Below are 72,089 nucleotides of genomic sequence, written 5' to 3'. Positions count from 1 at the left end.
GCGGCTCTTTAAAAACAAATTGTTTTTTTTTTATGTTTGCGAATCCTATGCGCGATTTTTTTAAAAAGCTCTATACTTACAAGTTCCCATTCTATCTTGAGAGAGAGAAAGAAAGAAGTATCTTAATTTTGACTCACCTCTCTTTTTTTCATAAAAATACTATCTCTAAGCTTTTTCTTCACACATAGCTTAGGTTCCCACATAAACCTATTGTTCCACATAAAGAAAGATTATAAATAAATAGATTTTGAACCCGATTTTCAATTCGATTGCTCTGATAAACTCATGATGACTCACAAAATTGAGAATCTCAATTACTTTGCAAAATAATTGAAATGACTTATATGGATAAATTTTGGGTACATTACAATCTTCCCAACTTAGGGATTCGAGATGTCCTCATCTCGAGAAGAAGTGAGAATACTCCTACTCTAATTACTAACGACCATCATTATGTCAAAAAGGGTGAGGTCTTTAGTCTGCTTCACTTGCTACTGTTGCTCCATTAGTCAGCCGTGGACAACTGTTCCGATAATGTTCCAACTCCCCACATTCAAATCAATAGGGTACTTTTCAAACTTAGACTTATCCAGTCCACTAAAAGCTCAATCGTATGACTTAACCAACTATTACTTATCCGTTTTATTAAAAATCAATCACATGACTTAACCAATCTTGACTTAACCAGTCCATCAAAAACTCAATCATATGACTTAACCAGTCATTATTGTCTCAATCACATGACTTAACCAGTCATGGGTTATCCAATCACATGACTTAACCGGTCATGGCTCACTCAATCCACACAAAAAACTCACTTTCATGACTTAACCAGTCGATAATTTCTTTGTAGAAAAAGAACTCAATCTTCTATTCATAAAGTCATATAGCGGTCTACAAAAGATCTCTCCATGAAAAAAATATAATAGAGGTTTCAACCATAACTATGGTACACGTCAATCGGGATAACGTAATATCTCTACGAGTCTGGTAATGGGAAAAGAAACCATACACATAAGGAAGCTTGAAGTAGGCAATTTAACTTCTTTAACTTAAGTTCTGATCCCAATTGTGAGGTCCCCGACCCCGAGAAGGTTGGGGTGACTTGATAGATGGCCTTCCATTATTCTCCTTTTCCATTGATGACACGCAACTCTGTTTCCACAAAGTAGAGATACGAGCAACAGAAGAGAGGAAGTCTTCTATCCATCGTTTAGGTGGTTATAAGAGTCATACGCCACAAGCGAGGTAGATAAATTTAGGATTCTAATGAAGTTGTTTCCTAACATAAAGATGAAATCCTATTGACATATTTAGAATCCATAAACAACACCTTTTTCCCCATGTTTAAGAGGCACGACCGCCATCCATAAATCATAAATATGAGATGAGACTTAGAAACTAAATAGTAATCTTGTGTCACGTAGATTTGGGTCATCTCAACTCTTGGTGCAAATGAGTCTCTAATTTCACTTCTCTTGATAAGAGGGAGTGGAGAGTTTCTCGACTAATCGAGACCACCCATCCTTGACTGGCAACCTGAGCCATCCCCCACTTTCCACCCCACACTCACACTGTTTACCACACTGTTTTACATATACAAACAATGTTCCTTAATTAATTCCACCACAGGTTCTTTTATACAGCCCTTCAAACAATACCAAAACAATTCAAACAAGGCCTAATAAAGACAGCCCTATATTTCAACAAAAACAACTTTTCCAATTGCTCATGAGTTTGCCGCTACCCGTGGACTTCCTCTATTTAACCAACAGAGCCTTTGAAAAAAAATTGTTCGCTAATCCCGAATTGCGCAACCTTCCCATCTCGCTAACATCTCGCCGCGAGGCATCTTGCTAGCCACCAGGCATCCCGCTACCCGCGAGGCATCCCGCTAACTACAAGGCATCTTGCTAACCGCCAGGCATCCCGCTACGCGTGAGGCATCTTGCTAACCGCCAGGCATCCCGCTACCTGTGAGGCATCTTGTTAACCGCGAGAAACAAAAGAGAGTCCATAACCTAAACTTAATCTCCGCTAACCGCGGAATCATCTCGCTACCCGTGAGAAACAAAAGATAAACAATTTTTCTCTTTAAATGATTCTTCAAACATGATCAACCAATTATTCATATCAATCAGAATCCACTTATCCAACAATAACAATTTATTAAGCAATAAAAATTCAACAACAGTGACAATTTATCAAACAGTCCTTTCACTAATCTATAAAAATATTGAACGGCTTCAACTTCTTCTTCGGTTGATGCTTCCGTATGAGATACGTTCGGAGTAGACACCTTTCTTCCCACCTTCCTTGGTGGTGCAACGGCGTGGGTGTCCTTAGAACGTCGCTTCACGCTTCAGAGCCATAGCTTCGGAATAGAGAAAAGAAAAGCGTGTTGTTGGAGAGAGAGAGAGAGAGAGAGAGAGAGAGAGAGAGAGAGAGAGAGAGAGAGAGAGAGTGTTCACAAACTGGGAGATGGGACATCGACGATTGGAGATGGAGATGGCTTGAAGGTTAGAGGTTAAGGGAGAGAGGCTTCCTCTCACACCTCGTTGCAAGAGAGTTTTCGCTTCTGTAGATGTGTGTATTCAAAGTGAGAGGAGAAGGGTCCTTTATATAGGCCCTAGGGGGGTGCTAAGAATACTGAGAGGGTTTCAAGATTAGGAGAAGGAAAAGCTCGCGCGTCGTCGCAGCTCTTTTTTTTTTTTTAAATTGTTTTTTTTTTTACGTTCACGAATCCTATGCGCGATTTTTTTAAAAGCTCTATACTTACAAGTTCCCATTCTATCTTGAGAGAGAGAAAGAAAGAAGTATCTTAATTTTGACTCACCTCTCTTTCTTTCCTAAAAATACTATCTCTAAGCTTTTTCTTCACACATAGATTAGATTTCCACATAAACCTATTGTTCCACATTAAGAAAGATCATAAATAAATAGATTCTGAACCTGATTTTCAATTTGATTGCTTTGATAAACTCATGATGACTCACAAAATTGAGAATCTCAATTACTTTGCAAAATAACTGAAATGACTTATATGGATAAATGTTGGGTACATTACACTGTAACACATGAAAAATATTACAATGGCTTGAAATAAATAGGGAATTTACAATACATCACCATTTTTGGAAAACGTGAAAAATGTGTAACTCCAATGTTTACTGGTTCTTCATGTTGATATATGATGTGCATCCATTAGGCTCGGGTCTTTAGAAACTTCTGTTAACTGACGTTGACTCAGTTAACATTCTACATGCTGCAATTGACAACCCTAGTGCTCGGCAGCAATATGTAGTCCTTTAAGCACCAAGACCTTCCCAAGGTGAACACAAATTCAAACTTTCAACCTGATTGGATGAGAGAGTATTCATATGTGTTCCTTGAGGATCGTACAAGTCTTCCACCACCTAGAGAAGTCGATCACAAAATTAAGACTATCCTTGGTTGTGAACTCATTTCAAGAGACCATATAAAATGTCACTCCCTGAAGCAATTAAAATCAAAGAGCAACTTAGGCAACTTATTGAGCAAGGATTCATCCGACCTCATACTTCTCCTTGGGGTGATCTAATCCTTTTCCAAAAGAAGAATGATGGTTCTTTATGACTTTGCATAGACTACCGCGGGCTTAATCAAGTTACTGTTAAGAACAAGCACCCCATTCCTAGTATTGATGAGCTATTGGATAGGCTACACGGGGCTAAGATCTTCACAAAGATTGATCTTTACTTTGGGTATTATTAGATAAGGATCAAAGAATCAGACATTCCAAAGACGACTTTCAATACTAGGTATGGACATTATGAGTTCGCAGTAATGTCTTTTGGTCTTACCAATGCTCTTGCAAGATGTCTTCGATCATTTTCTTTGAGGCTTCTACCTTGATAGTAGGATCTGAGAAGTTTAATGGTGCTAAACATTCTTGACCATAAAGAGCCTTAAAAGGTGACATGCCTATGCTTCTATGGTCAGAGGAATTATAGGCATATTCAACCAAAGTAAAATATTGGATCTATTTTTTTGGTTCTTGTAAACAATATGCTCTAAGAATGTCCTCAATCACCTGGTTTAATCGTTTAGTTTGGCCATCTATTTGAGGATAATATGCCGTGCTAAAACACAGTTCCTTCCCAATGGCTTGAAAGAGTGAAGTCTGAAACTTTGAGGTAAAGTTTGCATCGCTGTCGCTAACAATTCTCTTGGGTAGACTATAAAGTCTAAAGATTTCCTTCATGAAGATTCGCCGGAGACAGTGAAGGTAGTTTTCAAAGGCATCAAGTGTGCTACCTTAGTGAGCATATCAACAACAACAAATACTGTATCATAGCCTTCAACATTGGGTAAACCAGTAACAAAATCCATACTGATACATTACCATTTTATTTGAGGTATATCAAGGGATTGAAGTTGTCCAAGTAGTTTGATTCTTTCAACTTAATCCATTGGCAGGAGAGACGTTGCTTCACATAGCGAAGAACATCCCCCTTCATTCCTGGCCAAAAGTAGCTTCTTCTAAAAACGTTTAAGGTCTTTGCATGCCCAAGGTGTCCTGAAGTTGGTCTATCATGAGCCTCAAGTAGGATTGCTTTCTTCAATGTTGGGTCCTTAGATACACAAAGCCCTTGTCAAAAATAAAGACATCCCTCTTGAACAAAGTAATCCTTTATTGATAAGTTCTTTGTTTCAGGTGTTATGCCTTGTTGAATCTACAAGGATAATTGCTAATAATTTGAGTCTTTCAAGGTTGCTTCCTTAATTCTCTCCCAGATAGGATTCTAAGGTATAGAGATAGCACTAAGGAAAGCTTTGCAACTAAGTCTATCCACAACTACATTGTCCTCCCCGAGTCTAAATTTGATGTAAAAATAGTATTGTTGAAGCAGTTCAATCCATCTCCTTTGCCTCATGTTGAGATTGGGTTGTGTAAAGATCCACTTCAAGGTTTTATGATCAGTGACTAACTTAAATTTGCAACTGAGAATATAATGTCTCCATAACTTTAATGCATGGATGATTGCTAAGAGTTTGAAGTCATGAGTCGGATAATTCTTCTCATGATCTTTGAGCTTTTGATTAGTATAGGCTACAAGCCTACCCTCTTGAGTAAGGACTCCTCCTAAAGCAAGTTTGATAGCATCTATTATAACTTCAAACTCTTTGTTGAAATTGGGAAGCTTAAGAATAGGGGTTGATACTAGGTAGCCTTTTAACTTTGCAATACTGGCCTTGTGTTCTGCTCTCCATTCGATCCTCATTCCTTTCTTCAATAATTTTGTCAAAGGTGTTGCAATAAGAGCATAATCCTTGTTGGTACCATCGTGTGATCCCAAGAAAATCCTCTTATTTCAATAAAGGTAGTAGGTTGAGGCCATTCTACAATGTCCTTGACTTTATCTGGGCCGACTGAGATACCCTTGGAAGATATAATAAAGCCAAGATAACTGACTTGGGAAGAACAAAAGGTACATTTACTTTTCTTAACAAAAATTTGATGCTGACGTAAGAGCTGTAATACTTTACGTACGTTCTCTTTGTGATCTACCTCATCTTTAGAATAGACCAAGATATCATCAAATACAACCAAGATTAAATCATCTAGGTAAGGCCTACCAAAGAGATGCGTAAGACAAAAGCATTATGTAGATAAGAGGAGATCAGACCAAATCTTTAAAGAAGGAGACAATGTATTTCTTAGGGTCAGGCCCAAGAAAAGAAACCTATCTTTGGGAAAGTACAAGAAGCCCAGTCCAAGATATTGTGGACAAAGTGATAAGTGATCAAGATTACAAGTTAAAGTTACCTTCTAACCTTAGAATTCGTGATGTGTTCCATGTTAGTATACTAAAACCTTATGTTCCTAGCCCCCATCAACTTTGGGATCCAAACAAAAAGTTATTCCAACCCAAGGAATCCTTGAACTTCGACGTGACTATATCCTAGAAACTCAAGAGAGAAAACTTAGGAATCAAAGCATCATTGAACACCTTGCAGATGAAAAGATTTCCCTGAAGAAGATGCAACGTGGGAAGATAAAACATCTCTCCTTAAAGATCATCCGGACTTACCTTTGAGATGAGTACATCTCAATTCTTCAAGTTGGGGAGAATATAAGGTCTCTGGCACCCTTGGAGAGGGGATTCCCATGTAAAGGAATAAATATTGGACCATTTTGATCATAAATAGAAAGTTTCTTTTTTTGGCAATGTTTTCACCTTTGATGAGATAATGATGAATATATTGATGTATGATTTTCAAAAATAAAATTTTTCCTTTTTTATCAATTTCTTCCAAAAATAGAAAGTTTTGAGGTGCTTTCATCCACCTAAACGCGACCGTCTCGTTTAAATCTACCTTGTCCTGAATTTCCATAAAAATAGATATTTGTTCCAAAATTGCTAAATATAGCCGGTGTGTGCATCTTACACCTTAAGTTGTCATCCTCAAGTTGGTCTTTCAATAGCAAATTTCATAATCAAATTTTGATAAGTTAAACTCACTTTAACTAAATAATCCTTATTCCAAATGTTAATAAATTAATTCCTAAGTTTAAGGTATGTATGTGTATGCATGTGCATGGGTGGATGTGTATGTATGTCCATGGATTCCCATGGATGACCCATGCCCATGGACCCATCTCTTATGAAATGGTTGAATATAAGCATGGGAGCCTACATGAGGTGTATTACCTAAAGTGGTAAAGGACACTTTGAGTGGTAAGTGAGAGGCTTGTGACACCTTCACATCCCAATTAGCAAAAGGGGGCAGGTAGAGAAGAGATGGGCAAGCCTTGGGCAGCAAGGAACTCCAAAAATCTATATAAGGAGAAATTCCCACTCATTATGTACACACACAAAGAGACACTTGAAGACAGGGAGACTCTACTGCTACGGCTACTCATTGGTGAAGCTTCTACAAGGCCTTGAGAGATCAAAAACTCCTAGGCATAATCTGATAATAAAAATTTGTTGCATTAATTCAGTTCTATATTTATATTCTCTTCTCTTCTTGAGAGACTCCAAAAATTACTACTACCATCATTACTCTTATCTATCTAAATCTCGCTGGTGACAGCGGAAACTCTACTTCTTATAAATCTAATCGATGATTCCTCAAATTGGTTGTGGTGGATTTTTAACACCTATCAAGAAGAAGTGCTTTGAAGAGATGCTCTCAAGACATGGTAAGGCTTTTGCATTTAAGCCAAGTGAGATAGGGTGTGTCGATCCAAGAATTGTTGCACCTATGGTGATTTTCACTATATCTCATGTACCTTGGAACTTGTAGCCAATTCCAATTCCAAAGGCTCACTTGCCAAAGTTGATTGACTCGCTTAATGAAAATATTAAAATGGGCAACTTGGAACCTTCTAGTGCTCCATATTCAAATAGATGGTTCACATTGCCAAAGAAGAATGGAACATATGCTTCATCCAAAATATGCATCCAGTAAAAAAATTCACAGTCACGGATGTAGGTATAGGGCCAATTGTGGATGAATTTGTAGAAGCATTTGTATGAAGGGCAATATACTCTATGGGAGATTTGTACTCAAGGTATAATCATTATAAGCAGAACCTGACTACTATGAGGACACCCTTTGGGTTTGGTAGCGATGTGTGCCTTATCGTAGGGAGCAACCAACTCAATAACTTATCGTAGGGAGCAACCAACTCAGTACCTTACCATAGGGAGCAACCAACTTGGTTGCACATATGATGAATGGTATGAACAAAGTCTTACGTGAATTCATATCCCAAATAACTATGCCCTTTCTAGATTATGTGCCAATTAAAGGATGTGACATAAAATGCAAAGATGAGGCTTTGGATTCGAGGGGGTGCTGCAAATTTGTGGCAAACCATATAGATAATTGTGACAGGCCACTATAGCAGGTTCACAGATTATCATAGCTCAATTTCATGTGATCACAGCAAAGGATGTGCCACACAACATCATAATGGGGATGCGAATGGCTCAGAAGATGTTAGAGATACAGAATGCAAACAAGATGCAATCTTCAGAGAGAACCAAGAATGAAGACCAAGACTAGTCACTTGCGGACGATAGCACAAAGTCCTCAAGCACAACTAAAATGGAGACCGATGCCAAAGCAAAGCTTATTGAAGATGATTCTTCTCCATCGAACCGAACTTCAGAAGAGCTTAAAGCAAATCAGGTAATAGCAAGTACAAATCAAACAGAGCAAAAAGCAACCACAAAAGCTATTGAGCAGAGAATGCCACCAAAGCCAGAAGTTAAGAAGAACAAGGGTGCAAACAACTAGGAAGAAATAGGAAGTCCAAAGATCCAGACATTGCCAGCTAAATCAGCTGATGAAAGACAGATTGGAAAACAAAGTCTCAAGCTACCCTCCATACTGACATAGTTAGATCAAGATCAGACCATGACAAAAGTTGGACAGAGATCTTCAATAGAACCAACAATGAGAATAGCTATAGTTCTCCGCAACAAAAGGAGCAAGTGTCAGATGCAATGCTCTACTGGATAAAGAAGCAAAGTGCAATATGGTTGCAGACAACATTCAGAGCATTCTAGAGATTACTCAGGGCAAGCCAGGTAACAGAGAAATCATGGGTAAGGTTACAAGTCAAGAAGAAATGGTTGCTACTCTTAGCATCCAAAATCATGAAGAGCAGGTAAAGTTTTCAGGTGAATCCTTTAGAGGAAATACTTGCAAATGTCATCCTTGGACATCAGTGGTTAGACCAACACAAGGCCTACAAAGAAGATACAATGCTAATACTCTCTTCTCCAAGAGGTAGCCAGCAACATTTACAGGTACCGTTAATGCTAGATTTATAGTTGCAGAAGTCACAAGGATCGAAGACAAATCTTGCAGACAAAGGTAAAGCTAAAGTGGAACTTCCATCGACTAGCACAAAAGGTGTCATAGCATATGCCTCTACATCAAAGAACCCTCATGGATTAGCTTCTTCAAGCAAGTCAGACTTTCAAAACTTCAAGTCAATTGCTAACCCAACTGAAACCTCAAAGGGGACACCTAGAAAAGCAAAGATATATCAGCCAAAGTACTCAAGAAAGCAAAGGAAAGTCAAGCAAGTGTTTGTTCCGAGCGGTTTAGTCAAATTCAATGATCCGGTTTGGATTAAAGATGGGAAATCAACATAGAAAGACAAACACATGGGATGGATAGCATCACAATGGAGCTTAAAAGAACAGGAGTACTATGAAGGTAACAGACAGATATGGGTACCAAAACCTCAGGTAAGGGCATATGAAGTAACATCAAGACCCTCCCAAGAAAGAAGGCCCACAAGGTATCAACCTCGACAATATCTTAGGATACCTAAGAAGCATGTATATGACAGAACAACATTGAATGATGCTGAAGTCTACCACAACTCTCAAAAGGATACAGAACAAAGACATATCTCAAAGAATGTTCCTCTTAGACAACGATTCTACGTGGGCTATACAAAGATTTGGCTACCAGTCAACCACAAGCCAACTACAACTACACCAGACCTGCATGAAGATCTCAAGAACTCAATAAGACCTAGAGTGAAGCAAAGACAACAATGGAGATACAAAGGTCCTCAAAAGATTTGGATTCCTAAGTCTTCCAATGCTCCTAGTCAAAAGCCAAATGCTGACAATGAACAGAGGCCTACAACAACATCAAAGACTCCTATCAACAGGCCTACTTGGAGAATCAAACAGATAATGGAGTCTTCACAGTCAAAGAAGGACAACCCAAACAACAAAAGTGCAGATTCAAAGATGATAAAACGGGTATGGCAAAAGAAACCTTCAATGCCAACTTGGTCCTTCACTAATCCTCTTTTTGAGGATTCAAGATTACTTTTACTTGGTGAGAGCTCTTGAGGTGTATGGCTATGGAGTCCTTCAGCTTCTCCTTGCTCATGAGACTTGATTAACACTAATCAATGATTCATTCTCTTTCACTATGCCTCTCTCATGCTTCTTATGATTGCCTATGATGCTTAGATTAGCTAGATCTTAACTAATTAGTGGTTAATCCCTCTCTAATCTTGTGTGATTGCCCTCTTTTGCTTGTGTGTGCATGTAGGTTTAATTGGAGTGTGGTGCTCAATAGATCCATGTGTGTGTGCTTGCGATTAGTATGTTGCATGATAGGATTAGTGTTGTGTGCATCTTGCAATCATTAGTGTGTGTGATTGGGTTGATTAGAGGTGAAGAGAAGTGGATGTGGATATTGCCCTTCATTATGGTTTAGCTCCTTCATAGGCTGAGAAGCTCACCTCGTAGAGTTAACCATTTGTGTTGCCATAATTAGCTCACTAACTGTGTGGGTGTTTCCATGCCCTAGCCGGGTAGCTCATCCCTCCGTATTGACAATTTTGTTGGTCATTAGAGCTATGCAACAATGGGACCCCCAACATTTAATCTTCATGACAGTTAGGTGTTCTTTTTTCTTTATGCTATCTAGTTTTTGACTATGATTCACCCATCTTTTAGAAGCAAAAAATTCACTTTGCATGATTGTTCATTGTGCTTCATGTTTTATTCATTCTTGGTGGCCTTTGTTGCTCATTACTTGTTCTTATGTTTTGCAGCTCAACATTTCTTACATGGACTTGCTTTCTACCATGTCACCGTATTGCTTCACCCGCACACCAGGACGTGCACCAAATTAGGAAGGGGGGAATGTTAGCAGCGGCTAACACAGGCTACACCGGTTATGCATAAAGCGGAATATATGCTATATTTCTGCATAATATTTCCAACTCACTTTGTATAAATCTTGGGCTCATTGGGAGTTCCAAAGTTGTATATGCTAGGTAGAGGGCTCAAACTTAAACCCATAGTAGAAGGGATTGTGGTGAAAGCCTTTAAAAGGAAGCCTTTATGAAGGAGGCTTCATTCTTGAGTATCTACTCTTAAGGATCCACTTTTGAGATTTCTCTCTCTCTTGAGTGTTCACTCTATGGCTTAGCCTTGAGCTTAAGGCCCATGCTTAAGAGGCTAGTGCTAATCCATTGTAATTAGAGTAAGCTCTTCTTTATTAATCTAATTCATATTTTCTCATTAGTCTACTTCTTCTCTATATTTCATTATGTCATGAAGTAGTATTATACTCTCATTATTCTAGATTTGAGAGAGGTATGTACTTCTTGCTATTAACAACTCCTATTTTTCTATAAGCATTCAATTTGTGATATTTAGCATCATTAATTAGGTTGATTAAGTTGGGTCTTAATCTTGTAATTAGTGTGTGTGTCCTATTGTTTGCTTGTGTGTAGATAGGTTTTATGAAACTCTAACACCATTCACCTTGTGTGTGTAGCTATTGATGAAGTGTTGTGATTGACATGTGGTGATTGGAGAGGCCAACACCAATGCAATTAGTGTGTGCTTATCATTAGTGTGCTTGGGGTTTCTAGTCTATGATAAGTCGGACTTCGATGGGCTTGATGTATGTAGGATTTGATTGATTAGTGATTAGAGTATGTTTAGAGTTAGTCTTGCCATAGCTAATCTCTGCTTGCATTGGAGAGGTGATCTCTTAAATCCTCAATTTCTATTCATCTGATGCTCGTGCTTCCATGCCCTAACCGATCCAAGGATTTGATAATTTTGTGTGGGTTGCAATTAGGTCGTTACTACAACACCTCCCAACAATAATGTCGTCAAAGAAAATTCCCGTGAAGCTTTGATGAGGGTCTAAAGTGGCTCTCCATCATTTGATTAAAGGTAGTCAGTGCATTGGTAAGTCCAAAAGAAAGTATGAAGAATTCATATAAGCCAAAGGTTGTTCGAAGGTCGTCTTAAGAAGGTCTTTAGGCACAATACTTATTTGATGATTACCACTTTTGAGATCTACTCTACTAAAGTAGGTAGACCCTTGTAAATTACCAAATAGATCTTCTATCTTGGGAACATTAAATCTATTCTTTATGGTTGTCCAGTTAAGCATCCGATAGTCCACATACATTTTTCCTTTATACTAGTAGAACTAGTGAGAAAAATGGAGAGGAACTAGGCCCGACTATCACTTTTTCCACTTGCCTCATAATAATCTCTTGTTGAGCCGGTGAGACTTGATGAGGAGGCTCATTAAGAGGTGAACTACTAGGTAGAAGTTCTATAGAATGATCATTTTGTCCCCTTTGGGAGGTAGCTCCCTAGCAATGTCATCCGTAAACACATCTTGAAACTCATTTAGGAAACTAGAGAATTCCAACTCCTCTTTAGTTTCATTATTAGCTTCACTAGGAACACATGCACCTTTTTTAGACACCTTGACAAAAACCATGTAACAAGAAAGAGAGATTTTCATTAATTTGTCTAAAGTTTGAGTATATATAAGTGGTATAGTGTTGCCCGCACTATTTACATCAAGTGCAACATCCTTGTCTCGATAGAAAAAGATGACTTTTCTCTTAGGAAACTTCATAGTGGCAACCATGTGATCTAACCATGGTGCCCCTAGGATAACATATTCATGCTTGAGTGGAGAGATGAAGAAATCTTCTTTGTCAATAGCTCTACACATGGAGCCTTAGTTTCCCAATCAATGGAGTGACTAAGGCCTCTTGCCCTTTGAAAGCTCCATTTGCTTGTACCACATCTTCCATCTTGAAGTCATGAATTACTAGCGTTGTAGCTAGCTCAATATAAATTAAGTTGTTCGTAGAGCCAGGGTCAAACAAAATGCAAGCATCATGCTCTCTTACTTTTCCCTAATCATAAGAGAGTGATGCTCCTTTGCAATGGCCTTCCCCTTTTAGAGCTTTCAAATGGTGGCTCTAGGAGGGTCATTACACGTTCACTTCTCTTGGGGTATGCATGGGAAACATGACCTTGGTCCCCATGATTGAAAAACTTGTTATCTTTACGATAACTCTCAACCTCTTCAGAGAAAAGTTTGTTTTTACCTTTGTAGCCTTTTTCCTTTGCCTTTCCTTCATGTTGTTGTTCTTGTTAGACCTAGGAGGATTTGGCATCACAATGTTATTTTCCTTTGGCTTTGCTGGTCCCTTAGCTTCCATTGGCTTTGAGCCCTTCTTACTCCCTTGTTGGAAATGAATCGTTGAGTCGACCACAGTGTGACCGCCGAGATAGTTTTAGATCTTTGTGAGTTAACATACTCATTCATCTCCTCAGATATGCCAGCACAAAATTAATTCTTTTGTTTCACAAAGTCCATCTTTTTGTAGACAGTGGCTTTGAGATATAACTCCCAAAACTTATCCACATGCTTTTGAAGAGACTCATATGAGACCATCTTTAGTCGTTGCCATTTCATGAGGACTTTGTCTTTGACATCACTTGCAAGAAATTGCTTCAAAATAGCAATCGTCGGAGCTTTCCATGTTTTTGGAGCCTCACCTTGAGCACCCAGGGTTCCCCACCATTGAAGGGACAACTTTTGGAAACACGTGAAAATTTTTTGGAGCTTTGATGATTCTGAGAAGTCTTCATCTCTAAAAGCCATGACAAATTGTTGGATAAAAGCCAACACTTTATCAATTGCTTCAAAAGTTCCACCATAGGTAAGAAAAGTGATGTTCTTTCCTCCCTCTTTAAAATTTCTAAGATTTCACACCTCTACCATGCCGCATAACTCCTCTATTTACCCCTTCTCTTCCCTCTCTTGGGTGGTAAGTTGTTGTCCTCTACGCCAAAAGATGGTGATGACAAAAAGGAAGGGGAAGAAGAAGGTGAGGATGGTGACTACGTTCTTTGCTTCCTCTTGTTTGGATTTCTTTCTCTTTCCTTGAATTTTCATGGGAGGGAGTACTTGATGACTTTATCTCCTTTTTGGGAGAACTAGGTGACCAAATGCCTACCATTTTCTTGCGGCAGCATCACTTTCAGAGGTAGGAGGGGTATTTCTTTCATACCTCTCCCTTGAAAGGTCAGGACACACTTCTTCTTCTCTAACTGTTTTCCTTGGATGTCCTTTTGGTCTCTTCTCTTCATTACCTGAAGAGATTCCTCTTTGGAGGTCTAACTAGGAGGCCTCGCAAGCAATTCTCTCTTCTTGGACACTTTGGTGAACTTGAAGGGCTTGAATTTGTCTTTGAACCTCTGCTTGCAAAATAAGGTTTCCCATTGCTTCTTGTCAACAAGGTAGTTGATAGCTCTACAACCATCATCAGATGGTATACTATGAGCCAAATCTAATCTAAGTTTTCAATATTAATTACATTCTCTTGATTATATTACACCATAATTAATTTTTTTTGTAGCTCTTTCCTTGGCATTTCCAAAACTTTGGCTACTACTTCTCTTATCCCTCGAAAATTAGCACTCGAGGAACGTGGTTTAGAATATTGTGAATTGCAAAGAGCAGTGGAGTGGGTTTAATAGTGCTAAACTGGCACTAGTTCCTATCGAGTCGTAAATAGCTCAATAATGGCTAAGCCATAAACAGCCCCTGAAAGACTCCATTATCAAGACCATAGCTCCCAATGGTGTCCCCCGTACCTTACAAACAAGCATGCCAATTGAAATAATAAATCCCAGTTCCACTTACTCTATTGCAATGAATAACTCCAACCTTTTAGATATTACTCAAGGACCTCTCTTCTTAAGCAAGAAAAGAGAAACCTTAGCTTTGATACCAATGTCAGAGAATCTAATACTTACTTTAGATTTAATGGATTTCAACTTATGAAAGAAAAGAGTTTTTCTTACAAGAGAGATTAAACTGGAGATTATAGGTTGTATTGGGCTGATTTACTTACATAATTAAACATTAACACGGTAAAATCATGCACATAATTCAAATAGAATACCACAATTAAGATTGACAACTTGATGAGGACCGGATTTGCCTTGATCTGGTCCTCCCTCCAAAAGATCTTTGTATTGTAATTCTCTCTCGAAGAGAGCTTTGATTAAAACATGACTTGTGCTCTTGGGAAGCTTTCCTTGAATCCTCTTGAGCTTCCATGAGAGAGGGAGGGAGAGAGATCTGGCTTTGCCAACTTGGGTACTTGAGAGTGTGTGTGAGAGGAATATGTAAATTAGTCCTCAAATGGAATGCATACCCCTTGACTAATGAGAAGTGAACACTCAAAGTGGAACTAATGCATACTCATACATGTGTCCAAGTTTGTTATGCATGAAAAAAACTCACCTCCCCTTCTCTAGGACTTGCCTTGGAAAGTGTACACACAATACACACACACACATACATGCATGCGTACATGCACACACACATAGAGACACACTTGCTAACTTCACACAAAGCAAGTTGGTGCTCCTTTGGACATGTGGTCTAGCCAAACATAGTAAATAAGAATTAGAGTCAACTTTCTAAATAAGGAAAGATGGATCTAACTTGAGTCTTTAGCTTTTGCTTTTTATTTATTAAAAACTATGACTTATCTATTGAATTAAATAGCTCGGGTGCAAGACCTTTACACAAACCTTGGAGACTTTATGAAGCTGACCTGGCCTACATCCTACCTGCTAATTTATGACCTTCTAAATTAGGATCAACTTTGGTAAAACATAAAACTCACCCTTGGTCTTTAAAACTTCACCTCCTGTGCGAAACCTAAGCACAATGCTTTAGAGGTGTCACCAACCTGCTCTCAAAACCTGGTAATTTTAGACATTTTGTGGCCAGTTAGAATTTTACGCTAAGCCTTCCCAGACTTCATACTTAGAGTCTAAAGAGTTATTCTAATGACTAGAACTTAGCACAACTACTATCTATTTTAGACTACTATAATTACTCTCGGTCATCTCCTTTGTTTTGTACCTTTGATAAAGGCTTCTAAGGATATATTCATCCTTTATTTACCTATAGCTATGATTGAGATGATTAAATAGCAATTACCCTTGCTCTTTTATGGACTTCTCCCCTTTTGGTCCCAGTCATTTGACCGGGTTGGTCCATAAGCACTTAATTAATCTCACTTGTTCTCTATTATTTTCGTGGACTTAGACTAAGATGGAAAATACTTTTAGAAGGTTAGAAATTAATTTGCATGATATTATCTCTCCCTTGAAATCATAGTTGTCCTTGACTATGGCGTAGGGAAAATAAAGTCATAATTAGTCATGTTGCTTTGGGTAGAGGACCCCTTTTTACTAATCGACATTCTTTCAGAGTGGTGACTAACTCCACTTGGTGCTTGGGGAAGGCTTAACTATCACAAGGATGTCTTTACTTAGCCTTAATCATCTTTCATAGTAGATTGACAAGGCCTATGAAGCATTTACAATATGCACACATTCCTATAAAGCTTCTCAATTCATGTAGGTTTGTTGGTATAGACCATCTTTTTATTTCCTCTATTTTTTCAGGGTCCATTCGGATCCATGCTTAGGAGATAATATAACCTAAATATTGAATCTCGTTTACAAAAAAAACTCAGTTTTCTTTTGATTAATATAAAGTTTTTTGTCTGTCAAAACTTGAAATATTATCTGAAGATGCTGCTTATGTTCCTCAATAGACTTTGAGTAGATGATAACGTTGTCAAAAAACACTCCCGTGAAGCTTCAATGAGGGTCTAAAGAGGTGCTCCATCATTTGGTTAAAGCTAGTTGGCACATTGATAAGTCTAAAAGGAAGTACCAAGAATTCATATAGGCCAAAGGTTGTTCAAAAGGCCCCCTTATAAATGCCTTCAGACACAATCCTTATTTGATGATAACCACATTTGAGATCTATTCTACAAAGTAGGTAGACCCTTGTAACTTATCAAATAGATCTTCTATCCTAGGAACAAAAATTATATCCTTTATGGTTATCCAGTTAAGTGCCCAATATCCACACATATTCTATAAGTACCATCTTTCTTTTGTACTAGTAGAGTTGGTGAGTAGAATGGAGATGACCTAGTCATAGCCATCCCTTTTTCCACAAGTTCATTCAATTGCCTCATAATCTCCTCTTGTTGAGCCAGTGAGACTTGATAAGGAGGCTTATTAGGAGGTGAACTACCAGGTAGAAGTTTTATGGAATGATCATCTTGTCCCCTTTTTGGGAGTAGCTCCCTGGGAATGTCATCCGTAAACACATCTTGAAACTCATTTAAGAAACTAGAGAATTCTAACACCTCTTTAGTTTCATTTTGAACTTCACTAGGAACACGTGCATCTTTCTTGACGCCAATCAAACCATAGTGCCCCTAGGATAACATCTTCATGCTTGATTGGAGAGATGAAGAAATCTTCTTTGTCGACATAGCTTTGCACATGGAGCCTTAGTTTCCCAATCAATGGAGTGATTGAGGCCTCTTACCCTTTGAAAGTTCCATTTGCTTGAACCACATCTCCCATCTCAAAGTCATGAATTACTAGGTTGGTAGCTAGCTCAATAGAAATGACGATGTGGGTAGAGCGAGGGTCGAACAGTATGAAAGCATCATGCTCTCTTACTTTTCTCCAAGCATAAGAGAGTGGTGCTCTTTAGTACTGGCCTTCCTCTTTTAGAGCTTCCACCATGGTGGCTCTAGGAGGATCATTACGTTCACTTCTCATGGGGCAAGCATGGGAAACATGACCTTGCTTCCCACACTTGAAACACTTGTTATCTTTACAATAATGCTCAACTTTTTTCAGACAACTAGCTCCTTTGCTTCCATTGGCTTTGAGCCCTTGTTACTCCCTTGTTGGAAATGAATGATTGAGGCAACCATAGTGTGATCGCCGAGCTAGTTTTAGATCTTTGTGAGTTAAGATACTCACTCATCTCCTCAGATAGGCCATCACAATATTATTGCTTTTTTTCTGCAAAGTCTATCTTCTTGTAGACTATGGCTTAGAAATGTATCTCCCAAAACTTATCCACATACTTTTGCATAGACTCATATGGGGCCATCTTCAGACATCACCATTCCGTGAGGACTTTGACATCACTTGCAAGAAATTGACATCACTTGCATTCTGTCTTTGACATCATTTGCAAGAAATTGCTTCATAATAGCAATCCTTAGAGCTTTCCATGTTTTTGGAGCCTCGCGTAGGCTTGCCCACCATTGAAGGGCTACCTTTTGGAAACGCATGAAAAGATTTCAGAGGTTTGAAAATTTTGAGAAATCTTCATCTCTAAAAGCCGTGTCAAATTGTTGGATAAAAGCCAACGTTTTATCCAAAAGCTCCATCATAGGTAAGAAAAGTGATGTTCTTTCCTCCCTCTTTATACTTTTTTAGATGTCATGACCTTTGCCATGACTACTTTCTTCGCTTCCTGTTACAATATACATGCGGTAGTGATGTGTGTGAACACACTTAGGACCGTCGTGGCATTTTTTCTTTCACTAGGAGGTTTCTGGCCCTGTGCATTGTAAATATGCCCATCATTCTAGGGCTATCCATCTTTCCATTGCACACTAAGTAATACACTCTCTGTTGTGTGCCTTGAGCTTCCTTCGTCTTCTCGAAGGTGTGTGTGTTTTCTTGCAACCTTAATTCCAACAATTGGTATCATAGCAGGTTGCATCCTCCCTGGCTTAGTTGCCAGCAGCTCGAGCATACGCATGCTCACTTTCTCCGATTTTTGTGAGCTTTGGCAAGCGTTCGCAGGTAGTACTGTGCAGGCTATTTTCTCATTTTGTGAAAAAATTTTGTCAGTGTCGTTTTCCATATAACATGTCCCTTACAATCTTCTATGGTTTGTGCTATATAGCACGTGTTGTTCTGCTTCATTTCTCCTCTCTTTGGAAGTTTTCACATCAGGTGCAAGCATTCGCCATGGCCGACAATAAGACAGATGTGTTCAAGATGTTTTCTATTCAGGACAGATTGGATGGGGACCATTACCCTATGTGGGCTTACATGATGCAACATGTTCTTGTGTCAAAGGGTGTCTGGAATATTGTGCAAGGCATTGATGTACGTCCTAGTTTTGAGGATGTAGGCAATGTTGAGGATGTTGTAGGTCTTGCTGCAAGGATTGCTGTTGTTTTAGGGTTGTTTTGCGTATGGTTAAACAAGCTCGTTGGGATGTAAAGATGCGTAGGCTCATGCATTGATTGCGTTGTCTATGAAGCACACTATTACTCCTCACATTCATTCAGTAAAATCTACAAAATAGGCTTGGGATATTTTGGCTCCTCTTTATGCAAGTTGCAATGAGGCAAAATTTGCATTGCTCCGTAAAGAGATGGAGTCAAAAATTATGCATGAGGAAGATGATATGGACACTTTTCTTGCTGGTGTCAAGGATATCAATGAGAAACTTATTTTTGCAGGTGAAGAAATTTCAGAGAGTTCCCTTGTGCAGACTATTCTTGATGCCTTGCCAGATTCTTACCAAACTTTTGCTAGTACTTGGAGACTTATGACCCAAGGAAATCCTGAAGTTGTCAAGTTTGATGCATTGTGCACATTGCTGTTGCAAGATTCACTTTCCAAAAAAAATAGAACTAGACAGCATTGAATAGGCTTATATTGTTGCTCAAAGAAAAGGTGGTAACAACATGCAACCACTTCTCATGGTTCTTCTGCGAGTGGAAAATCACCTGCTTATAATGCTTTTGATGTGGCAGCAATTCTTCAGGGAATTCTGGTGATAAGGGCAAAAAGAAGATGTGTTTCCATTACTGTAAAGCTAATGATCACTTGATCAAGCAGTGTCCTAAGTGAAGGCCAAAGAGGCTAAGAAGAAAGAGGGTGGTTCCACTGCAAATGCTGGTTCCACTACAAATGCAGCTATTGTTTAGTCTTCTGTGAAAGAAGATTGTGATGTTGATGTTGATGCAGAATGGGCTTTTAGTACAGAGTGCACTTATAATCATGTTGTCCATGATGCATGCATGTCGGTTGTTGCTGTAGATTCACATGTGTGGTATTTTGACAGTGGTGCTACAAAGCACATACCTCACATCGTGATTTGTTCACCTCTCTTGAATCTGTTCCTCATGGGAATTCAGTTACTTGTGCCAACAATGCCTCTTATCCAGTTAAGGGAATTGGAAATATTGTGCTTACTTTATGTACTTAGGATCAAGAAGAATCTTTTGTCTGTATCTGCACTTGCTAGACTTGGACTTGTAGTCAAGTTTGTGGATGACAAATGTACAGTACATAATCTCAGTTTGGTGATGAAATTGTTGCATCTAGCATTTTATGCCATTGGCTATATAAGCTCACTTTGTATGACAAGTGTAATTAGAATTTTGCAAATGCAGTTATGGATGCTATTTCAGATGCAAAACTTTAGCATGCACGTTTTGGACATCTGAATTTTGCCAGTTTGTTGCGTTTGCAAAAATCTAGTATGGTTTCTTCTTTGCCGCCTCTTGAAGCACCTGTCAAACATGTTTGTGAAGACTGTGTTTTGGGTAAGATGCAGCATTTGAAGTTTCCAAAGGATGGTTCAGTTAGGGCCACATGCAGGTTGCAGCTTGTGCATAGTGATGTTTGTGGACCCGTGCAAACTCCGTCCTTGGGAAATTACCTTTACTTTGTGACTTTCATTGATGTTTACTCCAGGCATGCATGGGTATTTTTGCTTAAAGCGAAGCCCGAAGTATTTATGTGCTTCAAACAATTTTTGGCTATGGCTCAAAATGTCTTGAAATGTACTATGGGCACCCTCCGTTCCGATCAAGGGGGGGAGTATATGTCTCATGAATTTAATGCTTTTCTGATTAGTCGTGGGATAAAACACCAATGTACAGTGCCTTATACGCCTCAGCAAAATGGTGTTGCTGAGAGAAAAAATAGTTCACTTACAAAAATGGCACAATGTATGGTCAAAAGTCAAGCTTTGGTGCATTCATTTTGGTTTGAGGCCATCATGTGTGCCACTTATGTACTTTAGGTCTCCTACAAAAGCTTTCCAATCTATTAATCCATATGAAGCATGGCATGATAGAAAGTCTTCTATTGAGTACATGCGTGTTTTTGGCTGTTTGGCATATACTTTGGTGCCACAAACACGGCGCAGAAAATTGGGTTATAAGGCTGTCAAATGTAGTTTTGTCGGTTATAGTGCTGAAAGTAAAGGTTATAGGTTGTATCATCAGCAAACAAAGTGTATCTTGGTCTCACGGGATGTTGTGTTTGTGGAAGATTCTATTCAGCCCTTGCTCTCATGTACTAGAGACAATAATGTCAGCTCACAGGGCAGTTATGACACTGTTAACCCTCACGGCTCACGGACACCCCATCACCTACGACGGACATGTATTATGTATGATTTAGAGTCAGGTACCGGGCTTGTCGGACCAATAGGGAAAGGTAGAGTGATCGCCGATGAGAGGCGCACTTTAACTTGGACATTCAAGGGATTAGTTGGTTAAGCATGGGCGCCCAAGTGTGAATGGGGTGAGCTCCTATAAAAGCCAACTAAACCTAATTTTTACTCATTCTCTCATTTGTGCAATTGAAGAGTGCTCTTGCTCCATCTCCATCTTCTTCTTCTTCTTCACCTCCTTGTGTGTGTGTGTGTGAGAGAGAGAGAGAGAGAGGGAGAGTGTGTGTGCGATCGAGCATTACGAAGGCACGACGGCGGCGAAGCGGTTGAGCGCGGCACGACTGCAGCTTCTTCTTCATCGCGGCGAGGAATCCACCACGAAGGCGAGCGTAGAGCGGTGAGTGACACACCCTTTGTTTTCTTGAGCTTGCTAGTTTAGGCTTGTTGTGTGCTTGGAGCCGTTTGTGGCTCGCATACGGTGTATTGGCAAGTCCCTTGCTTCGACAGTGCGGCAAGGAGCGCACAGACACTTTGTTGCCTCTTTTCAGTGGTGGAAGTTCAAATGTAAATTCCAATGAGGCAAATGTACAACCTATGGGGGTTTTTTAAAATGTTACAGATTAGCCTATTACTAATGCACATGTAAATGATGTACTTGATGAGAAAAGGGTTGAGAATGAGCAGGCTAGAGGTATGCCTAATTGTTTGGTGTATACTTTGCATGACAGTAAATTGGATACACCTTTGTCTAGTCATACTCGTTCAGGTTCTTACCATGTGTCTTATGCATCAGATTGTTATGCTTTGGATATGTCTAGCCTACATGATGTTGAGGAACCTCTATCTTTTGATGAAGCACATAATTCATAAAATTGGATGGTTGCCATGCAATCTGAATATGATGGACTTATAGAAAATGACACATGGACTTTATGTGATTTGCCTCCTGGTAAAAAGGACATTGGTACAAAGTGGGTTTACAAGTTGAAACGCAAGCCGGATGGTGAGATTGATTGCTATAAGGCTCGACTTGTTGCAAAGGGTTATGCACAATAGAAAGGCATAGATTACGAAGAAACTTTTGCTCCCACTTGTCGTATGACTATTATACGTTTGCTATGTGCATTGGCAGCTCATTTTGGTTGGGATGTACATCAATCTAACATTGTTACTGCTTTCTTGAATGGTGACATATTTGAGGAAGTTTATGTAACGCAACCTGCGGTTTTGTCAAGAAAGGACAAGAGAATAAAGTGTGCAGATGTAAGAAAGCTTTGTATGGGTTGAAGCAATCTCCTCATGCTTGGTATGTGTAGGCTGACACTCATTCGGTCAAATGAGGCTTTCGTAACAGTCCAACAGAAAAGCACATTGTATGTAAAGCGTGAGGGTGATGTACTTCTCATTGTGGTTCTTTATGTGGATGATTTGTTGATCATTGGACCAAATGAAAGACATATTGCTGAATTTAAGGCTGATTTGAATGCTACTTTCAAGATGAAAGATTTGGGGCTGCTGCATCATTACTTGGGTATACAGTTTAAGCAGTGTGATGGTGGTACTGCCTTGTGTCAAAAAAAGGTTACATAGAGGGTGATGTACTTCTCATTGTGGTTCTTTATGTGGATGATTTGTTGATCATTGGACCAAATGAAAGACATATTGTTGAATTTAAGGCTGATTTGAATGCTACTTTCAAGATGAAAGATTTAGGGTTGTTGCATCATTACTTGGGTATACAGTTTAACCAATGTGATGGTGGTACTGCCTTGTGTCAGAAAGGTTACATAGAGACATTGCTATGTAAGTTTGGACTTGAGGATTGCAAATCTATTTCCACTCCCATCGAAACAGGTTTAAAATTGAGTCTTCATGATGTTGATGATCCTGCAGATGTCACTCTTTACCAAACTGTTGTTGGATGCCTCATTTATGAATGCAATAGGAGGCCAGATATTCAGTCTGCAATCTCACAGGTCATCAAATTTATGCATAGCCCAGGGTCTAAGCATTGGCAGGCTGTTAAAGAGGATTTTTTGCTACTTGAGTGGAACTTTACATTTTGCTTGTTTTATCCCAAGGGGGGATCATTGCCGCCAAACTTACATGCTTTTTTGGACTCAAGTTGGACTGGTTGTTTTGACACGCGAGTGTCCACAAGTGGTTTTTGTTTCATGCTTGGCAGTTCATGTATATCATGGTTGAGCAAGAAGAAACCTACTATGGCCACTTCTAGTTGTGAGGCTGAGTATAAGGCAGTCTTCACAGGTACCGTTGAGTGTGTATGGCTCAGGCACCTTATGGCTGATTTGGGTGTTGGACCGGACACTACCAACACTATCTACATTGACAGTCAGAGTGCATTGGCAGTTGCAAGGAACCTAGTTTTTCATGCTCGCACAAAGCACATTGAGGTGCATTACCACTATGTCAGGGAGAGACTCTTAGCAGGAGAGATTAGCTTGGCTTATGTGCCAACATAGGACAACCTTGCAGATCTTTTCACAAAGGCATTGTCTCGTGAGAAGTTTGAAGCTTTCCGCAAAGCTTTGGGCTTACTCCCCTTTGTGGATCGATCATGTCCTTAGGGCATGGCACTTCTCTTTACTCTATGTGCCAGCTCTCATTCACCGCATCACTCCAGGGGGGATTTGTTACCATATACATGTAGTAGTGATGTGTATGAACACACTTAGGACCACCGGGGCATTTTTTCCCTCACTAGGAGGTGTTTCCCTCCGTGCATTGTATATACGCCCATCATTCTAGGGCTATCCATCTTTCCATTGCACATAAATTAATACACTCTCTGTTGTGTGCCTTGAGCTTCCTTCGTCTTCTCCAAGCTGTGTGTGTTTTCCTACAACCCTAATTCCAACACTTCCTCTTGCTTGGATTTATTTCTCCCTTCCCTGAATTTGCATGGGAGGGAGTACTTGATGACTTCCTCTTTTTTGGGGAGGACTAGGTGACCACCATACTCGCCATCTTCTTGTGGTAGCATCACTTTTAGAGGTAGGAGGGGTGTCACTTTAATACCACTCCCTTGAAAGTTCAAAACACACTTCTTCTTCTCTAACAATTTGCCTTGGTGGTCCTTCTCTTATCTCCTCTCCTCATTACTCAAAATAGATTCCTCTCTTGGAGGTCTCACTAGGAGGCCTCGCAATAATTCTCTCTTCTTGGGCACTTGGGGGAACTTGAATGACTTGAATTTGTCTTTGAACCTCTGCTTGCAAAATAGGGTTTTCCAATGCTTCTTGTAACTTGTCAACAAGGTAGTTGACAACTCTGCAACCATCATCAAATGCTATAACATGAGCCAATTCTAAGTTTTCAATATTAATTACATTCTCTTAATTATGTTGTGCCAGGATTAAATTTCCTTTTAGCTCTTTCCTTAGCACTTCCAAAACTTTGGCTACTAGTCCTCTTATCCCTTAAAGATTATCACTCAAGTAAGTACACTCGTGGTGCATAATATTGTTAATTACAAAGAGTAGGCGAATGGGTTTAACAATGCTCAGTTGGTACGGTTTCTTGTTGGGCGGCTAATAGCTCAATAATGGTTAAGTTGTAGAGTTAGGTTAGAAGCAAAAGCAAAGACGTATTGGTTGATTTGAACAAGTAAGGCTACCAACCCTAGTGCTTTGATCTGGTGGTCAATATAGGTCTGCATCTCTTGTTGTGTCATTTGAAGCTTTGCTTCTTGACCAAGATGTGTATATTAGCTGAGGAAAATGACATTTTTGTGGCCTCTTGTATTGAGTAGAGCGGTGGTTTCCACTTGATTGTTTATTATCTTGACCATGATCATCGGATCCACTCTATCTTCTTCGAATTCATTTATGGAAATAACAATGATCCGCAGTGGCCTCCCATGTTGTTTCTATTGTCGTAGAAGCCTTTGTTTAGCATTCATTCTTTAGCTTTTGCTTGTGCTTCGTCAACAATCTGTTGCTTTTTTGTTGTTCGTTGCTTTTCTCTATGAATCTGTTGTAGCATATCCTCGGTTAATGACATATGATACTTTTTGAGCCCGCATCCACTAATCTAGTTAGGCATTTCTTCTCCTTCTATTGTTGCAAGCTTGACGGCCCCGCTTGGTGATAGATCTTCTATCACAAAGGGTCCCATCCCTCACTTGAGTTTTTTAGCATGTTGTCTGGGGTATAAACCAGGACATGTTCGTCTCTTTTGAATTCTTTTGATCGTACATGCTTGTAGAATAACTCCTTTTGTTGCATTTTCTTAGCATAGATATATACTACAGCTTGAAGACATAGCTCACCTACCTTTTCTAAGTCATCTTATCTTGAAGATAACTCATGACTTGTCCATTCTAATTGTTTAACGACTCTCAAGGTTGGGGTCTAATCCCCACTTAGCAAATTCCCTTGCTCTCATCATTGGTCGTAATGGCATCTCATCTCTTTTTATAGGTGCTTTAGGGTATTGACAATCTTCACATTGTTTAACATATTCTTTTGCATCCATGTGGAATGTTGGCCACCATATTCCAGCAGTTAAGACAATTTTAGATGTATTATCTCCAGAGAAATGGCCTCCACTAATTCCTCCGTGTGCTTGCTCCAGAATAGGCATATATTTTTTTCCGTTGCACATATCCTGAGTTGGTTATCTTTCCCTCTTTTGTAAAGTCGGTTTTCAATTAAGGTAAAGTCTCTAGCTTCCAATTCAGTGGCACTTTGTCTGGCCCGTGTTATGTTTTCCGGGAATGTCCTCGTTGTTAGGTAATCAACCATATATTGACTCCATTGAGGTGTAAATGTTATCTAAAACAATGTGGCATATTCCACAGGCGGATTGTTTGTGCATGTAGCACAATTCAAGACAAATTTATGTATGTCGGCATGCATATCTGGCCAATACACTCCAAGTTGCTTTAGGCATTGATGTGTCCTTTTTGGGAACAATGGAAGGCTATGTCTTGTACATGGGCTTCCATGAGATAACATTCATATTCCTCTGGACTTATGCATAATCGCAATATTCTATCTAAACCCAGATGGTACAAGCATCCTACTATAAGCTGAAAGTTTTTGGCTTATCTGATTGTTTGTTGCTTAAGGTCCTGTTCCGTCCTATCAAATGCGCCTCCATAGGTTAGCAGTATGACTATCTTTTGAGACCATTTAGGAACGAGGTATGCATCAGGTATGTTGTCATCTACCCTTCTAGTGCTTCTCCGTTTGGTAACCTAGAGAGGTGACCCACTCTAAGGTGTATTTTGCCTTTCTTAACCATCGTCGTAAAATCAAACTCTAGCAATATGATGAACCAAAGAACAATTCTCCTTGTATTGCGAGGTTTGTTGACTAGATGCAAGAGGGCTTGATGGTCTATGAAAGAAAACAAATTTTTTGGCCAAAAGATAATGCTGAAATTTCTTTATGGCATATAGCATACCTAACCCTTCTCGTCCTATGGTTGTGTAGTCATTTTCTACATTGTTCAAATATCTACTATTGTAGCAGACTGGCAAATCCATTGTACCTTCTCCTAGTTGAGCCAAGATATAGCCTATTGCAAATGCCAAGGTATCAATGTGAGCATGGAATATTTTATCCCGACCTAGTGCTTTAAGTACTGGTGCTAATATAAGTGCATCCTTAAGTTTCTTGAATGAGTCTGCACACTCTCTAGTCCAATCGAAGATAACTATCAACCTATATAGGGGTTGTTCAATGACTACATACATGTATATGAACCACCGGTAGTGCCCACAATGTCCCATGAAGGGTTGTACTTGCTTGGCATTGGTTGGACTTGGCATTTCTACAATCACCTTGATCTTGTCAAGATCCGTAGATATACCATTTTCAGAGACAATATGCCTTAATATTCTGCATTGTCTTACTATGAAGACACATTTTTCTAGATTTAGACAAATTCTATAAGTCCCACACTTCTCGAATATCTTTCTGAGATGCTCAATATGTTCTGCCCTAAGGATAGAGTGAACACAAAGGTCATCCATGTATATCTCTAAGAATAGTTGCAAGTATTCTTTGAAGGCGTGCATCATTAGCCTTTGGAATGTGGCAGGTGCATTGTTTAAGCCAAAATGCATTACTATAAGCATACATTCCCCATTCTGTGTCAGGCCATCATATGATTCATTTCCTTTTTTCTTCCTTATTGGTCGTCTCATCACTATTTTCCTATCTTGGATAATGAATTTTTTGATAGTGGGAAGGGACATTTATCTTTTCTTTTTTGGTGCTCTCTTCTTTCTCACTTTCTATTTTCGTTGTCCATACTTCACTAAACGTTTTTTTGAGTTCTTGGTATTTCTTTTACGCTCTACCTTGGTCCATTTTGGTTCCCCAAATTCATCCATCCCTGGTTCTTTGGGTTTCTTATGTTTTGTCTCCTTTTTAGTCTTTTGAGCTTGCTTCCTCAAGCTCATAATGCCTTCTTTTGTTTTACTGTCCCGAGTTTTTGGGAGGTGACCTGAGATTTTGTCTTTTACACGATCTTTTGCCTTTACAAGCATTAGGACTTGTGTTTTATTGTTCATTCTCGGCATTGAATTTTCTGGCCATGTTCAAGGCCCTTTTATTTGTATAGCATTGTTGCCTTCTAGGTTTTTGATTTGGAAAGTCATAAAACCTAACATCCGCTATGGTCTCTTCTTGGTCACTGGGGTTGTCAAAGCAATCATTATCTGCATCATTATCAAATTCAAAATGCTCTGGAGAGTCGTAGAACACCTCCTCCTCTCCCTTTTCTTCTAGCTCTCCCTTTTTGGGTTCCTTTGATGTTTGACTCTCTCCCTCTTCTTAAACTGCATTGACCATGTAATATGGTATCCCATCATAGTCATCCTTGTCGCAGAACTTTGTCGTGGGACCCTGTCTACAATGGAGCATACATCCAAGGTTGCCAGAATGTGGTCCCATTCGAAAGGCTCTAGTGCTTCTTCTGGAAAGGGTTCTAGGTTATAATATTTGTCATCCAAATCCCTTTCTACTATACACTCTTCTCATTTTAAGCTGCTACAATCTGAAGCTTTACACATCCATAGTTGTTTGGACTGACCTATCCATGCTTGAAGTTCAGATCCGGCTAATGTGGCTGAATCGAACTCTACAATAGGTGTTCTTGTCACATCCTTGTAACTATGGTCTTTCAATTTTGTCTTGGTTGTGAACTCCATGTTCCTTAGGTAAATATGGTCGTATCCCCAATCCTGGACCATTTTCAAATGTCTCATGAATGGTCTTCCAAGTATGATGTCATAGTTCTTCTTCTTGCCAAAATCAACAATGGCAAATGTATGCTCATATTCAATTCCGCAAGAGGTGACAACTATTTTCTCTAGAGGTCCTAGGGTTTTCTCCATATAACCATCTGCAAGTCGTAGTTTCATCTTGTTGCTTTTAAAGCAGATTTTCCCCATTTTTTCCATGTTTCTTTTGTAGCAATGGCTACCCCAACCCCACTGTCAAGAATTGTCATGGAGGTGACACCTTGAAATTCCATTGGAAGAGTCGTTTTGCCATCTTCACCTTCACAATATTCTCCTACCTTGTTCAATGGTAATGGCCTAGTAGTTAGGTGAGGTTTTTTGAGTTCTCGGATTCCCTCTTGAATTCGTGTCAAAGGGTCCTTTACACCAAACTTTTCTAGATAGCCTCCAACCATAGTCCACATGTTAGGTCGTATTCGTAATAGCTCAACTAACGTTATTGTGCATGTTACCAGTGTCGACAAAATGTCTATTAGACCCTTAGAGTCAATGACCTTCTTGGAAGAGAGTCTCTGTGATGGGACTGCAACAACATCTGATTTGGCCTCGTTCTCTTCCATATTGAATTGTATTGCTCTTAGTGAATGAGGTTGACTGTCTACAGATAGAACAGATCCTTGGTCTCACCAACACGATTGCATCTCTAGATTTATTTGAGATCCTGCTTCAAATTCCTCTATCGGTGGAAAAAACACTCCTCTCCCACCACTTGTCTCATTTACACGTTTTCTCAGTTCATTAGCTTCGTTGGCCTCTCTGACCCGTTTCCACAATTTGTCAAGACCGTCTATTTCTCTATACTCCTCTGGCATGCCTAGGTGGAATTCATCGAAAGACTGATCCGTGGTGTTCACCACAATTTTTGGCCCTTCTGACGGTGTTTCAGTTGGATCGACATGGATAGAGGGCAGATCCTTGCTAGAGAGAGAGAGAGAGAGAGAGAGAGAGAGAGAGAGAGAGAGAGAGAGAGAGAGAGAGAGAGAGAGAGAGAGAGAGAGAGAGAGAGAGTTGCATGATGTGCACTTTAGGGGAGCTGCATCCACAAATCTTCCATCACCTAGAACCATGATTGTTGTTGATCTGTCATCATGTCCTATACCATCTGGTCGGGCTGCCCATATTTATAAGTTACAATCAATGTTTCTTTGGCTTGTATCCTATACTTTGGTAGATTTATGATTTTTGATTGATTTGGTATTTATTTCTATATTGAAGCTGCAAGCTTTATGGAAAAGGACCACCAGACATCTCTTGCAGACCATATGAATGATGATCCATCGTCCGTTGTCTTGGGTATGATGATATTTGAGTCTAGTTATCGTGGCTAGGTTGGATTATTAGAATTTATATAGAATGTGTCTGTTCATTATTGTAGAGAGTGGGGGCACACAGAGATTGAGATGTGTCCTCCAATTTGTCTACACGCGTGTGCAGCATCAGCACATTGCACAGTTTGATTGCATTGATACTAGGTGTGTTGCTTTGCTTGGTGACTACATTGCGCTTGTTGGGGATTTTCGTAGTGGTGTGTAGTCTAGATCATGGATGCCTATACACAAGCATATGATTAGAGCTTGATCTATAGAGATTGCATATAGGAGGAGTGGTAGGTTAGTGCCATGGGCTGCAAATTTCATCTTTGTTGACTTGCCATTTGGAGGCTATGTTCACTCGCCATCACCTCAGCCTTCATGGGATACATGTACAGAGGATCATGTATGATCAACTATTCTTTTGAGTCATATCATCTTGGCTGATTTGGGGTGGCTACTTGTGATGGCTTCTCCTGCAAGTAAAAAGCCTTTTTGTGATAGTGTTGTTATCATAAATTGCTCTTTTTTCATGGGTGTTTTTTGTGCTTATAGGAGACACGGTCTTTTGGGTTGAGAGATTTTGCAAGGCATCAGAGCCCCATCAGAGTTGGTCATTCATCGATGTGTGGTGGTTTTGCATCATGCACCTTATGGATATGTGGAGTCATCCATAGGACGACATGAGGTGATATCTCTTTTATATTTTGATGGTTAGCAGACGTGAATGTACATTTGTTGAATATTATTTTGTGTTTCTTTGTAGTGCGACCCTTCTATCATGTTCTTAGTCCATAGATGGGGACCTCCCCCGACGCTTTACGTTGCAGAGAGCGCTCCCTTGTTTCATGCACTAAGGATGAGTCCATGAATAGTACCATGCGCCACTACTTGCTTTTTTAAAGTCAAGCCCTTATGGATTCTGGATTGCCATGGAGAGGGCCCGCACAGAAGAGCCATTCTTTTATGGCATGTTTTATTGAGTTATTGTGTCGTCCCAAGGGATTGTGCCTTGAGTTTGGTTGTGGGATGGCTCCCATTTTGACAAGATGTTTGGCCTCTGGTCGTGCATGTGCATCTCTAGATTTTGATGAGACACTCGTTTCTGTTTACTTGCAGCCCTTGCTTCACCCAAGGAAGCGAGGGAGAGAGGATACAACCACTTCCATAGATATGGTGGACGACGGAGACAGACCTGTGGGTGGAACCCTTTTGATGATTTGTGAGATTCCCACCTTTGACTTACCACAAGACATTTATGCTTTCATTTCTTTTTTTTGGGTCATGTTGACAGACATTTTTGGTTAATTTATCTTCTTGCTCTCTTCCTTAGAATTGTGATTCATAGTCAAACATTGCTATTGTCACTTGTAGGTTTTTATTCATTGTATGCTATAGCATGGTTCTTTTCTTGAATTGAAAGTTTATATGTATTTTGTTTTGTTGAATTGCACTACCAAATTACATTGAGGCAGAGGCAAGATGCATGATATTGGACCCATGATATGATGGTTTCCCATAAGATAGGCCTCTAAGACAACATCTCTTTATAGATGATGAGTGTGCTTCAAGTTAATAATTTGACTGTAACCCAAAACAATGGTGTAAGGTGCCTCTTAAAGCTTATCTGGACACCGAATTGGTGATGTTTTTAGCAACTTTGTCTCCCTATAAGTCTCACATATATTATTGATTAACTCCTTTTCTTTCTCACATATGCTAGGATGTCTCTACTATAGAGACTTTGTTTTTTGAGTCTAATTGTCTCTTGCATTTTCATATTTTTCAATTTTAAACCAAGAATAACTCTCTTACACTTTTGCAATTCACTCTAAGTAGTCTCAAGGGACTTTGCTCGTTTCACTCTAAATAGACTCAAGGGACTTGCTCGATAATTTTTCGCTCAGAAATACTCGCTCGCCAATTTGTATACCTCATCATTGTCTATTAAGAGTCAAGAAAATACTTTAACGTTGTTAAAGTATTTTCTTTTCGTGGCAGATGTTAATACTACCTAATTTTGGAGTCTCGCTTAAGGATTCTATGCCACTAATGGGCTTTTTGTCTAAAATGCATGTAATTTAGATATTCAAGTGCTTACATCTAGATGTCATTCTTGGTCAGCATGTTTAAGACGAGCATCTACCAAGGATAGAATATAAATCAAATATCATTTTTGTTAATAATTTCCTATTAAGATTCAAGAATTTGAAGAGCATTGATATTTGATCCCAACGGGATCAAAAAATATTTAATATGAGCAAGATGTGATACCTATAATCACTCATCTCATAGCTATATCTAATACAATAATATTGTCAGTGAGAATATTTTAGTGAGGTTGCAAGCAAGTCAAGCTCCTAGAGCCCAAAGCTCACAGGTGAAAAGTTGTAGATTTGCATCTTGCTGACTCACTGTTTATATTGGTTAGTGAATCAAATAGAATGGGCCACCATGGAAACCCATTGTTATTATTTTTCCATGAGAATAGGGCATACATATGATTCATTGTATGCAGTAACACATGAGCAAAGATATACTTCACAGAATGTAGAATACATATTATACCAGAGTTTGATCCTTTCGATAGCCTCCACCTCCAATAACAACTTAAGTGTGTGCATTGTGCATGAAAAGAATAGGTGATACAGGATGCATTTTCTCGGAGGTGTGTACATGCCTACAAAACAAGAGATCAACTTGTAGGGTACAAACCAAGGTTTAAAGATGGTCAGATTGCCCCCTTGAAGGTAATGGTTGAAGAAAATGGTGACAGCTGTTGGGAAGTGTGTTCTCTAATCACCAATGGTGTAGAGTTAGGCTACGAGGATGGAGCCTTAGCTTAACCATGGTGTTTGGTTTAGGGTTAGAGAGATGGGAATTAAGGTTAAGGTTACACCAAGGGCAAGAGCATATAGCGAGAAAGTATAGACACAATTATAGAACTTAAAAGTGTGACTAATTCATTAGAGAATAACCTCTTAAGTAGGCTTAGTGCTTTACGATCATTGGCTAGAGAGGTTGCATCCTCTTGCTAATAGACCATGTCATCATTTATCCTTTCCCATGTGGCTAAAGGGATTTCACATATGGTGCCACAAGTTGGCTTTACCCTAACAATCACCCCCTTAAGCCAAACTTGGGGCCTTACAAAGACTTCATGTGTTTTGGTTCGTGTTCATGTCATGGTGTACTCCTAAGCTAACATGATTCATCTACCTGATACATCATGGCGGTTCAATTTGATTCATCACCATGGTTCAATGTCCCATGATACATCATAGCAGTTCTCATTTGGATTCATCACTATGGTTCACAAGTGAGACTTAGTAGGTTCACTAGTAGTACAAGATTTCATTCATTCATCCATGTGTGAATAGGTTGTCTTGTGTGTCCTCTTCAAAATTGTCTTCATTTTGATATCGTTGTCATTGTTTTCATCTTCATCATCTTCACATCATGTTGATGTTGATTGTCTTGATATTTGCTGGTCCATGTTGTCAAGGATGCAATCTTCATACACCTCACGGTGAAAAACACACATACATTGCATTTTTTGTTGTGTTTTTGTGTGTGTGTGTGTGTGTATGTGATCGTGTGAAGGGCGTTCTTACCATGAAGGACTCCTTAGGGCAGTGTCTAGAATCGCTTAATGGAAGAGGGTGCTATGTGTCTCTCTACAAGAGTTTTTACACATATAATTTTATGTTTTTTGTGTAACCACACCTTTGTAAATATGTAGTTCCTTCGTGTGCAAAAGTATGCTAGTAACTTTATGAATAGGCACACATGTTACAAAGATTGTCCACTTGCATGTGAAACCCCACCTTAGCTAGGGCTTGAGCCTTTTTGTGTTGAACATAGCTGCAAAGGTTTGGCCCCTCGTATGGCCACCTATTGCCTACTACTAATTGCACACAGATCTAAGAAGACAGCTATTGATGGCACTTCTAGTTAGTGACGGATGTTGCTAGGGCATCAATACGAAGATGGCATAGTGTTGTGTTGGTAGCAAACAACGACAAGTGCCACAAATGGTGAGGCAAACAACATTGAATAGTGGTGGTGGATAAATTTTTGAGCAACGGCCCAAGCACGTTAAGACAAAAGTGTTGCTCTAAAATATGGGCGTTGGAATGAGAAACACTGACGGCCTTGATGCCTTAATGACTATTGGTGGTTGAAGGCGGCTTTGAGAGATTTTTGGGTTGCGATGCTACAATATGTGGTAGTGCAGTCGGCTCTGCTATGGGCTTTTGATGACACTACAAGTGTTGCGTGAGGTAGCTGGTGCTACAGATGGGTGGTGAATAACAGTCGGCGCACCCGAAGAATATACAATGCAATTGACTTGTAGAGGTTAAAGTCTGCCAACAAGACTCCTTCCTTCTTGGAATCAAGCCAACTAGAAAGGTCAAACTAGCTTCCAAAAGTTGTGGTTCCCACACAAAAGCATAAATACACACCTAAATTTATGAGGATTGGTTAATGGCTCTAATCTCCTCCAAATCCAGAGCTTAAGCAAGCTGACAAGGGGATTTTAAGCACACAATTGAGACATCAATTTACGACCAATCTCGGACTTTAATAGCTCTACAGGAAAAACTTGAGAAGCACTATGTGCACACACAAATTGCAAAACCAGCTGAACATTAAATGGACGATTATGGTTTGTGCGAATATTGAAAAATGAGCACAAATTCATACAATTACACACACACAAATGTACACACGAATTAATCAATGTTGAATTTGCCAAGAAGGGTAGTGGCTCTATGGAATGACCATGAACATGCCCAAGCTTAAAAAATCAAACAATGATTTTAGAGTACTTATTAGGAAAGGGAAGTTAATTAGCGACAACGTGTGTAACACACAATGTCTACCATAGAGAAAATGAGTAGATGTTGGATCATTTATTGTGATTAGGAAGTGCTAATGACTAACCACGCTTTGTGCCACGTGTTGGGAAGCGTGTTTTCTAATCATCAATTGTGTAGCATTAGGTTATGGAGGATGAAGCCTTAGCTTACCATGGTGTTAGGGTTAGGGGTTAGAGAGATGGAAATTAGGGTTAGGGCTACACTAAGGGCAAGAGAATAAAGAGAGAGAGTATATACACAATTTATAGAACACAAAAGTGCAATTGATTCATTAGAGAATGGCCTCTTAAGTACACTTAGTGCTTTAAAATCATTGGTTAGAGAGGTTCATCCTCTTGCTATTGCACCATGTCACCGTTTATCCCTTCCTAGGTGGCTAGAGGGCTTTCCCATAAGGTGCCACAAGTTGGGCTTACCCTAACAATAATTGTTGGGTTTGAGCAATACATGGATCATGATGAGCACTTAGGGAACCTATGTTTGATTAAATTTCAATAAGTTTGATGTTAGCCAAAGGTTTGGAGGACTATGCATTACAAAAGAGGAGTATGAAGACAGAGAGCTGATGTACTTGGGCTCTTGTGAAGTGCATTTTGGAGGTGAGGCTTGCTTTATGTTGTTGTGTAATGAGTCCATAGTCGATGCAAGTGAGCCATTGGAGTTGCAAGCTTGGCTAAGAGGTTGTCGATTTCTATTGTTGTCGTTCTAAATAGCTTGATAATTTTTCATGCCCACCATCATCTAGGGACAGTCATCATGGACATCAATGTCAAGGGATATCACTTCAAAGATTTTTGAAAGGGGGTGAATTAGCATTTTAAAAACCTCATGGACAACATCAACAATGTGACATCCTGCATCAGCAACAGCATCAAGGTCATCAGGTTCATGAGCCTGTAAGGGCCACTGGCCTTAAGCGTCAGGAGTAGTCACATGCTTTTGTCAAAAGGGTTGGCTGATACACATAAGGCATCCACATCCATCCATGAGGCTCCATATATCACATGACATCATCCCATCAACTCAACCATGATGCAAAACAGTCCCCACTTCGATCAACCATATGCTATAACATCACCTAAATCCGAAAAACAACCTTTTGCTATTTTTGGGTGCGTGCATAACATGCAAATAAAATTAGTCGACCTCAACCCAATGCATCAATCTTAGCCCCATAATATAGACTAACACCTTATCTATCACTTTGCCCATATGAGACTTATGCAAACTACCATGACACAAAAAGAATGCTACCTTATTCATATTTGTCAGTACAGTTCAAGTTGACTAACCATAACCCCCAAATAAGTTTATGGACTTCAAACACATGAAATCAACTCACTAAAACAAACCACAAAACATTTGTGAACCACTCATCAAACTCACGACACTATATGATACTCCCCTTGGTAGCACCTCTACACGCGTAGGTAACCTCGTACAAGGAATAATTAATAACTCGCAATCACAAAGTGCTATCAGTGATCTAAATACATTTATCAGCAAGTTTAACCAAGGTTTTCATTTGATTAAGTGGATTCGTTCATCCGATGAATCTATATGGTGCTTCTCCAAGGAGCGTGGGGTCCAAAATATTGATTGTGTAATGGGCAGCAAGTTGTATTTTGGCCATAACTCTTTGCTCGTGCGAAATTTTCACACGACATCCTAAATGTTTCAAATGATGTGTTTAATCTTAGGTTTAAAGGGTTTGACCTGATTCATGGCAGTTTAGGAGATATAATCAAACTTGTGTTCCTACCGTCTACATGACGTGAAACGAAAAGCGCTTGTTATGTACCTACGTGACTATAAACACATCGTGTGCATAAATTAGCATCCTAAACATGATGAAACAAGCATGGAACAACTTCTTACTATGTTTTATAAGTGATTATTGGTTGTCGAAAGGCTTCTTACTTTGCCGCAAGAAAGTGGTGATGAGAGCTACATAGAGGTTTTCACCACGAAGTCGTTGAAGAGCACACACACTGTGAAAAGAGAAGAGAGAGAGTGTGTTCTTCTTCTTTTTCTTCCCACTAACAAGAGAGAAGATCTTATGGAGATGGAGATGGTGATGGAGAGCTTGCACCACACCGTATAATACGTACGTATAGCCGTGCAATAGTAGACGCAACTATCGCGGCATTGAAAATTGAGCATTGCAGGCCAATTTATAGGCACTCAATTAGGTTGGAGTGTGCCCCAAGCTAGCTACTAGCGCCCCCTCTCTAGCTAGATATAGAGTCCTACTTTTGGGAATATGTTTAAAAACGGGGATTTGCTTTTGGTGGTCTACATCCCCTATTTCCCTTCAATTTTTACAATAAAAATTGATTAATTGGACAGTATCCCGGCTAACGTGATCGTGACTAAACTATGCTGCACCATGATGCCCCAACATGATTATGACTCTCCTGTACTTTCCTTACATATTTACAATGTCGCTTTTTATGAAAATAATTCTTGTAAATTTTTTGTTTAATCTTGTTCCTTCACCAGATGGTCATTTTTATACTCGACGATGACTAAAAATAATATTTTTATATGTTGGTCATCCTAAACAGCACGTTGCTTTTCAAAAACGCAAAAAAGTACAAAAAGCTAAAAATTACATAAAAAACAAAATCTGAAATTGAACCACGGGTTCCTCTTGTCTTCTCGAACAAGAAAATAGATTCGCTTTTAACTAAAAAGTACTAAAAATCATGACAAGCTAAAAATAGCGTGAAAAACGTCCAAAAAGCTTTTTTTAAACAAAATTGAACCACAACATCTCCGAGACTCGTAGATTGAGGATTCAACCCTGCTTTTTTGCAAAAAAACACCAAAAAAAGCAAAAAGAGTTGAAAAAAAAAGAATTCCAAAACTGAATGAAGCGTCCATCTTACCTATCGCATGAAAACGGCTTTGCTTTTCATTTTAAAACCTTATAACACTGCCAAACAAGCATTCTGAACCAAAATTTCATGAAGTGGATATTGAAATCTATTTTTTTATTTTTAAAAAGCGATATACCACATTTGGCTTACATATTGACCAAAGCATTGCAAAGCACAAAGTTTCCAACAAACCCAAATCTCATCATGAATTTTCTCTCTTACTCTTGCTTGTATAAGGCAAGTTTGCCCAGTTTCATGAGGACACCACATTTGGCATACATATCAACCAAAGCATTGCAATGTAGGCACAACATGTCTCCCCCCCCCCCCCCCAAACCGACAATTTCTTTGTTAATCCTCTCGCCCATATCAACGAATTTCGTAAGGCCACTTGCCTTTAACAAATTATGTAAGGCTGAAGGTGCAAGCACAATTGAAAGCATTTGGAGAAAGTCCTTCCCTTTGCATCCGATTATAACATTATAAAGCTTCTTTGCAACAACTACGTTGGTCATATCCTCAATCAATGCATTCCAAGTGATGTCATTCCGGATGGGAAGCACTTTAAGAACCGCGCTTGTGCTTTTGTAAAGGCATCACATATAGCATAAATATCAACCCAAACACTGCCAAGCATAACATTCGGCTTACATATCAACCAAGGCATTATCAAGCCCCTAATTTGGCTCAGATATCGACTAAACCAATGCCGAGCACAACATTTTGATTGCATTCACATCAATTTTCTCTACTCATAGATGTCCGTGACTGGTAAGAGAACTGAACCGGCCATAAGTTGAGCAGTCAATGCGCGATTTGAGCCCTGTAAAGCACTTGCTCTAGCCCTTTCCATGCACTAGCAAGCAAATCCCTATTAAACTTGATTCAATTTCTCGGCGCACATCTCAAGGCAGGTCCAAGAATGACAAAAGCGACCCCCGAATATTCTTGTACTACCCATATCTTCCTCGCCCGGACTACAAAGCATAAAACCTCATTTAAAGGCCCCAAAACCCACAGTCATAAGATTGTCAAAACTCCAAAATGCATACAAATTCTCATCTTTCATCCCGTGCCTGCAAAGCGGCTTGACAACACAGAGGACATGCCGGTGCACCTCCTAGAGCGGAGTGCTACACAAGCACGATGAAAGGAGAGGTGAGAGAAGAGAAGAATGACATAAAGCATTGGGTGCAATCTTCCCCCGTGCAAGTGTGAACATTTTCCTATTGCATGTATTTATTTGTAGATTTCTTGAATACTCAAAGTGATCACAAACTGTCCGCTTGGACATAAAGTGACCATAGCTCATATAGAGCTCTTTTGCGATACGATATCAAGAAACATGCTATCCTTTTTCATCGATCACTTATGCTTTTGTCACCTGTCAACTGCAATAAAGAAATATTTTGCCATTTCCATTACAGTCTCTCGTTCTCTCTCTCTCTCTCTCTCTCTAGCTCGCGAAATAGGCTCTTCTTAGTGGTGCCTCGTGGCCTTCCTTCTGGGCCGCCTTGACAGTTTCAGTGAGGGAGGCTACGACTCAGAGAGAGAGAGAGAGGGAGCCCACTCTTTGGGAAGAGAGAAAGAACCTTTGTGTTGCTTTGATCAAATGCGAACGGAAGGTTGCATGTGACATAAGACACTGACATGGGTGAGAGAAGCCATGAAGAGATTGTAAGATTGGGGCCCTTGGAGGAAGGTCATCTACTAACATAATATGGCGGAAGGGGGAGCCTTTTACACATGTCGCAATCTACGACCCGAAGGCTAAAGTCCAAAACAAAAACAAGCTCCTTTGCACGTGATAAAGAGGGAGAGAGGGGGAGAGAGAGAGGCCGCCGAAGGCGACCGGTCGTACTAGTGTTGTCTATAGAGGGGGGAGGGGACTTTTGGAGGAAGGTATCACACGGGTGGCTGCGACCTTAGAAGTGCTTTAGCGAAGAGAGAATCTTGGCAGTAAGTGAGTATATTACTTTTTTGTAGTGCCTAAATACATTATGCATGAGCTACATAAAACTGCATTTTGAAGTTTTCAAAAATAGTATTTGACACTATTTTTGATTGAAAACTTTAAATTGAACCGGAATCAGCAGAGGTTCCTGTCAGTTTATTGAAAATTAGGCAATGCAGACAGTAAAGTAAGAGTTGATATGATTATCGTGTTTTTAAATTTGATTATTGTTTATTTGCAAATTGCTATAGATACATGAGAAGGCTACCCAAGCGTGACCAGTTAAGTTTTATAAATCATAAATCTGTCGGAAACTTATTGAAAATTCGTACATCTGCAGATGAAGCTGCTAAGTAAGGTCGATATCTTCTCCGTGCGACGTCTGTGATCTGCTCCTTCACCACCATGATATCGAGAGTAAGCTACCGAATCTCTCTCTCAGCTATTCGTTTCATGGTTTGTGCGATTGATCTTTTGAATTTCACCCTTCCCTCTGCAGCAACGAAGCTCGCTTGCAGGTCCTACTCCTAGTACGGAACCCCCTTTCCTCACCGTCTCTGTCTCAGACCCCGTCAAGCTTGGCAATGGTGTACAAGCATACATCTCCTACCGTGTCAGCACCAAGGTATTTCCTGCTTTCCAAGGCGTGCGATGTGTGTGGTATTTACTAATAATGGTGCATGTTTCTATTCATGCCATTAGATGCAATAGCATTGTATACACAAGAATTTGGCTGCGTCACCAGCAGTTTTGATCAACAGTAAGAGAGCTTGTGTGCTGTAATTTCAAGGCTTCTGGCTTGTTGGGCTCAAGGGCCCCATTCTTTCTTCAAGCTTTACAAGTTAGGCTACTAAGCATCAGACTTGGTTGTTGCCAATGGCATGCCATGACTAAAGCACCAATTGTGTAGTACGACCAACATGGTTGCATGGTGGCTTCCTATGGCCTCTTTTCAGTTGAAGTCTTGATTTACATGGGGTTATATTGGATAAGTTAATGCTTATAGGTCTGCTACCTTCTAAGATGATGGTGCAGACCTGTAAGCAGTACAAAGAGACAGTTCACTGGATTTTTGGTGTGCAAGGTCTAGTTTTTGGAAGCCGAGCTTTTATCAAGTATGTGTATTTTGCTTTGAACTATACACGGGAGCTTATGACACTCTATTTTTTGAAATGTAAGCTGGATAGTGCATTAGCTGTCTAGGATGTGCGATTTCACTTGTGTTGCATCTACATTTTGTCATGAATGGTAGGGAATAAACGTGTTGTGAATCATACCATTTATTTTTGCAGACAAATTTGCCGGACTATCGTGGTCCAGAGAAGATAGTCATACGGCGATATAATGACTTCGTATGGCTTCAAGAACGTCTTGCAGAGAAGTACAAAGGCATTTTCATACCCCCTTTACCTGAGAAAAGTGCTGTTGGTAAGCTCAATAGCATGTGAGATTCTAGTTTTATTTGTCTGCGTGGTATAATTAACTCCTTTGCTCCAGAGAAATTTCGATTCAGCGCCGAGTTTATTGAGTTGCGCCGAAGGGCTTTGGACGTCTTTCTAAACCGTGTTGCCAATCATCCACATTTACGACTTAGTGAAGATTTGCGAAATTTTTTACAAGCGGATGAGGAAGTCTGGGTAATTACACATGCACTTGACAAACAAAAAGTTTGCAAAATTAGTAGCTTGTTCAATTGAAACCTTTGTTGCAGGCTGGAGAAAGAGCTAGAGCACAAGAAGGAAGTGTTTTCCAGAAAAGACCTGGAGATTTCATGCAGATGTTTAAAGTGAGTATTTGAATATTGGTGAGCATAAAATCATGTTCCCTTGTATAACGTGTCTGGTGTGTGCATGTACAGGCACATGTGCGGGTGCGCGTGCGCGTGTGTGTCTGTGTGTGTGTGTGTCTGTGTGAGAGAGAGAGAGAGAGAGAGAGAGAGAGAGAGAGAGAGAGAGAGCTGTGACTTCACCCTCGCTGGCCTCCTGTCCTGTTGTCTTGCCCTTGCGTTGTTCTGCACAGGCGGCCTTCGCCAGATCCTGCTTTGCGCCGCCTTGCTTGGTCCCTCTGTGGTGCCCTGCTCGGCCCCAACGCGCCCCGCTTGGCCCCTCCCCGCCACACCTGTTGACCCCCTGCCCTGACTCGTCACACCTATCCTGCTCCCCTCCCCCCCCCCCCCGCCCCCCCCCCCCCCCCGACCCCCAAACCATTTTTCCTACCCTATCCCGCCACCACTTGCCATAAGCCGCCACACCTACCAAGCCCGTATAGAAGCCGCCGCACCCACCTTTGCCACAGGGCAAGGTTCTCCATTCTCATTCTCCTCGGATTGAGAGGTGAGAAGAGAAAGGTTAAGGTAAAGTTTTTGGCCTAAGGTTTTTTTCCATCGGCTTACTCTCAAAGTTTTATGGCACCTCTAATGGCTATTCCGGAAGATCTTCAACACAAAATTGGTGACCGAATCAATGTTCTCTCTCAAAGAGGGGCCGTCGGTCGCCTGGTGGGATGCACCTACGCTAGAGTCACGAGAACGGCTCTCATACACTATAGCTGGCTCGGATGAAGGCGAAGTGGAGAAGAGCATCTCACTAGACAGAGGTACTTTCATTCCTATCTTTTCTTTAAAGGAACTTGCCTCGAGCTCGTCAGCACTTGTGAGCTAGAGAGAGCCCAGGGGACTTATTTAAAGGTCCTTGGCCATGGAAAAGCAGTACATGAAGAGCTTCCACTTTCAAAAGCTCGTGGCTCCAAAAGCACTAGCGCTAAAGCAGCCAACGCATTATGTGGAATTCTGTACGGCCTGCCTCGTCAGCACAGCCAGCACGTTTTGCGGAAATCCGTGCAGCTAGCCACGTCAGCATCTCCAACGCGATTTGCGGATTTCCGTACAGCCAGCCAGTCTGCCAATTCCTTTTTAATTTCCCTAGTTGTCCCCAATGCCCTGTCAACAGGTAGGGAGACTGTTTATGATATCTTATAGGAGCAGACGATTGTTGAGGCCAATTACTTTATGGAGATCAGATAGTTTGCAGATTTGTTTGAGAGTCAGTTCAGAGAAGCCTTGGGGAATGGTTTGATCAGAGAGAAGTGCATCTTGGTACCTTCCCTTGGCTTTTGAGGTGGATAGCCAGTGGGTCCCCCCTGCCTCTCTTACAGTTTGGTTGTGCAGTAGATCCGCTTCCTTTGTTAGAGTTCATCATCAGGAAATGGTAGAATGGATGTGGATGATTGTGGAGGCACGACTTAGGGGCTTCTCAGTCCCTTGGCTTCAGGGAGCAGCTACAAGAGGTTCAATTTTGGATGCTTTATATTTGTCAGATAAACAACACTAGACACGGTGATTTTCGCTACATCGCCCGAGGTGGACAAAGCTTTGGGCAGATCCATGTAGACTTGATCACTATCCATTCAACTACACTTCACTACCTGGTTAAAGTATCTTGATCTCTAGATATTTCCTGTGGTTTATTATGGGATTTTTCCCCATGATCCTATAATTCTTGTATGTCGACCAATGGTCGATTTTTAAGTAATGCAAAGGGCCAAGCCCCACCTTTTTGCGGAGAGAGAGAGAGAGAGAGAGAGAGAGAGAGAGAGAGAGAGAGAGAGAGAGAGAGAGAGAGAGGGGGGGGGGGGGTTAGGTAATTTTGTTATCATCCTTCAAGATCAAATATGACCCATGGGACCAAAAAAAACGTGGGGAGTTGATAAGTGACTTGTGGTGTGAGTGTTATTGTGACTACCATGAGTCTATACCTTGCTCTTTCTGTTAAAAGGTAAATCTTGGCTAATACTAGATTCATCTAGGTATATATATTGTATCCGTTTTTTTGTTTTCTTCTCTTGTTTTGGAGTTCTCCGTGGCTGATAAGTATGGTGTGTTGTGGGTGGTTGATGGGTCAATGGTCCTTTGACTTTGAAGATTTATATGCAAGTTTCTGTGGTTTTTCTAGTTTATGTCTTCGATGAATTGTTCTTTTGCTGCGAATTTTCTGTGCAAGTTTCCATGCAATTCGAGAAGTTGAAGTCGCAAGTTGTGGTGCATTTTTATCATGTACTTAGCGACTCTCTGCATGTCCATAAGCTCAATCGAAAGTGATCCCAACTCAAGCAGAAGGAGAATGTAAGGTGTTTGTACTTTGAGAGAGAGAGAGAGAGAGAGAGAGAGAGAGAGAGAGAGAGAGAGAGAGAGAGAGAGAGAGAGAGAGAGAGAGAGAGAGAAATGAAATGATATATTAACGTCTACAAGAGGCCAAAATGACCTATGAGACCAACTGATTACAATGATGAGTCTAGTACCAAGTCTGGGTACAAACAAGAAAACTACAAACAAAGAACTGATAGGAGTGCTACCGACTCCTATGGGTGGCTGGTAGGCTGAGCAATGGTATCACCATAAAGGTACAAAGTGGGGATAAGTGTCACCATGATACAATATAACAGTAGCATGAAGCCTATCCCGATCGACATTCTGGGTGTCGTGCTAGAATCCTGTGGATCCTCTGCCGCAATCTCCGCCGGTGCTGCGTGGCTCCCCTCCTCAGTCGCGGTCGTCTCGATCTCCCTAACTCTGTAGCTCGATCAATGAGAGTACCGCTGATGTGTGTATGGGTGGGAACCGAGCTCTCTGGTGGTGGTGTCCCCTCTGACTCTGTGGTACTCAGACTGAAGAAATCTGAGATGCGTCTCTGGGACTGTCTCTGTCTTTGCCCATTCAATAGAGCGTCTCTATGTCTCTGAATCTCAAGTAGGAATAATCCGAGACATCTTTGATCCTGATATCTCATGACTCTGTCTAACGAGTCAAAACCATCTCTGAGAGAGAGAGGTCTTGGTTGGATGTTGGCCTGTGTCATGCCTTCATGTTCAAGTTTTGGCGATACGTATAATGTGTTTCATGAGGTCCCCAAGACTCACAAACTGGTGACGTGGCAGGTCCCCGGACAAACACGCACACACGCTGAAGTGTTGACGTGGCAGTGCGAACATATGCTGACGTGGCAATACGACTAGCAGTACGGACCCCCATAAATTTCGTTGACATGTTGATGTGGCAGTCTCGTATGGACATGGCCGGATTTTATGTTGGCTGTTGTACGGATTTCTGAAAAAGGCTGATGCTTTTTTCTGGGCAGATTTTGGGATCAATTGCTTTTGGAACAATTGCTTTTAGAAGCTTTTAAGTTTGAGAGCTTTTGATATTGGGGCTCTGCTTTTTGCATCCCTTGTAAGAATAAAAGAGCCCTCAGGGCCTCACTCTTGAGAGCAATTGGACGCAGTCTGAGAGCAGAGGTCCTTGCGGGAGTTGTACTTTGCTCAAAGATTAATATAAAAGAAATACTGAAAGGGGCGCCAATCTTTGCGGCCAATCTCTCTTGACACGGAACTACGCCAGACCGTGTCGACCAAATTGAACTGTGAATTTTAAAGTTGTGAAGTATTTGAAGTGATCGTCTCTCGTGTCGCGGTAGAATCTTGACTTGGGGTGTCTAAGTTTGTTACAGTGTATCAGAGCACGGTCGATTTTTCTTCTACCGAGAAATCCGATCCTTTTCTCGTGACACTTGTGGATTCCAACAGAGATCAGTCGACTTCTGCATCTGGGAATGCGGGAGGAGATCGAGGAGAAGATTCTCATGATCAAACAGAGGAAGAGTACGGCCCACCTCGGCTTACTCAGTACGAACTTGAAGAGATGGAACGTCGAGAGCAGGTTGACGAGGCAACGAAGCAGATGATTAAATTTGCTAAGGATCCCCAATTTGCAAAATATTTGATCTAGTTGGCGATGACTGAAGTTCATACTCTGTGGGTGGTAGAAAATCACCCAGCCATCAATCAAACTGGCGATCAAGAAGTCTCCTACTCCAAGAATGTTTACTGAAGAAGAAATCCAGGATGCGGTCCAGGCCCGAATCAACCAAATTCTGGATACGAAGAAGCCGATGGAAAAGCAGTTGAAGCAACGTAACAAGGGAACAAATCTCCCCGGTTACTTGGATCAAAAATCCACTTTTGAAAACGCCAGAAAATAGAAGAAGTGTGTACGCTTCGAAGGATTGCCAAGTTCGTCCTCATCTTCTAATAGTTCGAACACCTCATCTTCTTCTGATTCAAGTGATGAGGACAAGATTATTATTATTATTATTATTATTATTTTTTGGGAAATTCTGAGCGACGCAAATCTCAGCTTTTCGCTTTGATTTGGGAGAAAGAAAGAGAAAAAGGGAACTTGCTTTTTACTGATTCTCTTTGAGAGAGAGAGAATCTGCTTTTGCTTTCAAGCTTTTGGGGCTCTGCTTTTGGGAATCCCTTGTAATCTTTAAATTAGTGGTGAGGGCCTCACTTCTCAGAGCATCTGGACGCAGAGTCTGAGAGTGAATCCCGACCCACTCTCTTGTACTTTGATCTGATTAATATAAAAAGAAATACCGAAAGGGGCGCCAGTCTTTGGGGCCAATATCTCTAGGCACGGAACTCCGCCGGGCCAGTGCAAATCTATTGTGATCTGTGAATTGTGTTGAAGTGGTTATTTGGTGCTGTCGCGGTCGATTCTTGACTTGGAGTGTCCAAGTCTGTTACAGTGGTATCAGAGCACGGCCGATTTCTCTTCTACGGGAAATCCGATTTCCAATTTTTTTTTTCCGCGGCACCTATGGCTTCAAGCAATGATCAGTCGACTCCCTCTGTATGTGGAGATGCGGGCTGGGATCACAACGAAGATTCAGACAGAGAGTATGGCCCGCCTCGGCCTACTCAGGCGGAGCAAAGAGAGATGGAGCGTGGTCAATTGATTGGCGATGCAACAAAGATGATGCTCAATTTTGCCGAGGACCCAAAGATGGCAAAATATATGAACCATACCTCTTTGGAAGAGGTACAGATGGAGTGGCAAAGAACCACAACACCACTCTCGAAGCCTGCTCTCAAGAAACCTTTTGCCTCCAAGAAATATACAGAGAAGGAACTGGAGAACGTGGTTGATGCACGGATTGCTTAGCTTTTTGACGCGCAAAAGAAAGCCAAAAAGCACGGCAAAAAGCAGAAGAAAAGCACTGACTTCCTGGGATTTTTGGGTTGTTGGTCGACATTTGACAAGGCAAAGAAATTGAAGAAGCGCGTCAAGTTTGAAGACCTACCCAGTTCTTCTTCTTCTTCTTCTGACAGTTCTTCTAGCTCCTCGGATTAGAGCGAAGAAGACAGAAAAAGCAAGAAGCGAAGCAAGACACAAAGCTTCGGAAAGGGCAAGAAAAAGGCAAAGAAGGCTACATCTCGCCTAGAGACTGACAGTTCTACTGAGAACTCACCTACAGACGGCTCAGATTCCGATGACGGAAAGTTTTATGCGAAGAAGAAGAATTTTTACAAAGCCAACCAGTATGACTTTCTCGAAGATAAAAGCAAGAAAGTCCGAGAGTTTTAAGGAAGGTGGCCACTCGATCAAGTTTGATACTTTTTCAGGATACTCAGATGCTTCGAAGGCTGTCTTTTATATAGCAGTTTGACATCGCTTTCGCGGGAGGACGCTATTCAGAGCACTCCAAGATTCGGAGAGCTGCCTCTTACTTTAAGGGGAATGCTCGTACTTGGTGGTCCACGCTTCTTTTAAACAAGAGTGCGCCAGTTAAATGGCTGAAATTTAAGAAGCTTTTTATTTCTTCTTGGTTGACTCAAGAATATGAACTAGATGTACGAGCTGCTTGGAACTATCTTCGGATGACCAAGAAAGATACAATCAATGCTTATTGTGAAAGATTCTGGAGCTCTTTTCTACCCGCCTCTTCATTCGAGAAGATCTCGTTCAGAGAACAGATTGAGCGGTTTACCTTGGGTCTACCTACAGAGATCCGAGATCACTTCTTGGAACAGAAGTCAGCTTCTATTTAGGAGTTGATGAGTCATGTGACGCGGGGCTTTGCCATTCACTCTGGCAGTCTGACCTACCCCACAGATGAGGCTATGACACAACGAGGCGAACAGACTTCTGGGAATGAAAGTAGAAAGAAAAAAGAGCAACCAAGAGAAAAATGATGCACGACCCAAGCTTACTCCTGAGGAGAGAGCTCGCTTCATCAAAGAGGGGAAGTGCTTTGGATGCGGGGAACAGGGACATATCTCTGCGAAGTGCCCTAAAAAGGCACAGAAAGAACAGAATGATAAAGACGACGACAAGTCTGAGAGTTCGAGAGCAGCTGAGGAATGTGGCAGAAAAGGCAGATAGAAAAGCAGAATTGGTACCACATAGCGTGGGACCTGCATCGAATCTAATGAATGAAAGTACCAACTTTGCCGCTTTAGGGGCAAAGTGAAGAATAAGGAAGCTCTTTTGAAGGAGCCAAGGCCAACTTCTTTTCACTTGGAATTGGCGGCTCGATTTGGAATTACGCCCGACAGACTGACGCCACAGGCAGAGGTAGTTCGACTGGCACCCGGATGGGATGTTGCCATTACACCGAGCATTGGCAAACTTTTTTGCAATGACAGGGGTGTTCAGGGCACGCGAGTGACGTTCTACTCAGGATCCCTTGGTACCACAAGAACTATGCCATGGTTGACTACTGGGCCGAGAAAGCGACTTTGATAAATGAAGGGCTTAGAGATTGTACTTGATGAACTTCAGTTTTCTTACTCATTCTTTTGGGAGAACTGAACGATGGATAAAGGTTGAATATGTTTTGACCTGAATAAAAGAACGCCAAGATTTTTTTCTCCACGCTCGTGCCGATTGCTTTTGAGAGGGCCTGAAGATCATACCATTGATCTGATATCTGGAAGCACGCCACCGAATCGGCCACCTTATCGTGTGAGCCGAGTACAGAATGAAAAGATTATGAACCCAGTGAAAGACCTCTTGGAAAAGGGTCTTGTCCAGCCTAGTACTTCACCGTATTGCTCTCCAGTGTTGTTGGTTTTGAAGAAAGACGGATCTTGGAGAATGTGCATCGATTATAGCACTCTCAAGGAAATCACCATCAAGAATAGATTTCCAATTCCTAGGATCGATGATATACTCGACAAGTTACAGGGATCCTCGTGCTTTAGCAGGATTGACTTGAAGAGTGGATATCATCAGATCAGGATAGCGCCAGGAGATGTCTACAAGACAGCTTTTCGGACGACTTTTGGGTTATTTGAGTTTTTGGTGATGCCTTTTGGCTTAACCAATGCTCCTGCGACATTTAACCGGATGATGGACAGGATTTTTCGAGAGTACAGGCTATTTGTTGGCACTTTCTTTGACGACATCATTGTTTTCTCCAAGAATGAGGCAGAACACAGAGATCATCTGCTTCATGTCTTTCAGGCATTACGAGATCACACATTAGTGATTAATGCTAAGAAAAGTGAATTTTTCCTACCAGAGATACACTTTTTGGGACACATTGTGTCAGCAACAGGAGTGCAAATGGACCCGGCCAAGATAGAGACTATCCGTGATTGACCCGATTTGAGGAATGTCCATGAAGTTAGAAGCTTCTTGGGATTGTGTTCGTACTACAGGCAGTTCATACGAAAGTTTGCAGAGGTTGCTTCCCCTTTGCATACCTTGACACAGAAAGGAGTACCTTTTTCGTGGGGACCCACAGAGGTGACTGCCTTCCGGACATTGAAAGAGAAATTGACTACGGGACCTATTTTGACTTTGCCGGGCTTGCAGAAGTCATTTGAAGTATATTGTGATGCTTGTGGTCGTAGTCTGGGTGCGGTCTTGATGCAAGAAGGCCATGTCATAGCTTACGAGAGCCGTTTGTTCTCTAGGCCGGATATGATAGCACATATCTATGAGAAAGAGCTTTTGGCGGTTATCCATGCTCTTGCTCAGTGGCGGCATTACCTACTTGCAGCGGATTTTACTGTCTTTACAGACCATCAGAGTTTGCGCTACTTCTTGTCATAGAAGCAACTTTCGGAAAAGCAGATGCGGTGGGTGAACATCTTGTCACAGTTCCACTTCGAGATTGTCCATGTGCAGGGACAGAAGAATGTGGTGGCAGATGCTTTGTCTCGGAAACCGTTGGTTCTGGCTATTTCCGCGATACATCATAGGAGCTTCGAGGATATGGTCGATCAGTGTGCCACAGATACAAATTTTGCAGATATTTTCACACGGATATGGGATGGGGAGACAGTAGCTGGATACTCCCTTCGGGAAGGCTACTTGATGAAAAAAGACTATGTTGTGCGTTACACAGCCGTTGAGGGAAAAGGTTATGACTGATTGCCACTGTCCACCTTTTACAGGTCACCGCGGCATTGCTACCACCATGAAAGGGGTAGAGAGATATTTCTTTTGGCGGAGACTCAAGAAGGATGTGGAAGAGTTTGTGCGCAGTTGCTTGGTATGCCAGAAGATCAAGTTCGACAGGCATAAAGCACAGGGATTGTTACAGCCTTTACCCATACCCACCCGCCCCTGGGAAAATATTGAAATGAATTTCATTTTTTTTGATCTCCCGAGAATACAGAATGATCACGATGATTTTCTGATTACATGGCACGTCTGAGACGATTCTCTCCGACAGAGACTCCAGATTTATGAGTTGGTTTTGGAAGGCAATTTGGGAGAACACTGGCACGCAGTTGCAGTTCTCGTCATCGTTCCACTTGCAGATTGACGGGCAATTTGAGATTGCCAATTCAGTGATTTTAGATTTATTGAAGTCTTGTATCTCGGATCAGAAGACTCAATGGGAAAAGAACTTACCTTTGGTGGAATTTGCCTACAATAACACGATACACTCTTCGACGGGGAAGACGCCATGTGAGATTGTTGAAAGTGCTGCGAAGGTTCCATCCTTCCTGAGCACGAAAGATTAGAAATTTGAAGCGGATGAATATTCGCGAGATTTGGATACGGCTTTTCGGGAGACTTTGCAGGAGTCTCAAGAACGACAGAAAAAGGAAGCGGATCGCCTTCGTCGCGACTTGAAACTGAAGGAGGATGATTGGGTGCTCTTACTTTTGAGAAGGCACGCCTACGAAAGAAAAAGGGAAAGGAGAGGCTTTTTTCCAAAGCTTAGTATGCGATACTACGGACCTTTCCAGCTCACTGACAAGATAAATGATGTCTCCTTCCAATTGAAACTGCTAGATACTTGGAGGATTCACAATGCATTGCATGTGAGTCTCTTGAACCCTGTTAAGGGTGATGTGCCTGATGAGCAACCCGCAGTGGAAGAAAACGAGGAGATCCTTGTTCCTAAACAGATTTTGGCACATAACGATACGAAGAAAGGTAAAGTCCGAAAGCGGTTCTTGGTTTAGTTCAAGAACTTTCCGGCATTTGATGCGAAGTGGATGGAGGAGGAGGACCTAGCAGATACTCCTCGGATTGTGAAACTTTACCTCGATGTTTTGGTTTAGCATAGTCTACTCCAAATAGAATCCAGAATTCAGCTTGGCCGGAGATCTGGTGCAGTGGGATGCACAAGAGGGGAGTCACTCCGCTCCCTTGTCAACAGATGCCTCGATTTTGATACTAAAGTCACTGCTGTCTCTTTGAGACTGAGAGCTGACAGTATTCTGCTAGATGACTTTATGAAATGGAATTCCTGATTATGATACTGATTTGTTCTTGACTTCTTGTGAGTGCAGGAACTGATAGACGAAATGACTGTAGCATTTTGGTCTGATTGATCTCGAATAGACATGGTTGCAATAGGGGTTAGACAATCGGACATCGTTGAGGTCCCGATTGGACCTAGATGTGATTGCTAGCTACATTGCCGATAAATCATGGTCTAAGATCCGAATGAATGTTGAATGTCATGTGATGTCCTGTGATGTCGTGTGATGTGACTGTCGATTTTGTACATGTGCTAGATGTGTGTTCCTAGTACGTAGGTACTAACAGTCAGTGTCTGCTAAGACGGTTTATGGCTTTTGTCGGTTTTGTAGGCGTAATCGCGGTCGATTACAATGCTTTCAAGAGGGGGGTATGTCACAAAGTGATGACGTGGCGGACAACAGAAACCCTAATTTCTGCCAAAAATCCTAATTTTCGGAAATCGCGTAAGCGGATTGTTATTATTATTATTATTATTATTATTTTTTTGGGGAAATTCTGAGCGACGCAAATCTCAGCTTTTCGCTTTGATTTGGGAGAAAGAAAGAGAAAAAGAGAACTTGCTTTTTACTGACTCTCTTTGAGGGAGAGAGAGAGAATCTGCTTTTGCTTTTAAGCTTTTGGGGCTCTGCTTTTGGGCATCCCTTGTAATCTTTAAATTAGTGGTGAGGGCCTCACTTCTCAGAGCATCTGGACGTAGAGTCTAAGAGTGAATCCCGACCCACTCTCTTGTACTTTGATCTGATTAATATAAAAAGAAATACCGAAAGGGGCGCCAGTCTTTGGGGCCAATATCTCTAGGCACGGAACTCCGCCGGGCCATTTCAAATCTATTGTGATCTGTGAATTGTTTTGAAGTGGTTATTTGGTGCTGTCGCGGTCGATTCTTGACTTGGAGTGTCCAAGTCTGTTACAGGTCCACTCTGTTGTTAAGGAAACAAGCATCGACAAAGTGGTTGAAATTTAAGAAACTCTTTATTTCTTCATGGCAGAATCTTTGGATTCTTACTGTGAAAGATTTTGGGAAATTTTTCTACCTGTTTCATCCTTTAAGAAGATCAAATTTAAGGAGCAGATCGAACGATTTTGTTGTGCGCTTTCCAAAGAAATTCGAGATTATTGTCTCAAAAGGAAGTCCGAGTCTATACATTAGTTGATGGGACATGCGAAGCGGGGATTTGCTATACATTTGGGTTACCCATCAGGTGAACCTTCAACAAGTCATAGGAGAAACAATCGACAAAGAGATAGACGACCTTCATTGAAAGAAGACCAAAGAGATGAATATTTCAAGGCAGGGAAGTGTTTTTGAATGTGGAGAACAAGGACATATTGCTTCAAAGTGTCCCAAAAGGGCACAAGAATCAGAATGATTGGCATATTGAAAGAATAGTAGGGCGAGGCGATACTCGTTCTGGTATAGCTTTTTGAATTAGAATTATTTTGCTTTATGGATTTGTGAAACAAGACTTTTTTTTGGAAGATGATTTTGAATTTTAAATAAAACTAATCTTTTATTAAAGAATCTGTTAATTCTGGAAAAAAGAGTAGGATTAAGAATGAGATGGAGCAGTGACAACTCTTGAATGAACTTGATAACGAATCACGATTGATTCGATGAACTTAGTGATGGATTGGGATCCCCGGAAATGATTTTCGCACACGATAGTGTTTGAGGCGACAAATTCTCGCACACGATAGTGCTCGAGGTGAAAGATTTCTCGCATACGACAGTGCTCGAGGCGAATGACTACTTGCACACGACAATGCTTGAGCCGGAAATAAGAAAATCTCTATAGACAAGATCGCAATATGGGATTAGTTAACCCGACATCAATGAAGTCCGGAATGGATCTAGATGTGGTTACTAAATACGTTGCTGGCAGTCATGGTTTGAGATTTGGAATGAATGTTTCTGTGATTGATTGTCATGTGATGTCCTGTGATGTCATGTAAAGGATGGGACTGTCGTCTTTGTACATGTGCTAGATGTGTCGTGTCTAGTGCGTCAGTACTAACAGTCAGTGTCTACTAAGACAGTTTATGGCCTCTGTCTGTTTTGCAGGCGTAATCGAGGGCGATTACAGTTATTTCAAGAGGGGTGTATGTCACAAATTGGTGACGTGGCAGGTCCCCGAACAAACACACACACACACTGAAGTGTGACGTGGAAGTCAGACAGATGTTGACGTGGCAGTACGGCCAGCAGTACGTGGCAATCCCGTACGGACAGGGCCGGATTTTGCGCTGGCTGTTGTACGGATTTCCAAAAAACACGCCAATGCTTTTCTCTTGGCAGATTTTGGGATCAATTGCTTTTGGAACAATTGCTTTTAGGAGCTTTTGATTTTGGGGCTCTGCTTCTGGCATCCCTTGTAAGAATAAAAGGGCCCTCAGGGCCTCACTCTTCAGAGCATCTGGACGCAGAGGCCGTGCCGTGTTGACTCTCCTTTTCTCTCCGTGTCGTTCAGTTATTTACAGATATTGTTCGTGTGTTGCTATTGATTTCTCACTTGGAGTGTCCAAGCGTTGAAAACGTGCCTCCGTCTCCTTGTTTCTTGCGAGCCTAAGGATGGCTGAGCGCTCATGAGGCCCCATGCCTTCATCTCTGAGCTGCCGCCCGTGCGCACACTACCTCCATATGCGAACCTCTTAGAAACCTTCGGGAAAAATCTTTCATATTATGCATTTTTAATAGAAGTTACCAGTAAGTAAGTCTGGGTGTTTGAATCGCATGTGGAGACCTTCATTTCTCTATGCCCTTGCACATGCTTGTAAATGAGAGTTTTTTTGGCTACTGTCGAGACCTGCATAATCTCTATGCCCTTGCGCATTCTTGTAAATGAGAGTTTTTTTGGCTACTGTGATAGGATGTGCAGTCAAAGGTAACAGACATTGTGCTTGGCAAGGATAAGCCTATCGAGGAAACTGATCCAGATTATGAGAAGCTGAAGCACTATATTTTTGAGTTAGAGGACCACCTAGCAGAAGCTCAAAAGCAATCCTTTCGATTAGCCAAGCGTCACAAAGGTTGGTTGGATTTGTCAGAAATTTATTCTTAACTCTCTTTTTGAAAAGAAAAGCGAAGTGATTGCACTGTTGAGTTGGTTGGTTGCAGAGCTTGGCCAGGCTCTAGTAGATTTTGGAAAGGCAATGAAAGAGTTAGGTAGTTGTGAGAATGCAAATCTACAGAAGGCATTTTCAGAGCTTGGCTCACAATCCGAGTTTCTTTCCTACAAACTCCAGCAGCAGGTTTAAATTCATTACATCTGCTTTCCTCTACGGCATGTTTGCATCCTCAGAAAATTCAGGATATGTTACTCAGGGCTTACACAGATACAGTAATCAAAAGAGCATCTTGCATGGCAAAATTTCGATGCGTATAATGATAGCATGTTTTTTTATAAAAAAAACTGTCAAAGTAAAAACTGAACTCGTTTTTATCGATTCATCTTAATTATGAACCAAAGAGTTAGACTTCAGGCATCCTTTGTTTGTTTTGCTGAAAGCTATTCGGAATTTGTTAGGGACAGGCTAAAGTTAAGAATGAAAGTACACATCTTATGTAGATCTTTCATTATTTCACACATAATTTTACGTTGTTTCTTTCAGGGTCAAGATTTGATGATGAATTTTGAAGAACCATTAAAGGAGTATGTGCGAACTGTACAGTCTATCAAGGTTCCCCCCCCTCCCCTTTTGCCCCCTTTTTGTGGAAACTATTATGTTGGGTTGTCTGAAAAGCAATCCATACCATTAAGTATGCTCTCGTAGGAAAAGAATTGGCTGTGGGGACAGGCTCAACTTGAGCATCTTCAAGAGGGTTTTCAGTAGTAGAAATCATCTATGTTCTTTTGTGCATGCATGCAGAACAGGTAGGCAGAGGCAGAGACAGAGATCTACAGTTCAATTGCTATTTTAGTATTTCGCAGAAGAGAGACCCCAGTCACCAAGGAGGAGCAGCAGCCTTCCGATAGAAAACTTTATGGTGGATTCAGCTGCAGTCATCTGAGATTTCAACCAGTGATCAGTAGCTAGTTGAGGATGCTTCTTAGGTAGAGGAGTCTTCCGTTACTCCTTCAGAGGTAGCATTTACCATTGGTGTCACTTCAACAAGTCCACAGGTGGAGGAGAGAAAGTGTGATCCACTCAACACTCCTCTTCTGAAAGGCTCCTATATCCATGCAGTTGTTCGCTCATTTATTTACTCGAGGTCTATGTGGCAGCGGAAGATGCAATGAAGACGAGAACTAGCTCGTGATCCGGTGGACACCTCGACTCCGATCTAGAACACCTGCAATGACACACACGTGTCACAAGACGGGCACCACGTGCCAATAGAAAAGAACAGACTGGACAGACTTTTAGCACTTCAATAACAACTGAACTGAGAGAGAGAGACGACACGCGACACGGAGTGGTGGAATTCCACCCCAGAGAGTATTGGCCCCAAACCTTGGCGCCCCTTTCGGTATTTCTTTATATTGCATCAACACAGTACAAGCCGGTACTCCAGACTCTCCACCTTCTCCGGGAAGCATGCCAGAGAATGAGCCCTTAGCACATGTTTAAAGGCCCTTGGCCTATGAAAAGCAGTTTACATGAAAAGCCTTCAAACTCAAAAGCTTATGGTCCAAAAGTAATGCCAAAAAGCTGCTAGCGTAAATCATGGAATTTCGTACAACTGCCACGCCAGCAGTCAACGCAAAACGCGGAAAACTGTATAGCTTGCCATGTTAGCACTGTCAGTGTAATTTCCAAAAATCTGCCACGTCATCAGTTCCTACGCAATTCTTTCTCTGTGTGTGGGTCTTGCTTTATTTTAATCCTTTTATGTCACTTGGGGCCCCATTGGACGGGGTCCCCTTAAGTTGGTAGGAGGACTTCTTCTGTTACTTGTTCTTCTTAGGGTTTAGGCCCCTTGGCCGGCATGTGCAAGCCGGCTCCATTCTTCAGGGCTTTGACACGTCAGCAGTTTGTGACAACATGAACAAGGCACACTTGTGGAGAAGAGAGATTACTGAGGTAGAAAGAGATAGGACATCTGAGAGAGAGAGAGAGAGAGAGAGAGAGAGAGAGAGAGAGAGAGAGAGAGAGAGAGAGAGAGAGAGAGAGAGAGAGAGAGAGAGAGAGAGAGAGATTTGGGAAAGTCTTTCCATGCTGATAACAAGCTGCTCATACAAGTGACCAAGGGTCGTCTGGTGACATGCCAACTGGATAGACCCGAGGTACACACAATTGCGATTGCTACTGGCAACGCCAAATGCTCCTGCACACGAGACCAATTACACGGTCTCCACATGGGCTGCCCTAGCCTCTTGTGAAAGACGGGCTCTGGTGGTATCTCCTCCTAGCAAGAGAACAGATCTGGAGAAAGAGGGAAAGCAGAGAGCATGGAACCTCCTCTCCGGTGCCTGCACCTCTACTGTGGTGCTCTGCATCCTGGTGATCACATCGTCTACGTATAGATGCTTTGAGAAGAAAAATGCTAGGGGAATGCCTCTGTTGCCCATCATTTGCTGGGCGGTGCCGCCCTACTCATGGTGAAGAAAAACGCTAGGGGAAGGGAGCAGCCAACAACAATGTTAGGGATACTGTCCCACCCTGCCCTTCACACACCTCCCAGGGCTTGCCCGGGAGCGCCCTGCACCATAGGGACTCTGCGCACTCACCACCTCTGTGCCCTGTAACAGACTTGGACACTCCAAGTCGAGAATCTACCACAACACCACAAATAAATCACTTCAAACAGTTCACAGTTCAGAGTTGATTCGACACTGGCTCGACGGAGTTCCGTGCCTAGAGATATTGGCCCCAAAGATTGGCGCCCCTTTCAATATTTCTTTTTGTATTAATCTGTGTTCAAAGTACAAGATGCCTGTTTATTTAAAGAGTACAAGGGATGCCAAAAGCAGAGCCCCAAAAGCTGTTAAACTCAAAAGCTGAAAAGCAGCCGTTGAATCAGCCCGCAAAAGGCACCGTAATTCGGGGATGTCCGTATTGCTGCCACGTGGCATCCCTACCGTACACCGCCATCCACGTCAGCTACTCCAGCAGCCATGTCACCATTCCAGACCTGCCAGAGTGTGTGTGTGTGTGTGTTAGGGTTTGCCACGTCACCATTTTGTGACATACCTCCCCTCTTTCTACTGCTGTCCAGAAACGCAATGGGCTGAAATCTGCAAATGTTCTATCTGCTGAATTCTGACTCTATGTCGATGACGACGATGCGACGACGACGCGCTGAAAACGTAGATGCTGAAATCTGCGTTTTCCGGGCTGAAACTGTAAACCTTGTGGAAACTGACCGTGCGGCGAGGAATTGCTGCGGGAAGGTGAGATTTGCGAGGTTCGGGACTTGATCTGCGATGTCTAACTGCTGAAAACTGAAAACGCTGGTCCTAGGGCTGATTTTGTCGCGATAGATCTGCAAAACTCTGAGGTTGCTGGCAGATGCCAAAACGATGTGGTCTTGTCGCCGTGGCTCTGCAAATGCAAAACGCTGGCTGATCTGTGGTGTCTTGTCCAAAAACGCTAGCCACGTTGTTGTGGAGCAAAAACGCTAGAAGTCCTTGGGGTCCTACTGAGAAGGTGCCTGTTAAGCGGTGCTCTTGCTGCCTCTTTTGCCAGAAAGTGCTAACTTGGGTTTGCTTATATATTAACTTAGCAAAATTGCCCTACCTACTTTTGTTGGAAAGTCACTTAAAAATAATAAGTGAAAAATACCAAAAATAGGGAAAATAGGCTAAATGCATTGGAAAATTCCCTTGACTGAATCTGATGGATTCTTAAGGGAATACTGATGATCATGCTGTGTGCAACCAGAGGATATGCATATACACTAAGTGATTGGGCATGCACGGTCTATGAATAGACTCACAAAGTGCCAGATCACTTCCTATTCTAGACTGACTGGATTGAACTGAACCCTGATCATGCTGTAGCTTGTCCACTGACACATAGGGTTGGATGTGTCACGTGACATGCAGTTAAAAACAAGTCGAGAACAAATCAGTTTTATATTCAGGAATTCCATTTCATAAAGTCATACAGTAGAATACTGTCAGTTCTCAGTATCCTTGAAGCTCAAAGAGACATCAGTTACTCCAGTATTCAAGATTCGAGGCATCCGTTGACAAAGGAGCGGAGTAACTCTCCTCTTGTGCAACCCACTGCAACAGATCTCCGGCCAAGCTGAATTCTGGGTTCCATTTGGAGTAGACTATGCTAAACCAAAAGCTTCAAGGTAAAGGTTCACAATCTGAAGGTTCACAATCTGAGGAGTATTTGCTAGGTCCTCCTCCTCCATCCACATCGCATCCAATGCAGGATAGTTCTTGAACTTAACCAAGAACCGCCTGATAGTTCTTGAACTTAACCAAGAACCGCCTTCGTACTTTACCCTTATTCTTTCTGCCCTTATGTGCCAAAATCTGTTCAGGAACAAGGATCTCCTCGTTTTCTTCCACTTCGGGTTTCTCATCGGGCTCCCCATCTTCGGGCACATCACCTTTAAAAGGTCTCAAGAGACTCACATGAAATGCATTGTGAATCTATAAGTGTCAAGCAGTTTCAGTCGGAAAGAGACATCATTGATCTTTTCAGAGATCTGGAAAGGTCCATAGTATCGCATAATAAGCTTTGGAAAAAGCCTCTCCTTTTCCTTTTTCTTTCTCAGGCGTGCCTTCTCAAAACGTAAGAGCACCCAATTATCCTCCTTCAATTTCAAATCGCAACGATGGCAATCCGCTGGCTTTTTCCGTCTTTCCTAAGATTTCTGCAAAGCCTCGCGGACCTTGGCAAAAGCCGTGTCTAAGTCGCACGTGTACTCATCAGCTTCAAAAATCTTATCTTTCGTGCTTAGGAAGGGTGGAACCTTCGCAGCACCTTCAATAATCTCAAATGGCGCCTTCCTCGTAGAAGAATGTATCGTGTTGTTGTAGGCAAATTCCACCAAAGGTAGATACTTTTCCCATTGAGTCTTCTGATACGAGATAAAAGACTTCAATAAATCTAAAACCACTGAATTGGCAATCTCAGATTGCCCGTCAGTCTGCGGGTGGAAAGATAACGAGAACTGCAACTGCGTGCCAATCTTCTCCCAAATTGCCTTCCAAAACAAACTCGTAAATCTGGGGTCCTTGTCAGAGACAATCATCTCGGGCAGGCCATGTAATCTAAAGATCTGGGCCGCAAACAATCTTGCTAAGTGATCCGGCTTGACTGTTTTCTTTATTGGAATGAAACGAGCCTGCTTGCTAAATCTATGAATAACAGTCCAGATACCATCGTGACCACTCTGTGTTCTCGGGAGATCAAAAATGAAATTCATTGCTATACTTTCCCAGGGGCGGGTGGGTATGGGCAAGGGTTGTAACAATCCTTGCGTTTTATGCGTGTCAAACTTGACCTTCTGGCATACCAAGCAATTGCGCACAACCTCGTCCACATCCTTCTTGAGTCTCGGCCAAAGGAAATATCTCTCTACCCTTTCATGGTGGTAGCAATGCCGCGGTGACTCGTAAAAGGCGGACAGTGGCATTCAGTCATAACCTTTTCCCTCAACGGTTGTGTAACGCACAACATGGTTTTCCTCATCAAGTAGCCATCCCGAATGTATCCTGCTACTGTCTCCCCATCTCGTATCCGTGTGAAAATGTCTGCAAAATCTGTATCCGTGGCATACTGATCGACCATATCCTCGAAGCTCCTATGGTGAATCGCGGAAATAGCAAGAACCAACGGCTTCCGAGACAAAGCATCTGCCACCAAATTCTTCTGTCCTTGTACATGGACAATCTGGAAGTGAAATTGTGACAAAGACGTTCGCCCACCGCATCTGCTTTTTCGATAGCTGCTCCTGTGACAAGAAGTAGCGTAAACTCTGATGGTCTGTAAAGAAAGTAAAATCCGCTCTGAGTAGGTAATGGCGCCATTGAGTAAGAGCACGGATAACTGCCAAAAGCTCTTTCTCATAAAATCTGTGCTGTCAATTCCGGCCTTGAGAGCAATCGGCTCTCGTAAGCAATGACATGGCCTTCTTGCATTAAGACTGCACCTAGACTACGACCACAAGCATCACAATATACTTCAAATGATTTCTGCAAGTCCGGCAAAGTCAAAACTGGTCCCGTAGTCAATTTCTCTTTCAAAGTCTGAAAGGCAGTCACCTCTGTGGGTCCCCACGAGAAAGTGACTTCTTTCTGTGTCAAGATATGCAAAGGGGAAGCAACCTCTGCAAACTTTCTAATGAACCGCCTGTAGTACGAAGACAATCCCAAAAAGCTTCTAACTTCATGGACATTCTTCAAATTGGGCCAATCACAGATAGTCTCTATCTTGGCCGGATCCATCTGCACTCCTGTTGTTGAGACAATGTGTCCCAAAATGTGTATCTCAGGTAGGAAAAATTCACTTTTCTTTGCATTAATCACTAACTTGTGATCTCGTAATTACTAATATTGAAAGACTTGAAGTAGATGATCTCTGTGTTTTGCCTCATTTTTGGAGAAAACAATGATGTCGTCAAAGAAAGTGCCAACAAATAGTCTATACTCTTGAAAAATCCTGTCCATCATCCGGTTAAATATCGCAGGAGCATTGGTTAAGCCAAAAGGCATCACCAAAAACTGAAATAACCCAAAAGTCGTCCGAAAGGCTGTCTTGTAGACGTCTCCCGGCGCGATTCGGATCTGATGATATCCACTCTTCAAATCAATCGTGCACGAGGATATTGTATCTGTCGAGTATATCATCGATCCTAGGAATCGGAAATCTGCTCTTGATGGTGATTTTGTTGAGAGCTCTATAATTGATGGATATTCTCCAAGATCAGTCTTTCTTCAAAACCAACACTGGAGAGCAATATGGTGAAGTACTAGGCTGGACAAGACCCTTTTCCAAGAGGTCTTTCACTTGGTTCATAATCTCTTTGTTCTAGGCTCGGCTCACACGGTAAGGTGGCCGGTTCGGTGGTGTGCTTCCAGGTATCAGATCAATGGTATGATCTTTAGGACGAGCAGGTGGTAACTCACCTGGCAGGCCCTCTGAGAAGCAATCGGCATGAGAGAGGAGAAAATCTTGGCGTTCTTTATCAAGTTCAGACATACTTGTCCTATCCTTATCACTCAACTCTTTTAAAAAGATTGAGTTAACAAACCGATTGGATTTCGTTAACTTTGAAATGGCCGAAGCCGATACAATAGGGACAGACTCCCCCTTAAGTTTAATATCAAGTACAATGGTTCTGCCCTTCTTTGTGGTCAATGCCGCTGTCCTCGCCCGATAGTCGACCACGGCGTTGTTCTTGTGGTACCAGGGAATTCCTAGAGGACATCACAACCTTCCAAAGGCATTATGTAAAAATCCTCATGCCCCAAATACCCCTGACAATGTAGCCGAAGTTTGCCAATGACAGGTGTAATGGCTACGTCCTTGCCGGGTGCCGCTAGAACTGTCTCCGCAAGTGGTCCCATCCGATCGGGAGTGATCTCGAGCCGCGCTGCCAATTCCGGTGAAATGAAGTTGGCCTTGGCTCCTCCATCAAAGAAGATCAGGGCTTCTTGGTCTTTCTCTTTGCCCCAAGCTCGGCAAAGTTCTGTACTCTCGTCCATCGTGCTGGGATCATTACCCATGCAATCTGGAACTAGTTCTGTTTTCATCTTGCCTTTTCTTCCACGTTCCTCAGCTACTCTCAAACTCTCAGGCCTTTCGTCGTCCTTGTCATTTTGTTCTTTCTGTGCCTTTTTAGGGCACTTCGCAGAGATATGTCCAGTTTACCCGCATCCAAAGCACTTGCCTTCCCTTATGTATCGAGCTCTCTCCCGAGGAGTAAGCTTGGGTCGTGCATCTTTCTTTTCTGAGTTGCTTTTCCTCTTTCTACTTTCATTTGTCGGAGTCTGTTCAGCCTTTTGTGTCATGATTGCATCGGTGGCGTAGGTCAAACTGCCTGAGTGAATGGCAAAACCCCGTTTCGCATGACTCATCATCAACTCCTGAATGGAAGTTGACTTTTGTCTTCTGCCACTGTGTGTGCACCTCCTCGAAAGAAGTCTTGCTCATATATTTTGCCAATTTCGGGTCCTTGGCAAAATTAAGCATCATCTTTGTTGCATCGCCGATCAATTGTCGACGCTCCATCTCCTGACGCTTTGCTTGAGTAGGCCGAGGCGAGCTATACTCCTTGCCTGAATCTTCGTTGTGATCCCTTCCTGCATCTCCGGATGCAGAGGGAGTCGATTGATCTTTGCCTGAAGCCATAGGTGCCGTGGAAAAAATAAATTGGGATCGAATTTCCCGCAGAAGAGAAATCGACCGTGCTTTGATACCACTGTAACAGACTTGGACACTCCAAGTCAAGAATCTACCACGACACCACAAATAAATCACTTCAAACAGTTCACAGTTGATTCGACACTAGTCCGGCTGAGTTCCGTGCCTAGAGATATTGGCCCCAAAGATTGGCGCCCCTTTCAGTATTTCTTTTTGTATTAATCTGTGTTCAAAGTACAAGAGTGCGAGCAGGCGCACACTCAGATTCTGCGTCCAGATGCTCCCTGCCTGCTTATTTAAAGAGTACAAGGGATGCCAAAAGCAGAGCCCCAAAAGCTGAAAATCCAAAAGCTTTTGAAAAATAAACTCTTTCTCTCTCTTGCTTGTAAAATAAAGCAAAAAAAAGAAGTTTCTCTCTCTCTCTCTCTCAAGTCCTCTTGCGTAGAAAAAAAGCAAAAGGTTCTCTCTCTCCCCCATTGCGTAGGAAAAGCAGCAAAAGCTGCTGCTGAATCAGCCCGCAAAAGGCGCCGTAATTCGCGGACGTCCGTACTGCTGCCACGTGGCATACCTGCCGTACGCTGCCAGCCACATCAGCTACTCCAGCAGGCATGTCACCATTCCAGCCCTGCAGAGAGAGTGTGTGTGTGTGTGTGTTAGGGTTTGCCACGTCACCATTTTGTGACATGCGCTGCCCACACCTTTATACCCACACATATCTAGCCCCCACGACGTGGTGAAATGGGAAACAGGGAGAAAGTAGGGAAAAGAAAGCCCTGGAGGCCATATAGGCGATGGGAAAAATACTGACAAGGCTAGGAAAAATACCCCTAGCCTGCAGGAGCTTAATGGTCATGGAACCAAGCCAAAATCCAAGGCTAAAGATGGCTTGACATATTCCGACATGAGAAACCTACTTCTCACTGCACGGACACAGCCACAAAATAGCCCTCACTCCCTAACACCTGTCCCTGGGGGAAACTGGGACCGACTAGACGAATCGAGAGAGATGCCTGAACTCTGACACCCCCTCTTGGCTCCTGGAAAGGAAGTCGGATAGGGGAGCTGGAGTGAGCAATCTGTAACTGTAAAGAGAGGGCATCAAGAGTTCTGGACTAAATGAGATGGCTAGATTGAATGATTGAAACAGTGTCCAATGTGAACTAATGTGTGATCTTTTGAACTGCATGCTCTATGAATGCACTGTATTGTGGGGATGGTCATGGGCATGGTTTACTTGAAATGTGAAAGGAACGAATCTGGTACCATTAGGTAAGGACCCATTATCATGGAATGAATGTGGATGATTTGTACAAGATTTCTCATTGCCAGGTTGATTGATGATAACGATTTTTTTAAGGATAAGAATTCTTGGTTGCATGTGGCTTATTCTGAATGATGTTGCAGACAGTAATGGCAGATCGAGCACAAGCTTTCAGGCAACAAAGGGAGTTGTCAGAGGCGGCGAAATTAAAGGAAATAAACTTGTATAGTCTTGGTGACCTTCAAGCCCTTTGTGAATTTTTTTCGTTCTCTCCTGTTTTGGAGCATTGACTTGAGGTCTGTCCACCTTCCGCAGAGAGAAGCTAAGGTTTATAAGACCCGATAAAGTCATGGAAGCGGAGGCCGACTATAAAGAGGTACCTGTTTTTCACGCTCTTGTGTTTGTACTAATCATGTTATATCGGTTGACATATAAGATTTTACTGGTATGATACAGACTAAGCTGCAAAGTGAAGAAGCGCGCAAGCGTTTCGAAAAGATTATAAAAGTGATGCAGCAAGAGATAATACGGTTTCAGGAACAACGAACTCGTGATCTGAGTGCTGTTTTCTACGAGTTTGCTCGAACACAAGGGCAACTAGCAAGTGATACTGCAGATGCGTGGCGTGCTCTCCTGCCAAAGCTTGAGACTTGCTATCCTCAGAGCACTGCAGTTCCAAGCTGACATTGATTTAGAGAGCACATTGGTATCTTTTTTTTTTTTTTTTTGGGGGGGGGGGGGGGGACTTACAATGGTACTGGAAGCTTGTAATAGCGAAGCTGATAGTATATGTTGTTGGCTGGTTGTTTTGAGACGTTTGGCAGCAGGTGAGATCTTAATATTTCTTGGCAGCTGGTCGGACCGGTAGGGCATATATGTGGATCAGGCAATGGTTCAACTAATACACGCTGGACTAGGAAGCTTGGTCGCTTCAGGATTGCCAGCTTACGAGACATTTGCACACTTGTAACAGTGTCAGGTCGAAAATAAAGTTGAACTTCGAGTAAAAAGTAGAAGTAATGTTTACACTTACTGACACTTGTGCATTAGATTTTATAAATTATAAGAATGAATTCATATCGCTGTCCATTCTAATTGGAACTATCTGATGGTGTAAAGAAGCTTTAATGAATGTGTTTGCTCAGTGAACGTGTTGGAGCCTATAAGAGTACCTACCTCTACTCCCATTGTTGGGCAGTGGATGTTATTTTTGGTGATCTAGTGTACATTAAATGCTGTACGTAATGGGTACTATTTTCTGGTTCATTAACTCGGAACAATTCCCCCATGTGAAAGTGGGTGGCATTTCTATAGTATTGAATGCTTTTGTTTTGGTGCGTATGCAATATGCTTTTCTATGGTTATCCACTGTAACCTGATACCAAGATGAAGGAATCTTATGAAATAGAGGTGTACCTGATACCGAGCCGAAGGAATTATATGAAATATAGTGGGGACGAAGAAATGTCTCGTGCAACAAGGTAATAAGGATAAGCACTCTTGTAAAATTCAGTTGCGTTGACTCTTGATATTGACTTGTTTTGGTCTCATACATTTATAAGAACAATCATATACTGTAGGGCCAATTTGCACTCGGAGATTTGAGGAGAAAGGCTACATTTTATGTAGAAATTTGTGTTATTTAGAAGGCTGTGGGTTTTTTGCTTACTGTCAATATTTGCAATCACAAACACATAGTTGTGCTACACACGAGCATCTTGAGCTAGCAAGGGGCACATATTAGCAACACAATTTTCAGCTGAGCAAAGCTGCTGTTTTACACTTTAATTTTGAAGACGTACGAGATCATTCAAAAAGTTACATTAGAATGAAAAGATAGTTGATTTCATCATTGTTAGACATGTTTGTGGAAATGACAAATCTCCACAAAACCTAGCAGACTCAAAATCACGGGTAACTGTCAATTTGTGACCACCATAGACATACATACACACAATTTGACATCTCAAACTGAGCTCAAACTTCTACACAGTAATTGTGAAACTCATTGTCAGATTTCTCCACCTTTTTGTAGTCATCATAATTATACTTCAGAGAACTTACAATAAAGATTTGTTGAGCAATCTTGAAAGGACTGCCTTGTAAGCTTTAGCTGATATGTTACAGCAATTCACATAATTTGAAGATTAGTGTGTGGCATAGTATTTTTTTTGAAGATTAGGTGCTCCGGAAATTTGAAGATTAGTGTGTGGCATAGTATTTTTTTTGCTGTTTGTGAGGCAAGTTGAAAAATTTGAGGCATGTACATAATCTGTATTAGAGAAGAGCATTATATGGAGAAGACAACTCCATCGCAACTTTGTGTGTGTAGTGCAGCTTTTTCCCTTCACAAGAAAGGGTTGATTAAAAAATACGTGGTGGTTTTCTTTTGCAAAATCATTCTCTATTTGTTAAATGTTGTGTGTGTCCTTTACAAGTAGTATTTCTTTAGACCCCAAAGAATTGATAACACGATACGATATAAATACTTAGCTTGCTATGTAGAATCAAATCCTCTTATATAGGTCAATATGTTTGACACTATTACATGTGTCAGATTGATGTGATAACTAACTACACAAAAGTCTTGGGTGCATAGTCCTGGTCGTTCTTCTTGTATACTTTTTTTGGTGTATGAGGGGAGTGGCTGGGCGTGCCCTACCCAACTCCGAAAACAAAACTATTACATGTGGATTGGCATGCACTTTTTCCTTAAGTTTTAGTTTTCTATTATGTTCTAATAATTTGGATGACACTGAATTCTTTAGTAGCTTTACTTGTGAGAATGAGTATGTAGTTTGACTACAGTTGTGATTACTAGTGTGTAATTAAATACAACCTTTGTGTTTTTTTTTTTTTTTTTTGGGTGGTTGGTTTGTTTGGCTGACCAAAAGGTGTCGTCGTTGCTAATGACTCTATCTAGTGTTAAGATTGTGCGCAATTCAAGCTAGTGAGTTAACATCATCTTTTTTTAATCACCTAGGAAGGGAAATCTTTAATCACTTGGCATGGTCACATTGTGCCCCTACTAGGTTATCCACCAAGGACGATGATCGCGTTGAGACCACCTTATTATTGCGAATGCTGCAAATGTTGACCATAGAGGTAGGAGGCTCTTGTCCACACTACCCTTCCTTGACCATGACAAAGTGGCTCAACAAGAACTTGGTTTAATAGCAAGTAAAGCGTTTCTGTTGGCTGGGCTAGCTTATCCATCAGCCCTTATGTTACTAAACACATAACTTCAATGCAATGTACACCTTTGCTTGTCTATGGCAAGGAAGGATTGTCTCATCCAATCGAATATGGTCAACCGATCACTTCAAGGCTACTTTTTTGCTTTGCGACTTTTCTTATGGACTTCTAATTCATTGGCATAGGCAATCAACAATATACAATTAGCTCTTTTTTGGATTAACCTTGAGGATTCCACTAGATTGAATCTTGTTTCTAGTTCCATTTAAAATCTACGGATAAGACATGCCATTTCTGCCGTTAAGATCAAAACACATCAACATAGAAAGATCACTATTTTATGTGATGATTAAAGATCGGATTTTCCTAGTGATAGTGATTAAGAACTTGTCGGCCACTAATTTCTTAACTAGTATGTTCGGTAGCCTTAACTATGCTTCCTAGATTTAGTGCATTTTTTAAAGGGTCAGTATTATTCTTAGTATCATGATGGGTAAAGGGACTACAAATAGGTACATAATATTTTGCACAAATTTCAAGCAAGGTATTCTTGAAAACGTTGTAATTGTGCATCCTAAAAGTCACTCCTACTCATGTGATCTTTGTATGCATCTTGAGAGTTAATTAAGCCCTTAATGATTTCATATACTACCTCTACTTTATTTCACCCTTTGTATCAAAGGGTGATGCTCTCCTAATGTATAAATTGTCCTTCAAAAGCTCCTAGTTCACAACACCCTCTACTTACATACTACTCCTACTGGCTACACTTTAAAGAAATTTATTAAACAAGAATATTCCCTCCCCACAGCACCCCGTCGAGACGTTCTCCCTCTCTTACGCGCTACCTCCTATCTCTGCACAACCGCCCTCCTCTTGCACCTAGTACGCTTTGACGCCCTGCTCTGCACCCTCCCCACTATAGCCATGCGTCCTCCCTCGTGCTACCGAACAAGGCAACCCCTGCAGAGGTCGCGTGTGCGAGAGATGCAAACAGGCTTTGCGCACACACACACACACACACACACACACACACACAGAGAGAGAGAGAGAGAGAGAGAGAGAGAGAGAGAGAGAGACGCGAACGACCTCTCTGATAGCAAGTCGAGAGGGGAGAGAGAGACGCGAGCAACCTCTCTGATAGCAATCCCAGAGAGAGAGAGAGAGAGAGAGAGAGAGAGAGAGAGAGAGAGAGAGAGAGAGAGAGATCCCAGGCAGACAACCAGTTGCACGAAAAGAGAGAGAGAGAGAGAGTGCTTTCATGCAGACTGACACTATGAACTAAAATCTTCGACTCTGTTCAAGAAGATCTACCAAGATTCTCCTCCTCATTTCCTTTCCAGAATGTGTATCACCTACTTGGATGTTGTCTTATTTGATGTCATGTGAAACAAGGCCAGTAGGATCATATGTCTCAAGAAAAGCAACTGAAGAGGAAGTAAGTTTCCCTAGGTAGCCTAGTCTTATATGTTCATTTCATTCAATACAAATGCAATTTTTGATAAGTCTAGACTACCTAGGTTGCCCTAAGTAGCCTAGTATTATGTGTTCATTTAATTGAATACAAATGCAATTTTTGATAAGACTAGGCTACCTAAAGCAACTTACTTCCTCTTTTGTCTATTTTGTTGTTGATAATACAAACCCTTAAATCGAGCTTGCTTTACTTTGTCTTGGAAGCTTTGTGTGGATTTGAGGGGCTATGTATTCTTTTATTGAAAATACAAGCAATGGAAAGTAGTACCAATCACTATGTAAGGGAATATTTTCATTTTGCTTTTCTAATGAAAAAATATCACAAAACTCCATGTCCTATACACTACTCTTTTAGTAGTGTAGACCGCCCATGGCGCTCTAAGTTCCTTCAATCCAACAATGATTGGGTCGAACCTTGACAAGTGCTACCATAATACAATAAGGGAGACTAACACAAGTAATTTTTGCTTGTAGCTGCTTCTTATGGTGCTTGTGCTACCGCAACATTTTCTTATGGTGCTTGTGCTACTGCAACACAAGTAATTTTTGCTTGTAGCTGCTTTGTGCTACCGCAACATTTTCTTCCTGTTCCCAATAATCTCATGCATAATGGCCACTTCTTCCACGCCTATGAAAAATCAGTTGCTCTTGACCTTGATCACAATTTTGTCCTCAAACTGCAACATCTCTTTCTCTTCCTTTTATACTCACCGTGATTGAAGCAAATTCTATCTCTAGTAGTTGTTGGAGTTGGTGCATGTGGCTCCGATATGTGCTTTGATTTGTAGTTTAAAATAAACACTTCCACTTCATTTAGCAATTCATCATCATCACTTTTTGTAATCTATAGAAAATCATCAACAAAATTGTTTTGTAATTTTTTGATGCAATCCCAAAACCTATATTAATTGTGTCCCATGCTTCCTTTGCATCCTTGATGGCAGTGATATGTCATCGCCACCCGTGACTGTGCAGTAAGCCTAGGTGCTTTTGGATTTTTTGCAATAGTGATGTGAACATAGATAGCTTCATGCACCCCAATTAGAGGCCATAGCCCTTGCACATAAGCAAACACATTATTTTACTATGCCAAGTGAAGAAATTATCGCCATTGAAAATGTGGCAATCACGATAAATTTTTTGTCTCCATGAGGTGGTGTTACTTGGAAACTCGCACAAGGAGTGTCTTACAATGAGCATGCATGTGCATGTATGTGTGAGAGAGATGTCGCGGCTAATGAGCATCAACCTATGGTCAATGTCGGGGCTTAGCAAGCAACAAAGAGCACAAGGGGCTACTAATGGTGCCGTGGGCAGCCAACCGAAGACCGAGTAGGATGGGGACCTAGTGTGGCTGCCAAGCACAAAAGTAAGCTTATGGGATGCAGATTTTGAAAAATGGTATTGAATAGGCATTAAAGAACGAGGGGTCTCTCTCTCTCTTACTCTCTTTCTACCCGCTCGGTTCGGATACCATGTAATCGGCTAAGGTGGATGCGGTTGGCACCAGTGTTCACATAAAACCTAACATGTAAACAATTACATTGGACCTGTAAAGTTTGGAGTTTTACATGCCACTAAAAATTTTGAAGGTTTTGCAAAATGGTAAATTTTGTTGAAAGAGCGAGATCACCACCGCCACAAAAAAATTAGAGGGTATATGTGTGAGAACAATAGTTTCTATAGAAACTAGTATTCCGATTTTCATACAAGGATGAAAAGTTTAATATATTATGGTAGGAATAATCACGGATGTCCAATGATGGATTATCCCTATGTGGTCCAATGAGAATCCTTGGATTGTAACCTGTGCCAGGTAGCTTAAAGCTTTGTTTATAACCATTCTAGATGTAGACTGGCAAGTGCAGATTCCATAAGCTTCTAACCTAATTAAGGCTTGGTGAGTCTCCCTCCGGACTAAGTGACACGGACCATTTAAGAGAGAAGGGGGGGGGGGGGGGGGGGGGGGGGGGGGGGGGTGGGGTCGGGGGATCAATGGACGGGAACTTCACGTGCGGTCGTCGAGGTGTCCTACGTTGTAGATGGCTTATTAAAACTAAACCAGGCCAAGAACTAAACCCGGCCAGGGGGCCCGTCCGGGTTTAGTTCTACGCCAGCCCAGGTTTATCGTTTATATCATTGTGTAAAATGAAAGTCTTTCACATGTGCACGGATGGGTGACGTGGTTAGCTCATGCTTCAAAAAGCATTGGGTGTGACGTCGCGGGTTCAATCCTAGCTCCTCAATGAAGCCCCCATTTTTGGAATGGGCTTGCCCACCTCGAGATGCCCGCCATAGCTCTTCGCCGTCGATCCCCTTACCCACCCCCACGTGCCCCCCTGTGTCACTTAGTGTCGTGGGTGAGTCTCTGTCTCTCTCCCCCCCCCCCTTAAGTATTTCTAATTTGGGGGCTTGGAGATTTTTACAAGAATAATGCCCTCTGCAAGGCTAAGGTCGCCTTTCTCTCTTTGCGCATGCACTATGCTCACTCTCAAGGGATAGCTCGTTGCGAGGCTCATATGAGGGCAATGCACATGTCAGTTGTCATGTAGGGCATGACTATAGTTCTGTCATCCTCTCTCTCTCTCTCTCTCTCTCTCTCTCTCTCTCTCTCTCTCTCTCTCTCCAGACTCCCCACCAATCATCTTTCCCACCAAGGAAACTGATTTGTGGCCACTATAGGAGGTCTTCATCAAATCCTGATGGGCCACCCTCCACACTATCTCGCACGGACATGCTCAAATGGGATCAACGGCTAAGGTGATCTCGGCCGTCGGATGCACGTTTGGTAAATTCGGGGTGTTTGGTAAATTCAAGAAGAAAAGTAAAGTCGGGTTGATCCGCACCCCATGTCTCAAACCCCCGACCTCCCCACCACGAGCCATGTGCACTAACCACTACGCCCTCATGCGTATGTTGAAATATAGGTGATTCTAGTACGTTGGGCCGATTAGTAAATTCGGGCAAATTGGTAAATTCAGGGCAACTTCAGATCTGACGGTCCATAATTGACCCGTAGTCGCCTTTTCCTCCTCCTCCATTGATCCCATTTGACCATGCGCGTGTGATATAGTGATGAGGGCTATGCCACGACTACTCTAGGTGTGAGTCTCGAGGTCGCTAAAGTTGCTCTTCACTTATGCTAACGGCTCCCTCCAAACTAAGGTTAGCACAATATTTTTTCTTGTTTTTGAGCTCTTGTGGAGCTCCTTCTAGCATTCAAGCTCAACCCCTCGTGATGGAGCTTCTACTGCCATTTTGGGTCCATGCTTACATTTGATGACTGCACAGCGGCATGTGACGTCTGTTTATGCATGCTCATTTTTTTCCAACAAGTCATGCAACGGTGGCATGCATGCTCGTTTTCTGCAAGCAAGTCATGCGTCGACAACCCCTTGCTTTCTTTGCATCAGATGTAGATGATTGCCTATGGTTCATGGCTTTCCTATAGAGGCTCTTATACCCATGTTCTCCTTATGCTGGTAGTTTATGACTGTTTACATAGGTTCTTATGAAGGCATCAGCCAACGCTTCATGGCTGCCGACAAACTCGACTCATACAACAATTGATGTTGAATCATGATGTGTTGGCTACAAGCATATCTCTCATGCCTACACAGCTTGTTTACATAGCCATTTCTTACTCATAGAGCATGCTTGCGAGAGAGAGAGAGAGAGAGAGAGAGAGAGAGAGAGAGAGAGAGAGAGAGAGAGAGAGAGAGAGAGAGAGAGAGAGAGAGAGAGAGAGAGAGAGAGTGAGTGAGTGAGTTTGTATCATTTTTGTAGGATATTCAAGAAAATTGCGATGTCATAGAAGCATTTTGCAAGTAAGGCTAATAGGCAGCCAACATAGTTGGCTGTGTGCCAAATTTTTTCA

General features: G+C 41.6%; 1 protein-coding gene across 2 annotated transcripts; it reads left to right on the top strand.

The window, feature by feature from the left end:
* The first annotated feature begins 39,704 nt into the window (after nt 1-39,704).
* Nucleotides 39,705-64,685, top strand: SNX1 (sorting nexin 1). 2 transcript variants are annotated; one of them, XM_086491132.1, is made up of 12 exons: nt 39,705-39,863; nt 39,946-40,071; nt 40,739-40,874; nt 40,944-41,083; nt 41,158-41,232; nt 53,880-54,039; nt 54,128-54,261; nt 54,622-54,690; nt 63,685-63,764; nt 63,857-63,917; nt 63,998-64,247; nt 64,366-64,685. In XM_086491132.1, exons 1-11 carry the CDS (start codon nt 39,852-39,854, stop codon nt 64,223-64,225), a joined length of 1,221 nt encoding a protein of 406 aa, XP_086347258.1. In that variant the 5' UTR covers nt 39,705-39,851; the 3' UTR covers nt 64,226-64,247; nt 64,366-64,685. The 2 variants fall into 2 exon arrangements, with proteins under 2 accessions (XP_086347258.1, XP_086347259.1); XM_086491133.1 differs by having other exon boundaries at nt 64,355-64,685.
* Nucleotides 64,686-72,089: the final 7,404 nt, after the last annotated feature.

Source organism: Adiantum capillus-veneris, chromosome 19, assembly GCF_014529385.1.
Source record: "Adiantum capillus-veneris isolate H3 chromosome 19, ASM1452938v2, whole genome shotgun sequence".
Lineage (NCBI taxonomy): Eukaryota > Viridiplantae > Streptophyta > Polypodiopsida > Polypodiales > Pteridaceae > Adiantum > Adiantum capillus-veneris.
Note: the sequence above shows the minus strand (reverse complement) of the source record. Positions and strands in the feature narration are given on the sequence as shown.

What these genes read in the sequence shown, in the direction of transcription:
- SNX1 (XM_086491132.1), top strand. An exon ending in AAGCGGATGAGGAAGTCTGG is followed by an intron (nt 41,084 to 41,157) that starts GTAATTACACAT and finishes CCTTTGTTGCAG; the next exon opens with GCTGGAGAAAGAGCTAGAGC. An exon ending in CCTACAAACTCCAGCAGCAG is followed by an intron (nt 54,262 to 54,621) that starts GTTTAAATTCAT and finishes TGTTTCTTTCAG; the next exon opens with GGTCAAGATTTGATGATGAA.